Genomic DNA, 72,089 nt, shown 5'->3' with positions numbered 1-72,089 from the left:
GGTTTTGTGAGCTTGTACTGATACCTGAGCTGTTTCTTTGTTGCTGCAGTGTGTGAGTTTTTGTTCACTTTCTTAATAAACCAGCTGCGAGAACGGACTGTGTCATGTCTCACCTTCCTGTGTCATCGATTTTGGCCTACTTATCACAAACAACTTCAAGCCCACCCAGTCTTCTGTTTTGATGAGGCAGAGAAGTGGTTTGCTTCCGAGGCAAAAAAGAAAAAATGTCATAGACACCCTTCAGGTAACCATGTTTTGTTAACGTAAGCCACTGCTTATATAAAGATCAATGTCTAGCGTTCCGTCCAGATGGAACGGCATGACTGCTGCTAGTGCTCCGTCCAAATGTAGCATTTACTGGCACAGCACTTCCGGCCATACCACACTCTTCATTCATTTAAGGACCAGCTGTTAGAGCCGAAATCCCTTTCATGTCTTGATCAGACTAGCAAGAGGACATGCCATCAAAACATGAACGATCGTATAATGCTGCATGGTTTAATAGTCATACCCACTGCATCTCAAGACGTTAGGTTTGGCTTGGCTCGGCTTGTTGTCATAAAACTGAAATGGGAGTTACTGTTCTTTGTGGACATAACTACCAGAACAGTAATTACCTTTTTCAGAATGTCTAGCGTTCCACCCAGAAATTGCAATATAACTCCTATTAGAGTTCAGTCACAGCTTCCTAGTGTGAAGCATCACGAAATGCACCAATATTTGCTGATGTGTGGTTTGCTTTGCAAGGTTTTTGTTATTACGGGACTTAAGTAACAATCATTGTTCCATGTGAATGTAACTAAAATTTATTTTCTTGCATATGGATCGAGATCCTATAGCAGTTATTAGAGACATTTAGCCCATCATATGCTCAGGCTATCATGACTCAGGCCCATCATACACTCCATAGTGTTTTGGGTTACCGAAAAGTGTCTGCAAGATGGGTGCCAAGAAACCTGACCCTGGATCACAAGAGTGCAAGAGTGGGGATCAGCCTCGATCACATGATGTGGTACGCACGAGAATGAAATGGGCTCCTGTCATCACAGGCGGTGAGAGATGGGTGCACCATTTTACCCCAGAAACCAAGGCCGCCTCATTGACTTAGAAACATACCAGTTTACCAGTGAGGAAAAAATTCAGTTTCAGCCTCCGTAGGAAAGATTATGGCCACAGTGTTCTGGGACGAGAAAGGTGTGATTCTCCTTGATTTCCTCCATGAAGAGACCATCAGTGCGACACCCTCACCAAACTCACGTCCGCCATTCCACGATAGAGACCACGGTTCTTGAGCGAAGGTGTCGTGCTCTTGGACGACAACACAAAACCATACACCGCAAGGCTCACACAAGATCAGATTCGTCGCTTCGAAAGGGAGAGATTGAATCACCCGGTCTACAGCTCCAGTCTTGCTCCATCGGTCTTTCACCTGTTCCCTGCATTGAAAGCCGCACTCTCGGGACGTCAATTCCAAAACAATGCTGAGGTGGTGCAGGCTGTGCCACAATTTTTTGCATCGCAGGGCACCGAGTTTTACAAGAGTGGTTCTTCAAAGTGATTGTACGCTACGACAAACATCTCAAAGACGGTGGCGACTGCGTCGAAAAATAGTTCATGAGGCCATGACGTATTTTCTTTTAATTTTGCAATAAAGTTTCTGTGCGAAAATAAATGACGAAACTTACTTTCTGAGTGTCCCTCGTACACAGAATCTGTACCGTGCATTGCCTACTGAACGAAAGTATTTGCGTTGGGCCGGTGGCTATTTCACACACATTTAGAAGCAAATGCCTCGTCAGTTTGTTTGAGATAACGACATAAAGGGGCCCCGAAACACATTTTCAGTGCACTGTATTGCCTGTTGGTTGCATATAATAAGGTACAGTGATGCTATTAGCATCGGTCGTACCACGTGTACTGCAGTTTTAATATTTTAATTAGCTCGCAAAAACAAATTCGTGGCGCTGACGGTGTCATCATACAGTGGCGGTTTTTAGCAGCGGATATGGCATCACTTAGTGGCAGCTTGAAGATTGGACAAAGAGTAAATATTCTGCAAATTTTGTTAATATCTAGAGATGATGAATGTGGATTTTTATGGCGCAAGGGCATAGCGCCATGGCACAAGGTATTTTCGACTTCTCAAGGTGGGGTTCAAAGACTTATTCCCAAGCATTTCACCCTAAATAAGCCGAGCACCAGAGCAGGTTTTTCTTGTACCCATTGTATGGGTACAAAAACCTCATTGTATCACCGGTGGGCACCCGGCGGCACTGGGGATCGAACCCCCGCACCTCCCGCATGCGAGGCGGATGCTCAACCACTTGGCTACCGCTGGGGTGAATAACAAGAGGTACGTTTTTTCAAGTTTTTGTGTTTTTATATTACATTAACAAAACAAACTTGTTTGCCCTAGATAAAAGCACTGTAAAGCAAGTAAAACAAAAATACACCACCAGAGGCTCTGGCTACTTTTTGCATTTAGTGTTCCTGTATATGCTCCCTGCGGGAGCGTATACAGGAACACTATTTGCATCGGACTTAGCCCCTCTCTGTAAACATCCTACGACTTAGCCCTCAACACTTATGGCTACTCTCTGTGTATCTGAGAGCAGCTTTGCGGAATCGATCCGATCGAGCCATCGCACTCTACAAGCGTTCGTTTCAGTCCCAAGGAAGGATTCGTTTGTTTAAAATTTAGCAGGCAGTGCGCATCGTCAGCTTGTGGAGGATCACCAGACGGCGGCGCCATATGGCGCCACGTTCCCGTCAACAGCGCGCGCTCCTTGCTCGCCGTGACCAACCAGCGCGCTAGGAGCGACGGGCGATGGTTGGCGGTAAGCAGTAGAGGGACGCGCTTTGCTAAATGTGTCTGATATCTCGCGCAGGCTGTCACACCGTCGCCGTATCTCGCGCTCGAGTTCGGATCCATAAGGGAATGTCACTGATCAGTGTCTGCGCCATCTACGTGACGATGAAGCATTGCTGGGTCAGCTGGGCGTTCACATGGTTGTTGTAACCATGCAAACGGCGCTACCAGCCTTGGCATGAACGGGTTACAGAGAACTGGCAACCATAGAGAGCAAACTTCCGCCACGTGCTCAGGTAGGCTGTTTCGGTTGGTCGCACTAAGTGTCGTCATTGGGAGAGTGAAATGGGAATGGGAAGCTGCGCGAAAATCGGGTTGAGGGCAGCATTTTGTTTGCTTGTATTTTGAAATTTCTTTATTGAATAAGTTCCGTTCCTATGCATCGACTCTTGTAATTGTTTTTGGGTCAGCATCTGCGTGACATAAAGAACCCATTTAAAGTGTAACCGGTATCCGTTCAAGCGGTGTTTCGCAGCCCGTTTCAAGACAACTAACTTATCTTTGGAAAAGCGTCCTTGAAAAGCAGGCGCAAGAAAAATAGTACCACTGCTAAATAGCACTGCTCAAAAACCGTCAACATTCACCGAAGATATCTTCAAAATTTTTAAAAAGAAAACAGTCTTCTAAACTGGGTGAATTTGGCGAGCACCATAGAAAACAACCTGCTGGACACAGCCATCTTGAAAAACCAAAACTTGCACGACACAAAAGTCTGCCAAATTCAGCGAAGTTCTATGCCAACGGTTTAGTAGAAAAACTAACTCAACAAAATTAGGCATACAAGCAGCGCCTTGTGACTGTAAACGTTATAAATTAAAAGAGTTTGTAAACAGGTTGACAGTTCAAAAATGGACAGAAAGATGGTGTGATTTTTCTTATAGATTGTAAGCCGCGTCAACCTTCTCTCAGGAGAGGAGAATGGTGAGAACTTCAAAACTCAGGGAATGCTCTGTGCTCGATGTTGAAGTATACAGTTCGTACAGTTTGAGTGAACTAGAAGTTCGAGTGTTCTAAACGAAAGTCGGAAAGTGAGGCAAAACAAGGGTAATTTCCGCTCTGATCGCTGCGAACGTTATCCTTCCCTAGGTGACTTTTTCTAGACTGTAGAATCCGCGCGCTGCGTAGCGTAGGGGTTAGTGAACTCTCCTCACACGCAGAAGACCAGGGTTTAATTCCACCTGGACGAACAATTTGTTTTTTTTTACTTTATTTTATATCACAGTTTGTGTTAGGGCAAACAAGCCGTGGTAGCAAAAAAAAAAGGCAACCGAAACTCAAGTTTGTGCAGCGCCGCTTTGCTACTCCTGTGGAGTGCACCTTGTCAGTATATAAGGGCCGGAATCTCCGTGCCACGCAGCGCCAATTTTGAATGCGCGTTTAGAGCACACTCGACGTTACTGGACAGTCAACTAGCCAATCTCCTGGGAAAAAAAAGCGGATCTGGAAAGGGAACTGAAAAGCCAACGATGGAATCGCAATATTAGGAGAGAAATTGCGAGACTGACCAAAAGCATAGAAAAGCATGCCGCTGATCTGTGCGATAGGAGCTGGATGGAGATGTGTGATGAACTTGGATCTAATATGAGTCTACCCAAAACCTGGGCCATTCTCAGGTATATGATTAATCCAACCAAATCCAAGAGGGAGACCAGGCTAAATCATATCAAAATCAAGTTAACTTTACAGGGAGTAATGAGGGTCTGCTAGATAAGATTCGCAAAACCTGTTTGTCAAGACCCAGGCTCGCCACTAGTGGAATATGAAGGCGGGGAAAATAGAAGCATTGATTCTTCGTTCGAGGTTGCAGAGGTGTGGGCAGCGTTACAGGACCTGAAAAAGAAATCGGCTCCAGGTCCTGATGGAGTCACCAACACCACTCTGAAGAACTTGGATGATAATTCTATCTCTTTTCTAACTGAGTTAATGAACAAGCGGAAATTTGTAGGCTTAGCTCCTCAATAGCAGGCAGGCAGATCCTCAATGACCTAGGGGAGAGCGAGAGGAGACCCTCGTATACTGCCGAGCTAATCCCCTTAGACATACGGAAGCATCTCAAAACTGCCAATGTACCTAAGAACATGCACCCGGAGCATGATAAAGAGTAAAGAAAGAAGACACAGAGCGCGAACAATAATGAACAGTCTTGCCCGGGTCCCGCCGGGTAACATAACCTTCTGCGACGCAGCCTGTGGGTCAGGTAACGCCTCCGTCATTGCCGCCGTTGATGGGAATGGGGAGAAAGTGACTGTAGCATCAATTAACACTAGGAATGCGTTAGTGGCAGAGGAGGCTGCTATTGCCCTAGCGTGCGTCAGTACCAAAGCCACGATCATCTTGTCTGACAGTAAGGCAGCTGTTCACAACTTTTGTAAGGGGGTGGTCTCCAGTCGAGTCGCCAAATTACTAAGAAGATACCGCTCAAGCAGAGAGGTCTCCCTCATATGGGTTCCGGCGCATGGGGGCATTCCGGGGAATGAGGCTGCTCACAGCTTTGCTCGAGAATTATACATCCGAGCTGCTCTGGAAGTGCCCCTGAGTGGGAATAAAGAATCTCTCATAACGTATACAGAAATAACCAAAACACCTAGACTGGATAGGAGAACACTCTCACTTCCGGATAGGTCACTCACTGCAAAGGAGTGCACGGCCTGGAGGAGGCTTCAGGTCAACAGATTCATTCTGTACTCTATACTACACGTTGAAGACACTGGGGAGCCTGAGCTCTGCAGTAGCTGCCACAGAATGACTTCGCAAAATCACTTAATTTGGGAGTGTCAGGATTCTCCTGGGCATAATCACAGAGCATCCCAGACCTTGCCACCTGGGAAGAGCTGATCCGGAGCCACGACCCGGATCAGCAGGCTCCTCATCCGTCAGGCGGAGACAGCTTACTATAGACTCTCTCCGCGGTCTCCGGTGCTGAGACCCGGCCGGGGGGCACCCCCTCCTAATTGCTGCGCCCCGACCGTGAGGCCCCATGATGACGGGAATAAAGTTCATTCATTCATTTACGTTACTCTCCAAGCTCCGGTCTGTGCTTTTAGCAGGTGAGTAAGACAAACACGCCCAATTCAAACAGTGCTGGGAATTGTTTCGTTCAGCTTCTCGTCTGCGAGCTGCACAGAACGCGTAACGCCAGTCACGCAGACGTGCGTTGTCACTGAACGAATTTTTCGTCTGCGAAGTGACTGTAGTGTTTTCTTTCAGCTTGTGAAAGAGGGAAAGTAAAGCACAACTTGATCACCTCAAACTTGGCGGCGGCGCACTGAACACAATGCCGCGAACGTTGCGTTGTCAAGGGTCTTACAGCCACCGGTTAGACATATATCAGCCATAGAGTTTCTTACTATTAACTAGAGGGAAAGCTGGCGCCCCGCCTATGGGAGTTTGCATGGAGCCTCCTCGAGACTACCTGTACCACCATGGGCGCTCTAAGCATCATGGGGCGGACAGCTACCGACTGCAGAACTACAACTTTTGGCCAAACGATAATGAAAAACAAACGTTGTTCGATAATTAAGAACGTCCTATCATTCAATATCTTGTCTGCAAATCGTAACAAAGGAGCAGAAAAGCATGTAAGCGCAAATTTTGCTCATAATAAGCCATGGCCTGCTCTCCTATTCGCCAAGCATTGCAGACCATAAAAGCCAATATTTCGTCCCTAACAGGCGCACTTTTAAAAAGAAATAAGTTTTTGAAAAAAGTGTTGTCGATTCAACATTTTAAAAGGTTTTTGCACACCATTTCGGATAACGAAAACCTTTTATTAGCGTCGTGTGCTGTTGCGTTTTCGCTACTATGGCTCTTGTACTACTTTTGCGCCGAAGTTGTCTGCGCACGGAGCAGGCTGTGGATACGGAATAGCACATCTTAGTAACGCCTACTGTCCCGCACCAAGTAGCTCATCGCCCCATGATGCTTTGTGCGCCCATGGAGGTTCAGGTGCAGCGCCGCCAGCTTTCCCTTTAGTTAATAGTAAGCAACTCTATGAAGTCAGCCGATGGATGCGCGAGCTGCATGATTGCGAAGCATGGACGGCTAGGTCATCGACAAATTGGGCACACTTCCCTCTAGTCACTGTGGAAGTACGAGTGAACTCAGAAGTGCAATCAAGCCACATTTCCAAACTGCAGTGCAGCGTATGCAACAAGGATATCTTTATTCAAAAACATGGGCGCAGTTATACACTTAACTGCATGAAAAAAAAAATGCAGTGATGAAGACATAAGAGCACTTTCGCACATCAGGCTATAATGAAAGTGTATACATGTGTGCAGTAGAAATGGAAGAAAACGCGGTTAAAGTTGATATTGTTCATTATTTTCAACTCTAAAATGTTGTACATACAAGGACTTCCGTTTTTATGCGCCGGATTTTTAAAAAAAAAATCCTCTGTGCAAAATACTTGCCTAATTGAGAGCAAACAGCGCTCACAAGGTAGAATATTATTGCCTAAGTTGTTTGAGATCTAAATGAACATCGGTACTGGCCTGTATTCGGTGGAAGTGGCGGGAAACTGCTTTCGGCTACGAGTGCAGTTTTTGCAGACGCGAGCGAAGCAGCCGGTCTCACAGGCTGCGCCATCTGCCAGATGAACATGCAACTCACAAGCAACGACTTATCAGTTATTAGTGTGTGCTGTTGGTATCACATTTTCCCTGCGGTATTTAGTAGTAGACGCAGTGATGTTTCTTGTGATCTTAATTCCAGAGGGCACTCGAACCCCATCTTCGAAAAGAGCGCTTCTTGCATCCACAGAGCCGAGACGTCGTTTGCCTTGCCGTCTGGCAGATGGCGCAGCATGTGAGATCGGCTGCTAGGCTCGAGTCTGCAAGAACTGTACTAATAGCCGAAAACAGTTTCTCGCCAATTCCACCATATACAGGCAAATACCGATGCAGGGTGTGTTGCTGGGCGATTTGCTTTGACATTGTGAACACTGAAGCGCTGGCAGACGACGGACGAAAGGAGAACGAGACACACAGTGCGCTGAAGGGAGTTGGTCGGACACCCTTAATTGTGTCTTGTGTCTTCATGGTGTGGGTTCAAAAATGCGCCTGCGCGCTGCCCCTGCTTTTTCGCTTATTTTTTATTTGCCTTAAATTGCGCATGCGCCCAGTTGAGTTTCCCCCTTCAGGTGGCGATGAGAGGAAACACCTTGTTGATGACGAAATCGGGGTTTCTTGATGACCCGGTGGTTCTAACTCTCAAACATAAACGTTACTCGAGGAAAAAGAGAAGGTTAACTATTTATTTACAACATACATAAAACAAGAAGAAACAAAGCAAGGAGAAAACTATTTACATGACTAAACTATTGATCAGACGAATTCAGCCCTCGTTCAACCCAGAGCGCTTGTTTTTACACCCTGTGTCTCCGCCCTTAGCGGGGACAGCAAGCAATAAGATTACAAGCGACTCACCAATCAGTGGTTAGGGAAAGGAAAATAAGGTTTCCGCGAACTAATCACAGATTCAGGAAATAGGACTGATTAAACCTTTTGGAAAGGAGAGGTTGCAATCAAATACACGAACAGCACAAACGCGACCACCCTCTCCCACGGCACCGTTTCAGGAGGAATATAATTGGAAGGAAAGGGGCACATGTACAACCCTCACCATGTGACACCAGTTTTATGATTATGATGTGGCCTTTATGATTATAAAGAAGGGGATCCTATGCATTAATGATATAGCTGTAGCTCTGCGACATAATGAATTTGCTATCGTGAAACGTTTTTATCAAGGCCTGTGCCGCCAGGAATTCTCTCTTCTTTCCGGCATCCGACTCCCAAACCTGGGGGGGGGGGGGGGGCTGTTGTTTGTTATTTTATTCTGTTTTTGGTTTGCTTTTACGTTTAAGGTTTTGACTGCCTTTGCGTCAAATGCATGACACCTCTTTTGCTACGATTGAGTGACACTGCTATTGCTAAGATTTTGTTTAGTTTATCTTTCTATTATAACCAAGTGTTTTGTGTAATCTTTACATAAGCTAGGGTTTAAGTGAATTGTAGATAAACCTTCTGCGTTTTGTTTGTGATCTTGTAATTTGCATATTACTTGTTACTAGATTGTGAGCGATAGAGCGGTGGGACATGGTAAATGAGGGTTATAAATGTGCTCCTTTTCTTCCAATAAACAGTTGGTAGTGTGAGCATGTGTTATCTTTTTCTTCCTTGTGTTGCCTTCATTGAGACGCAGTTTTTTCAGTTATGCACCAACTCGCCCCAGAGGCCGTCATTCTAAAGTGACAGCGTACGTCTGCGTGACGCACTCTGTGCAACTGGCAGACGTCAAGCTGAACGAAACGATTCCCAGCACTGTTTGAGGGGCGTGTTTGTCTTACTCATCTGCTAAAAGCACAGATCGGAGCTTGGAGAGTAACGCCGGGTGTGCTCTAAACGTGCATTCAAAATTGGCGCTGCAGGCACAGAGATTCCGGTTGTTGTATTTTGACTAGGTGAAGTCCACGGCAGCAGCAAGGCGGCGCTGCACAAAGTTCAGTTTCGGTTTCGGTTAACTTTTTTTAGATCATCATCATCATCATCATCATCTTTATTATTATTATTATTATTATTATTATTATTATTATTATTATTATTATTATTATTATTATTATTATTATTATTATTATTATTATTATTCCTGAAGGGTCCCGTAGGGATATTACAAAAGGGTGGGGATACATAGTGTCCGACGGTCATGCATACTTGTTTGCACAAAAACAAACTGTGATTTAAAAAAAAACAAATCGGTCGTTCAGCGGGAATCGAAACCAAGTCCACTGATCTCCACTAGGTGGCTGGATGCTGCATTCCCGCTTTCTGAAGTTGGCGCAGGTGAAGCTACCGGAATTTGAATGGCATGTCCCGGAAGTTCGGTGTCTGCTGTGTATTTCAATGGAAAAAGTCGCGTCTTTGACCCTTCCGTCCTCATTTTTTCGCGTTGTCTTCGTGCAACGTCTACTGTAATATCAAAGGAATAAGCAAGCTCAACGCGAGAAATGATAGCATTGCTTGGAGAACCCTGTAATTTCAGAGAAACCGAAGAAAACAGGCATGCAGGTCTCACCATGCCGCGGCAAAGGTGTACGTGCATTAAACGCTATTTTCTGATCTGGTTCTTGTCTTCCGAGCGTAATTAGGGGAAGTAGTGGAATGACGATGATTCTAGGTCACCTTAAAAACAAATTTTCGTGTTGCAAAGAAAAGGCAGTGGCGCGGAAATCCTGAAACTCGAACTGCCGCTGTTTCAGTTTCGGGTTGGTGGCGTACGACGTTGCTTCTCATCAATGGCAGGTGATGTTTATCGCTTTAGTGTGTCATTTACCTTCCAGACGTGCTTTCAATCTAACTTTATAGCACAGCCACGTTTCATCTACACAGCACGAGAGAAACGACTGACGAGAAAGACGAATGCAGCAGCGCATGTTAGTTACAGTAAAACAATACGCAGTGATGATAGATTTCTGGTTGTACTGCCATGCCCACATGTGTGTATGAGTATTGCATATGAGTGTTTAAATTCTTGCAAGCTCTTAGTATGTGGCGATATAGAAGAGAATCCGGGTCCAACCGTCGAGGAAATGTTCCAGTCATTAAAGAGTGGCCAACAGGCAATTAGAAGACATTGCTTCTTTGAAAGAACGCCTCAATTGAGTCGACAGAGAAAGCGATACATGGTTTTGAAAAGCGTTTAAACAACTTGGAAGACAGTATGATTGAATTAAAAGCAATAAACCACGAGAACGATGAAGTAAACGCGACTGTTACTGCAGTACAGGAAATACTTAAAACGCAACAAGAAAAACTTAATGATTTAGAAAAAAACCGCAGCCGCCGTTCGAATTTGGTAATGTTTGGAATTTCTGAGGACCCGAATGAAACAGAAGCTACTGCGGGATAAGGTTGTCCGGGATCTCTTTCAAGATGAGTTAGGAATAAACTGTACATCTGTGGCGCGAATTCACAGACTTGGGAAAGCATTCACACGAAGGCCAGTCATTGCGTTTTTACAGAATTATTCTGAAAAACAGGCTCTCTTGAAAAACGCACGCAAATGGAAGGGAACAGGCATATCGTTGTAAAACGATTATTGTGTAGACACGCTGCGCAAGCGCCGTCTGCTCTGGAGCAGTGCGAAAGAAGAAAAAGACATCGGCAGAAAAGTTAGGCTTATTTATGATAATATTCGCGTTGATGACGACTTGTTCTATTGGGATGGCGTACAGCACACGCGGACGCTCATTGCAAAGAAAAAAGAGAGCGCAGAATTGCGACCAAACCACACCGACTAGCAGTCACAGTCGCAGCAGTTTCGGCTGCTTTCACTAAATGCCCAAAGTATAGTGAACAAAATAGAGAAACTGCAAGATATTTTGCTGGTATACGATCCTCATGTGTGTGTTATATCTGAAACTTGGTTGCACGACGGGGTATATGATGATGAAATCGTTTCGCCAAACCACCAGCTGTTTAGAAAAGATACGTCCTCCCGAGGCGGTGGCGTCGCAGTTATTGCAAATAATAGTGTTCTTGTAAGGAAATTAGATAAGATAGATAGTCATAAAAGTTTGTTTTTGAGTGTCTCTGTTTCGGGTGTGCCATTCATATTATGTTCTGTGTATCGGACACCAAATGCTGATGATCACTTTATGCAGCAATTATATGATCACCTTTTGAAATATAGAGGAAAAAGATTAATAATTACTGGTGATTTTAATCTCCCACAAATTGACTGGGAAAACTGGAGTTATGGACACAGTCTTTCCTCAGACGTACTCATTGATATCATGCTAACTTTCAGTCTTCAGCAGGTTGTCAGTGTGTGTACTCGGGGAGGGAATATTCTTGACCTCTTATTCCTCAGGGAAGTTTTTGGTGAAGGAACCGTCCAAAATTGAAACTGGTATTTCCGACCATAAACTGATTTCTTTGTCGTCATCGATGGGTGTGAAAAATGTCAGACTACACTGAGAAAAAATTCAGATTAGGGATTATGCTAAAGCAGATGATGAATCAATTATTGATTATTTGGACCTGCACCTTAACATTGTCCAGGATGACGTCGAGCTTTCATGGCAAAGGTTCAGGGAGATTGTTACTTATTGTATTGAAAGATTTATTCCATTGAAGGAGGTCAAGAAACCTCCATCAAACCCTTGGATCAACAGAGATATCATCCACACTAGGCGGAAGCTGAAAATAATGAAACGAAAACATACAAAAATAAGGAGTTCGCATGTCACACAATTAAAAATGAATTTCTGGGAAAAGTTAAAGCTGCGCCAGAAAGATTCTTTAGTCATAGCCTTGCTGATTTTATTTCAAATGCTCCGCAAAAGTTTTGGCGCTATTTAAGTCAATCAAAAGAGGCAGCACATAAAATAAACATTAATGGTAAAATTATTGAAGACGCCCACATAATTGCTGAGCAGTTTAATGATTACTTCGGTAGTGTATTCTCTGACCTAGATGAATTCGAGCGATCCAATACAAATAGGTCTGTCTTACGTGATATAACGATTTCCCGCGAAGGTGTCTTGGAAATGCTCCTTAATATCAACGTTAGGAAATCTGCAGGCCCTGACAAGCTTCCAAATGCGTTTTTACGAAGGTATGCGGAACAGATATGTGTATTTTTAACATATTTTTTCAAATTATCCTTACATTTAGCAGAGAGACCATTAGATTGGCGTAAGGCAATGGTTGTCCCAATTCATAAAAAGGGCGATCGTCCCACAGTGTCAAATTATCGTCCTGTTTCTGTTACAAGCACATGCAGCAAATTATTAGAGCACATTGTCGCAGGCTTTATTCATCAGTATTTGACAGATCACAATGTGCTATCTCCACTACAGCATGGGTTCAGAAAGGGATTATCGACTTCAACCCAGCTCGTATCAGTCGTTCATGAAATCTCTGAAGTACTTGACTCGTCCGGACAAGTTGACATGCTCTTTTTAGATTTTAGCAAAGCGTTCGATAAGGTACCCCACGGATAATTAATCTACAATCTCGGGTGCATTGGTCTTCCATCAAATATTATTTCATGGATCCAAGCCTACCTCCGACACAGGCAGCAGTTCGTAGAAATTAATAAATGTTCTTCAAGTGTCCGTCAGGCAACTTCGGGCGTACCGCAATGCAGCGTGTTAGGACCGCTTTTATTTTTGATCTATATTAATGATATAGTAGACGAAATCCCCGGTGATGTGCATGTTAATTTATTTGCGGATGACTGTGTCATATTTAAAAAAATAGCTTCGCGAAATGATCACGCATGTCTGCAGAAGTCAGTTATTGCAATTTCAAACTGGTGTAAACTTTGGTGCATGGAATTAAATGTACACAAAACAGTCTTGCTGCGAGTAACACGAAAAAAGGAACCTAGTATATTATGTTCTAAACGGCACAAAAATAACTGATGTTGAACAATACAAATACTTAGGCGTCACATTCACAACAATTCTCCTGGTCAGACCATATTTCCCTTACATGTTCTGCGGCATTGCGTAAATTATGGTTCTTGAAAAGGAAACTTAAAAAGGCACCGGTAAACACCAAAATTTTAGCATATAACACATTCGTGCGATCGAAACTTGAATATGCAGCGGTTGTATGGGATCCCCATCCAAAAATGACATCATGAATTTGGAACGTGTACAAAGGAAGGCCGTTAGATTTATCTTTGGAATATATAAAAGAGAGGATTCTTCGTCCTTACTAATGCTTAGAAATAAAATCACTTCACTAGAACACAGGCGTGAAGTTAGTCGTCTCCAGTTTTTACATAACATCATAAATGGAAAAATCGGGCTTCAAATTCCTCATTATGTAACGGCTCTTAATGCACGAAAAACAATATATAGACACAACTTTTCCCTTACGCCATTATTTGCTAAAACAAAATCTCACTTGAATAGTTTTTATCCACGTACTATAAACGAATGGAATTCTCTCCCTGTTGATGTACTTCAATCAGGGAACTTCACAAAAGCGTTGGAAAACTATTTGTCACATAAAATAACACAACCATAAGCAGTATTTTCACTATTTTTCTCGTTTTTTATGTGAAATTTCCTGTGTTTTGTTATATTTAGTGTCCGATTGTTGTTTGGCACAGTGGCAATTTATATCCACATATAAATTCAAATGTGCGATTCTTTTTGTTCTAATTACTGCGCTAAGGCAAGCATTTAGATTTTTGTAACGTGGCTATGGGCTGCATCAATTTCATGCACTGTTTATACATGCATTTTTTGTCACCTTTGTTGCATTGTCCTTACCTTGTCAACTGTATTGCCCCTCCAGAATGGGCCAGTATGTTGGCCTGCAGTATTAATAAATAAATAAATAAATAAATAAATAAATAAATAAATAAATAAATAAATAAATAAATAAATAAGCGCTATTAGAAGTCAACTGCACCAAGCGTCGCCAATAAAAGCCCATTCAGGCATAATTTGCTACAGTACGAAACAGTACTTGATACGCTCCGTCAAAACAGCAGCACCATATGTACCTTTTGGACGCGTTAATGTGAACCAGCAGAACACCAGATTGCGATCTCGTCCTCGCTCCGGTTCGGTCTAAACATAATTCGGTAAAATGGTCACTGCAAAGTCCGCTGCCTAATGAAGGTTTGCACCTATTCTTTCTTAAATTTATCCGCCATTGACGGTATAGCTTGGCCTTAGAGCGCGACGACGTGCACCACAACAAAGAGCACAGCTGGCGACGCTAGCGCAACGGGACGACACACAGATGAGTAGTCGAGGCTCCGTACATACTCAACTGTGTGTAGCGATGTTCTGTCGTCTGCTAGTGTCGCCCCATAGCGATGCAATGGACCCTTATTTTTTAAACGTCTTTCCCGAGGACTTTGCTGCTCTCGTCATGCAGTTGACGGCGCCACAGGTAGGCATTGTCATGAAAAAAGACGAGAACATCGAAAAGACAAAGTGCTAAGTGGAAAACGAAAACTAAAACAGAAAAACCGTGCTGAGGTCCGATTTCATGCACTGCCGAAGGCTGACTTCCGGGACATGCTGCCCAACTTCCGGTGGCTTCACTTTCAGGCGCCTGAAGCGGCATCCAGCCCCCTAGTGGAGATCAGTGTCTTCCGTGTGTGAGGCGAGTTCACTACCCACTACTCTATGTAACGCGCGGGTTCTCACATCTCTAAAAAGGCATCTAGGGAAGGATCCTCCATAAAAACGCAGCCGACCGCGGCGGCTGCGTTTTTATGGAGGAAAAACGCAACGGCGCCCGTGTGCTGTGCGATGTCAGTGCACGTTAAAGATCCCCAAGTGGTCGAAATTATTCCGGAGCCCTCCACTACGGCACCTCTCTCTTCCTTTCTTCTTTGACTCCCTCCTTTACCCTTCCCTTACGGCGCGGTTCAGGTGTCCAGATACTGCGCCATTTCCTTTCCCCCCAAAACCAATTATATATATAAGGATGGGTGGATGGATGAACGCAATGCCTCCTGAGGAACATGCCTGAAGCGTCTCCTAGATTTCAATGGGCCCCGAGATCGCCGCGACATTACGCAGACTGGCCGCTAGGCGGCGCTAAAAATGACCCTCAATTTCGGTTTCAATGGCTGGGAGACTGGGGAGACTGGGATGTGCGGCTCCCGATCATGTGCTGTTTCATTCTTTTTTCAAGCTTTGGGCTACAACTTTTATTTTGTTAATGCCAAAAAAACACGTCTCAAAGTGCAGCAAATGCTTAAGCAGTTTGAGCTGACTTCTACATAATACTGAAAGAGGATCATCAGTTTCGATTTCGAAATCTGGAAGCGTGCTCTGCACGCCGTTCTATCATGCCGTTAGGACCTTTTGTCTGCTGCATAATCAGTAACTTTTGGACGGTTTACAACTAAATGAACATGTTCGAAACACCCATACAGCAACAAGTGCTTGAAGTGGCTAGAAATGCCGCAAAAATGTATTTAAACTGCATGATGCATGGTTGTATATTGTATACTGCTGCTAATGGCAAGAAATCAATAACTACTTAGGACAAACAAAAAGGGAAAATAATTCATGAGATACAATAAGGACAGGAGGAAGTCCGGAATTGTCTGAGCTCTCAACTGTAGCCCTTGACCCGTGGGAAAGGAGGACTGCATGGCGCTCAATGGATGGAAGCCGGAGACGGCGCGCGGCAACCTGTCTGGGGAGTCGTTGGCCCGCATGGGGCTCATCCCTCATATATATTGTTCTTAGAACTTTGCGAAGCGCGCGTCTGTTACAGTCTTGCTGCGGAGCATTTCGAGAGATGTTTCGATCGGGTGAAGCAGCTTGGGAGGCCCAGCGTGCGCTTTTTCTGGTCATTTTTCCGACGAGTTTTCACCGGACGGTACCTCTTTGAATAACGTTGACAAATTTCAATAAAACCCCTGCCCCTCTTCTCTATTCTTTCCGCAAGAAACACAGCTCACTGGGTTCCTGTGTGATGCACACGCGCACAGTGACTTTCGGAGTAACGCAGCAGGCCTGATCACTAACCGGATTTCTTCAAATGACAAGCACCTGCGTTGATGAAATGGCAACTGGAACAAGCAGGGGAGTATCAGACAAGGCGAGCGACTTGTGAATATTTAAACAGAAAACTGCGCTTGAAGGCACAGACACGTGCGCACTTACAATTAAAAATGGCATGCGTCGGTGTGATGAAGGCGGCGGAAATCGTTTCTTACAGCGGTTTCAAGAATTTTCGGGAAAGAGGTTTCTTGTTGTACATCTTCGCAACTGCGTTCTTGTCTGTTATGTCAAATTCATGGTATGTTAGCAACGGTTTGGTGAACTTAATTCTTGCATATAATATGCAGCAGTGCTTCCCTGTGGCCGCTATCCTTGTTCTCACAGGTCAGAACAGGCAAACCCGCGATTTTATTCAAACTAGTTGTAGAGCAAGCATGTGTCCAGTGGTCATTGAAGATGCGTCCGGTCTTTCAGCATGATATCGACGAACTTCTTGAGGCCGTGTAACACTCTTCGGAGCGCTAACGTCGGGCAAAAGAGTCCACCCCTGTCTTTGTGGGCATGTAGTCAAACTGTCTACAGTAGCATTTCCTTGGGTGGAAATGCGCAAGCTACAAACTACAGAATAAGTTGATGGTGTGCTTGGCTATCAGCTTTTTCCTTTAATTACCTTGAGCTGCCTTTCCCGGAGTTCTAAGTCGGCAGGAATTTCATGGAACGAAACGCCGGGCTTCTTGTTACGCTGACTGGACATTTTTTTTTTATTCGAGAAGTGTGCCATGAGGCATAAGTTGAAAAAGGAAGGGGGGGGGGGGAGGAATGCACGGGATTGAAAGTTAAAAGAAGGAGTGCGCTGAGGTAGTCGCGCAGGTTGCTAATAAAACGGTTGTCCATAGTCCACTTCACGTAGTCACTTTCACGGTTTCACCGCAGGCCCACCTCCATGAGGAGCCGTTTTCTGATAGCAGCCGTCGCTGGGCACGTCCACAACAAGTGCCACACATCACAAATGTCCGGTGCAGCGCTACAGTGAGGGCACCTGTTAGTTGCTGGCAGACTGGACATGCAAAACGGAACGTAACAGCAACGCATTTTCGCTCGCTACTCCCTCCAGCAACTGCAGTCATCGACGCATCACGTGTTAAACGGTAAGACTAAACACACCACACAAATAATATAAGAAACAGCGCACCAGAAGGCATACTTTTTGCTGCAATGGCAGCCACAAGAAACTTCTGTACTGCCTGCGTGTCGTCTGCTAGAGGGTCATCTGACAGCGTCGTCATACGGCGGACGCGCGCTCTACGGCGGGCAGAAAAACCCCTGACGCTTCAGGCATGTTCTTCAGGAGGCATTGGCTGAACCCTTTAAATCGGGTGATGGCTCAAGCCACCTAGCATGACTTATGAAATTTTACTCTTGTCTTTATTTTAGCCACCAATCAGATAACCTTCGCTTGGTTACTTCTACCCGCTTAAAATCTACTTTCCCTTCACTGTCCTTAATCACCAATGCCTTGGATAAATCCGCCCCGCTGCTTTCTACTGTAGGGTGAAGCCCTTTACAGAAAGGTATCAAGTGTTCAGCCGTTTCCTCCTCCTCTCCGCTCGCAACGCACGGCGTGTCTATCTCGTGGTGCCTGACTTTATATGTCTTAGTCCGCAAACTCCCGTCCTGGCCTCGAACAACAAAGAGCTTCCCCTACAATCATCATAGATATTTTCTTTGGCAATTTCCTGCTTAAAAATCCTGTATGTTCCCAGTGCCGCTTTCGTCAGCATCCCTGTTTTCCACAGAGCTCTCTCTGTGCCTGTTAGAAGGATAACGTTCGCAGCGATCCTAGCGGTAATTATCCTTTTTTTTTTTGCCTCAATTTTTATACACAGGCGGCCTAGGCGTTTCAGACACTCTAGTTCTTATAGTTCACACTAGTACAGTGGTGCAGTGGCCGTTGAAGTTTTGTTGGGCTGTTGGAGCTGGTGGACTGCAGTGTAGTTTGGAGAGCCTGTCAGCACCGCGACACGGAACAGAAGAAGAGGCGTCATGTTGCCTCTTCTTGTGTCCCGTGTTTTCGCTTCGTTTTCTAACCGAGTTTGGTGGAGTCGCTACTCCGGCTGAGCAGTGCAGCACGTGTTATTGTGCCTGGAGTATTGTGTGCTACGGGATTGATTTGCCATCCCATGGCGAAGCTAGGGTGGCACTCTAGCCATGGAGTGCATTAACTGTAACATCTAGGGACCTCTCCAAACACAGTGACGAGTGACGTGGAAAAGTTTGTTTGCGGCGACACCGCGGCGTGCGATCAAGGTAACTTTCATTACTTTTGTTGCTCCGAATTAACTTTTTAACGAGCCTCACATTAGTGTCCTTATGCTCCGTTTTATTAAAGTGCTCGACAGGCTTCTGCGACTGCGAAAAGTTGATTCTGCGATAGCATTTCGTCGTCGCGTTCGAACACTTGGTTTGATTTCTTGACTCGGAAGCGCGTTTCGTTTGCGTGTGACAGACGGCTGCACACAAGTGATGGTAAAGTGGGAAAGCGAATTATTAATATGAATCGGCGTTCTGGAGTGAGCCACTTTGTATCACTATGCGGAGGTGCGATGTGTCACAGCACACAGTTTGTTCCCTGCCCGTTTACATTTTACATTACTCTTGGTGCCGTTGTAATGTTCTCGCTTTCTCGAATAAAGCAGGTGCAAGTATGGGCAACCTAATCAGAAACGATGGAGCAACACCCAAAAAGTACCGGTGGCTTCGCGCAGCCACGCGAGAACATGAACCGACAAGATAACGAGATGCGACAAGTTGCTTGTCTGCATGTTCATGCTGGTGTTTTTCTCAGTGTCTTTTCCATTTCTTGTAGCTGCACAGTGGCACCGGTAGTTTTTGGTTGTCGTTCCACCATGTCAGGCACTGTTGACGGCGCTTTGTTTTTAACTGAGTTTGATAAATAATAAATAAATAAGGTTTCTATTCATAGAACATACAGTTTGTGTCCAGCTCGCATAAGTGTGGTGTCGCTTGTGTGCGAAGCTGGGTAGTCCAGGTGCATTGCTAAAAAACTTTATCGAAAGGCCACTGTGAGAGGGTAGTGGTTCCGCGTAAAGTGCACACGTGTACGGAGCACATTTACCAGGAAAGATGTTAAAAAAAAAAAAGTGTATTCAACTTCCTGAGAGTACAAAGAATAGAATCTAAAAAGAAAACGAGACACTTCAAAATGATATTGCTTGATATAAACAGACATCGTCGCAAAACAACTTTAACAAACGTTCACTGTGACAACGTAGACTGATCATGCAAAGTTCAAACGTGCAGGTAGTACATGTACAAAGATAGATGTCTATCTCAAAGGGGAAAAAAATTGTGTAATCTTCTTTCCAAACAAAAATAACAAACAACACACTTCAAGAAGATATTGCTTGAAATAGAATGAAATAGAATAGAATCACTAAGAATAGAAAAGGTAGAAATCAGTGACAGTTAAAACAGGAAAGATTATATGTGACTAAGCTGGCAGTCTGGTCATGTTGGTGATTCATGATGGAAATGTACAGCGTAAACAAAGACTAGGACACAAGGAAAACACATGGAACACACGAGCTCTGGTTTGTTCCATGTGTCTTCCTTGTGTCCTCGTTTTTGTTTGCGCTGTACATTTCCATCATTATATATGAGCTGATAGCCACATTCTTAGGAGCTTTTTAACTGAACTGAAATTTAAATGCAGCAACCATACACAAGCTGGTTGAAGTGAAACGGCATATAAAATCTTAAGAGTCTTTCTGCCATATTTAGTAAAATTTCGGGGTAACACATAATATTCTGTGCACTGAAGAGCACGCGTTTTAATATGTCAGTTTTGAAGGCAAAAGAAATATAATTTTTGCACAAGATGTTGAACACGCACTGCTTTGGAGTGAAAAGAATGTCTAATCCGTGCATGATATTTAAGAAATTTTCTTCGGGATATTCGGTGCCGTAAGTAAGACTATTGCATCATGAATGATGCGATTTGGTACTTTGAACTTGCATGCAGAAGCAAACCCATAAATTGTAATTCCGTAATTTATGACAGATTTGCCCAGGGATTTCTACACCATTTTCCTCACTGGCAGATTACATGAAGAATTTAATGTATACAGTTGTGCGCGAACAGCTCGTAACCATTTTGCTACTTAATCAATTTGTTCACCCCAGAATAAGGTGTCGTCGAATGTAAAATCAAGATATTTCATAGTTTTTTCTGATTTCAACGGGTGGCAAACACAGTGTTGGCAGCTAATTCCATGTAGATAAATGGATTTGTTCAGAATTAGGTTTTTGTGTGGACTATGGAAACAGATTAGCTTTGTTTTTGATTTGCATACAAATATTCTATTCGTAGCAAACCAGTCTAAAAGGAGAGCTATGTTTTATTGAATAACATGCGCTGCTTCATCATACCTTGCACTGGGGAGAGCAAGGGCTGTATCATCCGCATAGAAATAAATTTTTGATTTGAGTGGGAGACAACCCAGGCCATTTTTGTAAATATTGAACAGGAAAGGTCCTATGACTGAGCCCTGTGAAACGCCTGTTTGAAGTCAAGTATTGAACTAAATGAGTTGGCAGCACAAACATACTGAGCACGATCGGCGAAGTAATCTTGAAGAAATGACTGGAACATACCCCGAAAACCAAAATTATAGAGTTTGACCAAAAGTAATTCATGATCTATCATATTGAATGCCTCTTGTCTATCGATGAAAAGGCTAAGGAGTATGTTATATTTGCATTGCAAATGAAGACATTAAAATTTTCTAAAAGATGTGTTATACTTAACCTGCTCCAAAGCTTGCACTGGGCTGGGTCCAATAAATCAAACCTATTACACAAGCTAATCATAGTCTTGTAAACAGTCTTCTTTAGTATGCAAGCAAGAGTAGATAGCATTGGTATTGGTCTAGTTTTCTACTTAATTTTTTATCCTTTCTTATGTAGAGGTCTTACTACACTTATCTTCATTCCCTTCGAAGTTAGACCAGTGCTCAGTGTTTTGTTCATCGTGTAGAGCCGTAGCTTGTTAAGTTGTGCAAAATTCCACACAGTGTCGCTATTATAATGCTGCTAATATCTGTTGATTTTGTAGTTGGTATTGACGAAACTATTTTCCATAATTCATTTTCATCCACTGTTGGCAATTATGCAGAGTGAATATCTGCTAATGGAGAGGTGTGGATTCTGAAAACGGAGCTTACGAGCGGGGTCAACAAAATTCTTATTAAACACATTTGCAAGTGTCTGCAATGATGTGGATGAAAAAGCTTCTTGGAGAGTGACATCAAAACTTTTCTTAAAAGCGCTCTGAAGCACCTTCCGAGGAGAGCGCACCAACTCGCTCAATCACTACACTGTGTGGTCATGAAAACCTGAGCCAAATAATACGTCTCTACACGCAGCAGAGGACCCACAATCACTCGCGGAAGTTGGCGAGCCCTTTCTGGCGACTTTTTCATGCTCGCACCCTCCTCCGTCGCTCGCACCTGCGTATACAAGTTGAGAGGTGGCTATTGGTTAGATTATTTTGTGACGTCAGGCAGCTACCATGGCCGTGGCCAATAAGCCGTGTAACCCCGGCTGGTCAGGAAGCTCCGCTCTCGGAGGTTGGTCCAGCAGAGGAGCGCCGACCGACCTTCCAGCGTGCAAAAAATGACGAGAGGAAAGGGAAAGGTGCGAAGACTCTGAAATCCAAATTTTGATGACAGTTAACCCAGCTTCTGCAAAGTGCATTAAAAAAATTCTTGCTGACCAGTATTCTTGAAGCGGCGTGCTTCAACATCCCAGGCATACCGCAACTTTATTAGAGCCCCTTTCAGAGCCCCTTTAAGGGGTCTTCCATTGTTATTTACCAAGCTGCAGGTTCGTCTCATGTTTTGGCAGCTGCGTGAAAATTATTTTCCGTGGTACCTCTTCTTTTCTAACCATATTTTTGCTGTTATTTTGTTTCTTAATTGCTTGAATTCCTCCCTCAAAGCCGTATCATTGAGATCGCTCTGGCACCTCGTTAATATGCTTTTTGTGTGACTGAGCTCTATTATTTACTCATTTGTCCAGGGGCTGGCTTTATTTCTGCGTTTCAGCCAGATTTTTGTTTTGGACAAAGCATAAATGTCTAATATTTTTCACCAAGTAAATCATAGACTTGTAAATGGTCATATTCTGTCAGTGATTCCCAGTCAAAATTTCTTCACATATTCGCCTACTTTTCTGGAGTTGGGTACATATTTCTCTTTTGCCGAGTGATTTTCTTTCATGCCTTCATTTCCAAGGACTGATAGACTAACATGATAGTGATCTGCAACTTTTTCTTTTGTAATGCAACCAACTTTATCATGTTCTGGCAGCCTAGAGTGCTGGGAGGCAACCCTTCATAGCCATACTCCCCTCGACCAGAAATCGTTGGTTGAAAGGGACCGGATTATGATGGTGACCTAGTGGGTTCTCCTACTGAACCCACCCAGTATTTAGGCTCTTAATAAATGATTTCCTCTTCCTCCTCCTCCTCTGGCGGCCTAGTGATAATGTAGTCAGTGCAGCTTCTTGTCAAACAAGTACCAACAATTTGCTGGAAAACTTAAAAGAGCTAAGATTTAGGGTACCACTTCTTCGTGCATTGTACATCTTTGTGTCCTTTGTATAATCTTTGTGCACTTAAAACCATTATGAAGCAGGAAAGGTATTTAAACCAAAGCATTAAATTTGCCAGACTTTGCTTTGCACCGCAGCGGTGGCCTAGTGGTTTGAGCATCCGCCTCGTATGCGGGAGGTGCGGGGTTCGATCCTCAGTGTCGCCAAGTACCCACCGGTGATACAGTGGGCACAAGCTTTCCCCTGCCTGGTGCTCGGCTTCTTAGGGTGAAATGCTTGGGAAATGGGTCTTTGACCCCACCTTGTGAAATGAAAACTACCTTGTGCCATGGTGCTCTTTGGCCAAAGCTGCCCTTGCACCATAAACATTCATCTTCATCATCATGTTTGCTTTGCAGGATTGGAAGTTGAGTGCCCTTCCAGCATTTTTTTTTTTTGCTAATAATGGTGCTGCTTGTTTTAGTCTCTTTTAAGACAGGACATGTATTGCTAAATTTTACACGTATAATTTACATTCATGTCGTGTCTATTAAGGGAATCATTGCTCATTGGCATCAACCCAAGCGCAGCCATATGGCTACAAAGGAAAGCTCTACAGCTTTCTCAGAAACTTCGCATTTGAAGAAAAATTCGTCCTGGTCTGGGGTTCGAACCCAGGACCACCGCTTCACCAGAGCAGTCGCTTTACCAACTGAGCTAACTGGGACGGCAAGCTTATGGTAGGGCAAGACCGAATTGATCAGTAACTCAAAGTGGGAACAGTGTTGGTCAAATGTTTAGGGGAAACCTCTAAGGCGGAGTTACAAGTCTGCTCCATAAGTTACAAAAATTACAAAATTCGCCCTCGCCCTACCATAAGCTTGCTATCCCAGTTGCCTCAGTAGAGCAACTTCACTGATGAAGCGATAGTCCCGGGTCGAACCATGTACCAGAACAAATTTTTCTTTTAACTGCGAAGTTTCTGAGAAAGCTATACAGCTTTCCTTTCTAGCCGTATGGCTGCGCTTGGGTGGATGCCAATGAGTAATTATTCCCTTATTACAAATCTACTCCATCTTAGGTGTTTCCCCTCAACATTTGACCATCATGTCATGCCTGTGTACACACTTTTGGAGAAACAAATTGGGCTTAGAACTTCATTCATTGCTTAATGCTATTCATTTTGGCGAGTGCAAAGTAGTGCAAGTCATTTCTGTGAGAATTGGCGTGCAGTACAGGATTTGCCCGTGCCTTGGACACTGGGTGGATTCAAGTCCGTTAATTTTATATGTGCTTTTTATTTTATTGAATGTCAGGCTATTTTGGTTTAATAAACACTTGTAGAGCAATGAAAGGTCTATGTCAAAGTGTCTCCAAAGGCATACTTATTCATCGTCATGAAAGAAGAAATTCAACTATATATTACTTAGTGGTTGTAGGTAAAAACCACGCAGTGATCCATGTATTCTAATGTCTAAAGCATCACTTGAAAGAAGAAAACTTGCAGTAGATTTAGGTGTCTGTAGTCCTTTAAGTTTAAGATAATGTTAACTTTCTTCCAAGCTTCTGGTACGCTCGTGGTCACAGGGTGGCTAATTTTTCAAGCACAATCTCCCCTCCTTCCTTCAAGAGACCTGCTGTTACCTGATCCTCACCAGCTGCTTTCATTTTTCGCATTACTCCTAAGGCTTTCTTTACTTCCTCTTTTGTCACTGGCGGGATGACGCATTGCTGTGCGCTGCTGACTCTCTCATTAGCATTCTGATTACATTGGCTTCTGTATAGATTTGTGCAGAACTCTCTGGCTACTTTAAGTATGTTATCCATATCACTAATTGCATTGCCCACTTTTGTCTCTTAGCGCAGACGTCAAACTTATTAGGAGTAGGGAAATGAGAGGAATCGGACATATAGGTGATTCGAGAAAGGTGTGTGAGAAAAGTAGAGCCTGCATTGCATGAAAGATGCCTTACAGTGCATTGGACACTGCTTGTAGCTGCAGGACAGGTGCTCACCTTGTTAAATGCAGAGCTACCTCGTTCACGGGGACCTGTCAACATCATGTTTGAAGGGAGACTGAGGACAAATTCAGCTTATCATGTATTGATAGGCTGCCACATTTTAGTGACAAAGAATCTGCTATCACTAAACGAGGTTTTCATGAGCTAGAAAAGTAAAAAAAATGGTATGTGGGTGTCACCGCGATCAGCTGTCTTTGCAAACAAACTGTGATGATGTGAAGACTGTATTTCATACGCGGTCATTCGCTTCCAAATGGTGATTGTGGTGTGCTTTTTGTTGTTGATGATGGCGTGTTGAATAAAGTTGCAGCAAAAAAATCGTTCCGCTTTTAAATCTTAAGTTGTGAGAATTAATGTGCCTATTGGTGTTGAATAAATAACATGAATGCGAAGAGTTAAGAGGTTATTTTTACCGGGAACAAGGTATGGAGTTCTCTTAAGTGTTCTTCTATTGATGGTTCTCATGATCTAGTGGTGCACCCTAATTGATCCAGTATTGTATTGTACTACTATCTGATAGCCAGGAAGATTTACAGACTCTGAGTAATACTTGTGGAGATGAAGGTGGCATTCTAGGATCTACTTCTAGCGCAGTTAAGTTTGAGGACGTACAGCACCCTCTTTTTAGACTTCAAAAAAGCCTTTGACAAAGTTCCACACAAACAGCTTTTTTTGAAACTCTCACATTTTAATCTCAATTCCCTTGTTCTTGCCTGGATTCGTAACTTTCTAACTAACCGGCAACAGTTTGTTTTTGCTAATAAATGTCCATCTTCCTGCTCCTCTGTTATTTCTGGGGTACCCCCAGGCATGGTCTTCGGGCCCCTTCTTTTCTTATTTATATAAACAACCCAGCAACTCACGCTTGTTCGTTGATGATTGTGTTTACCATCCTATACTCACTAACAATGATCATCAGCTCCTTCAATCTGACATAGATTGCATATCATCTTGGTGTGATAAATGGCAAATGCTGCTTAATGTGAAGAAAGTTCTCTCCTTTCCTTCCACAGGCATCACTCTTGATCGATCTTCAAAGTACTTCATTGCTAACTCAGAAATCACTGCTGTAACAACTTAACTTATAAATGCTTAGGCCTTTATTTAGCACATGGTCTTAGGTGGTCGTACCATGTCACACAAATCTGAAAGGAAGCAAATTGCATCTTCGGGCAGCTTCGGCGAATGTTACGTCTAGCACCACCATCGTTGAATTCACTAGCCTATCTAACATTTGTACGGCCTAAACTTGAGTATGCATGAGCTATCTGGGATCCTAATCAAAATAATAAAAAAAAACGGCACCGCTAGGTTCATCTTCTCTGCTTATTGTTATCATGAAAGTGTCACCAAACTAAAACGCAATGCTCATCTCATAAGTTTAACTAGCCGACGTCACATCGCAATATTATGTCTATATCACAAGTTCTATTATCATGTTCCGCACTAGTCTGTTATCATCCCAGCCTACTGCACCTCAAGCCGCACGAACCATGAAAAGACCACCTATCCTCCGCCTGCCCGCACATCTGGTCATCTGTTCTTATTTTTTGACACACTGCGAAGGGCTGGAATGACTTGCCCGGCCACGTCGTGCTTCATTCTGATCTATCACTATTCAAATCATCAACTGAAGCAATGTTATACCCTGTTGCCCACTCCCTCATGTAATACCCCTTCAATGGGGCCTTTGAGGTATTAATAAATAAATAAATAATAAATAAAGGAATTCCACTGGTGAGATGCTTACAATGCCAGGCCATGAGATACTCGGGCTGGCAGATTGCAAATGTCTTGGGGTGTGGTCATAAGGGAATAATTACTAATTGACATCCACCCAAGTGCAGCCATACAGCTACAAAGGAAAACTAACAGCTTCCATGAAAGATTTCCTTTGTAGACGAATGGCTGTGCTTGGGTGGATGCCAATGAGTTATCGCTCTCTTAATATATATATCTTGGGATATCGGTAAATAAAGGATAGATGTACTTAGAAAAGCGCAAAAAGTTTTCTAGGTGAAGAGATGCTGTGATAATGAAACATAGGGCATTATGGTGGTACAACAGGTATGAAGTACTGAGAGGTATTTGAAAACGAATAATGGAGCCAGGGCTTACTTCGGGAATGTGGGTTTTTGCCTCGGGGCGGAAGTTCACTCATGCCTAGAAATAAACCTTAGAGCTGTTGACAGATTAGCACCATGTGCCTATGGCAATATCACACGCAAGGCAGTACAGGGGGTCATGGGCTGAGCATCGTTCGAACCGCAGTATGCTCTGAGTGAAATATTCTATGAACGTCTGAGGAAATTCGACAATAACAGGTAAGCAGCTAAGATATTTAATTACTTATACTGCTTGAGTGTTGTCTAACAATGGCAAAGAAGGACTAGAAAAATAACTAGGAAGTATGCAAGAAACAAAGGACAGTGAGACAAAGAGCTTTCAGCAACGGGCAAAAAATGCAGAAGGTAATTGACTAATTCAGTCGAAAAGTTGCAAACTATAGAACTATATTGAAATCAGAAAAGGCAAATCAGGTAGGAATCTTTCTATGATAGTCTTGAGGTAGGGCCCTACTATTTGAAATAAGATCAGGGTGTCTTAGAACACAAAGCTGCAAAAATAAATTTAATCAAGAAGATGACACGTGTGTAGTAGGCAGTAGATCCATAGAAACAATTGGACATATTTTGCAAGAATGTGACAGTATCTGTCCAGATATTCATTACAGGCACAGTCATTCTCAGAGACGGCCTAAGGTTTAGAGAGAATAAAGGTGAAGTGAATGAATCTGCAGTAGACGTTAGCAAAAAGCAGTTGAAACAATGGTGGCTCAAAAGCAGGGCAGTGACGTAAGGATGCAAATTCAGGTTTAAAAATTGATCAAACATAAAAGTCAAGGAATTTATGTGTAAAGAAAAATGAATTTATAGATAATACTAGCAAGTTAATATAATATCAGCATATTAATTGCTTCATTCATTTAAGCATATACAAAACTAGTTTGTTCAGTCACTGTCAATAACAGGGTTCTTACAAAATGTGTGTGCTCTATAATTTTCTTCACAGTTCACGCCAGAGTTCACGCTGATGTACATGCGTTTCACGATATCCTTCCCAGGTGTTTGCTGGGTTTCGTTGATTCTCTGTTTCTTTGAAGTTCTTTCTTTTATTCATCATTGTAATTTTCCGTTTCATGTTGCCCTGAATTGTAAACTGTGTACATTAAGTATGTGTTTTCCACCATTGTACTGTTGCCTGCATTGCCCTGCCAATACGCATAGGTGATGGGAGCTTGTCAAGCCATATGATGCGGCTTTTTACTTCCATTCGTTCCCCGAGCATGTATCGCTTGCTTGGGAATAAAGAAAGCAAGAAGTTTGACAGATTGGTGTAGAGGAATATAAAGAAAAGAAAGTACCTTTTCATAGGGAATGCTCCTAACATCCGATAACCATATGGTGGCACTACCGAAGGCTCCTCCCAGGGTCAGCCTGTGTAGGACCACGCTTGTTTTAAAATTTTGTGTTCATCTCGCTCTTGTTGGCCGATGGTGGCAACCTTGTGGAATCGAACCACTTTTTTTCTTGGCGGTGTAAAAAAAGAAAATGAACGAGAGACGTGGATGAAATAGCTCTTTTGTTTGAAAGCGGCTGGCGTGAAAGTGGAGTGGTAGGCAGTCAATGTGCGCTTTGGAGGGGATTTAAAATTCATGGCATAAACGTTGAAGGCCTTTGTACAATGAGTGAATCTTAAAATCGGAAGGCGATGTAAGGAAGAACCAACGATTGTCACATTGCAATGCTGCTTCGCAGAGAACAAGCTACAAAAACTTCCCAGTCACTGTCGCTTGAGTTTCAATTGATCAAGCTGTGCCCTACTGCCTTTTTCCATGCTCATAAATTTTATTAGCCCTAAGCTGTGTTAAGTATGACTATAGATTTACAATCATACACAGGTGGTAAGTGAGAATAATGAGGTTGTCCTTTTCCGCGCGCTGTCTTCTCTGCGCAATTTCCTGCACCTTGTGCTCTGAATTTGTTCGTAAGCAGTATGAAAGGCATGCGGTGAATGCAAGGCCGGTATGACTGAATTTTCATCCAATTTTATTCTATTCATGACATTTGCACATCGGTCTGCCTAATTCCAGTGGCAGTCGGAGCATAGGGAATTAAATGTGCAAAAAGAATCAGGATGAGACTGGATTCGAATGAAATCACATATCACCCTCCTCCAATTCTCCATGGATAGCAGAGCACTATATTATCATACACACATGCCGTAATGAGGCCCTCAATTACAGACTGTCGTGCACAACTCTTCGCCTTTGAGATGTGCTCATTACTCATGTGCGCTCAGTGAAGTTTAAGAAATAGAGCCTCATATTTACGTAGGCCCTTCTAGACCAGGAAAACAATCTTTTTAGAATATAGGCTCAGTGCTTGATATGGGCTGCGCTTTCATTGTCTTTGCTCTCTCTACATCACTCGCATCAGAAAAATTGGGCAGTGCCATATAGTTGTTCTAGTATCTCGTTAGCATGAAAATATCCATTTGACAGTGCCCTTAAGGTATATATTTTTGATACGAAAAATATAACAACTTAGCACTCCCAATATGATGTTTCCGTGCGTATCGATCCTTCTTAGACTAGTTTGTGCACCACTGCAGCGTGGCGTTGATTTTGTGAAAATCTCCAATATGTAGCCCACTTTTGTCATTTGCCAATTGCATGCGTGCCTCTTGGTGGTTCTGAGTGAGGTAAAGCATTACTTATGTTATTATCACACTGCTTTTACAGCGAGGAGTGGATGTATGGGGTAAGTTGGGCAACCATGCTATCAGACAGCAAAGCATATTCGAGGACACAGCAAATGGTGAGTGGGTTTTGGTCATTATAATGATAAGAATATTTATTCACAGAGCTATACCAGCAAAGTACAAAAATATGGTTCACCTAAGCCATCAGAGTGGCTTTTTGTGCGAAACAAGACTGTCAACAGTAAGACTTGGCGGGCCAAGGTTCGGAAAAATTTTTTAGCTAACATGCTCAGCCGCTCTTGAAGGTGGATTCACACAACGGACAGAATTGTTGTTCTGAAACGCTCATCGGGCATCACATTGATTGATGTCACAGATTTATGGGAACTGATTTGCATCGCAGTCTTCATGAATTGAATGCAAAAGAGAGGGCATCTTTCTGCTTTTGGATTTTGGTGCAAGGCAAATGTGAATTTTGAATAATAAAAAAACAAAAAGCCTGGCGTCTTCGAACCAAGGTGTTCTCGTTTGTTTTGTTGTAGCGGGCTCAAGAGCGGTTATTCCGCAATCACGAAGCATGAGCCTTGCGTGTTGCCAGTACAAGGCATTCGTGCACCATTTATTTATTTACATTTTCTGGGGAACCTTGAAGGCATAATTGCAGGGGGATACATGCATAATGGAAACCAGAGCAAAGAAGAACAAAGCACAAAGAAAGGGGGAGAGACACCACAAGCACTGAACGAAACAGATAGACAAGAGGGGACACAAAGACACCTTGCCCAAACGTCCGCTCTGATGCATACATACACAGATACAATGAAGAGCAAAAAACTGTGCATTCGCATCAGTCAATGTTCTGGCAATGAGGGAACAAAGAACATGAAATAAATAAAAAGGGGAAAGCAGCAACTGAGAATATCTTAAGTTTAACGGCATTGCTCAGGACTTAGCCTCGGACTGGCATTCGATGACCCGATAGGGCAGCTTGTTCCATTTGTTGATGGCATGCGGAAAGAAGGAGTGCTTGAAAGCATCAGTACGGCATTTTCTCTCGCATATTTTCTATTCGTGGTCACACCTCAATAAGAAATGCGGTGAATAAGAAATGCGGTGGCAGCGGGGTTAATAGCAGTTTTATTGAAATAGATGTGGTAGAGAAATTCTAACTTAATTCACTGTCTGCTCTCCTCCAGTGAGTCCAAGTTCAGCTCCTGCCTGATATAGGTACTGCAAACGTTAAAACAATACTTATTTGAACCAAACCACGCTGCTTGATTTTGAACGCACTCCAGTGTAGCACAATGGCTCCCAACATAAGGGTCCCAAACAGCACAGGCACACACCATAATTGCAGATCTGCCAAGTCTTCTGAATTTTCCATAAAATGTATGAATTTTGTGAGACCTATTTTAGAATACGCTAACACAGCTTGGTTTCCTTAAACAGCAACTAACATAGCTAAACCTTTGTATGCCTTCAAGGTTCATTCACAGCAAATGTCGACTTACTGACTCACCCTGATGTCTCTTAGCCTGTTCAGGCTTTAACACACTACCGACGAGAGCAAAACAATGTCAACTAAAGTTTCTTTGTCAAATTCTGCATCGTCTGTATAAAATGGAGATCACTCAGTACATTTCATATTCGCAATCTAGAAAAACACGGCATGAACACGAGGATACGCTGAGTATTCTTTCTCTAACGACACATTCAGGTACTCATTTCTTCCTTGCATAATCAGAGAATGGAATGAACTTAGCTCATCATCAACAATGACAAATTCATTATCCTGGTTTGTTTCACAGCTAGAGCTCATCACAAAAGATTATTAAGGTCTTCTAATGTTTGTTCCCGATTCTCCTTTAAATAACACTTACAATAAGTAGAATTGAAATATATTTGCTTGTTGTTTAAAATTTCCCATTCTGTTTTTTTTTGTGACATGCACAGCCGTTGTTTATTATATTCGACATTGTTTTATTGTATTTTTGTATTACCTTATCGCTTGTATTTCGATGAATTGTGTCGTTTCTCTATTATTTGTATTACTCATACGTGTACTTTTGCACGAACAAGAAATCATTGTTCATGTTCGTCTGCTAGGCTCTTGGCTGAGAGTGGCAGTACTATATAATAATGAAGATGGTAATAATAATAATAATAATAATTTGGACCTGTATTACGATTTTACGAATCATTTCTCAAATTTTATGGAAAGTAAATTTTATTTTCGAAAAACATTTCAAATTCTGCAAAAAAATCCACACTGTTGTCGGTGGTCCTGTGTGGTGGCACGAGAAAGCAATAGGTCGTGCTCAATCTGAACAAGCCGCAAAGCATGCTGGGTACTTCAACTTCCCAGTCATTCGGCGATATGCACTTGTATGGCGCTCTGCTTGAAATGTGGCACTGTCTAGCTTGAATTTGGCTCTTGATGTGTTGGTACTCGCAAATGAAGTCGAAAATAAGTTCAGCATACTCTACGTGCATTATTATGTCCATGTTCGACGTTCAGTATCCAAATAAAGGGCGAAAAAGCGATACAAGTGTGAACATTTCTGCGTGCTTGTATGCTCGCGTTGAAATTTAGGCAGTGGTTTAGGACACTTCACTCACTGCAAGTTGGCCTGTTGTTATTGTTATAGTGTGGTTACTACGTTTTTCTCTAACATACATTGAGTAAAAATTTCCTAGAGGTTTTGCGCTATCAGGAGCTGAATATTTGATCTGCCAGCTACTGTAGCCTAGCATTACATAAGTGCACTACTATGGTTTTTGTAGTGGAATGGATGCGACGGCAAAGAGCTTATATCATGGAAAATCATGGAGGAGTTCCGGTACTTTTTCTACACCTGCCGCGCCGGCTCAGTAGTTAAATCGCTTCACGACTGAGCCGACGGCCCGGCTTCAATACCGACCGTGTTTCGATGAAGGTGAAGCGCAAAAGGCACTTGTGTCCTGTGAAATGTCAGATTCTCAGGTGGCCGAAATTAATCCAGGGGCCCTCATTACGGTGTCCCTCACACCCATTGTGTCGCTTCGGGACGTACCTCACAATTGATGATTTTTCTTACTTTTTCTAGTCTTTGCGAAGCTTTCATGTGCACTGCATCGCAGCTGGTCAGGTTTTTTTGCCACGGGGTATCATGTGAGCTACCGTTGCCTGCAAGCAAGGTGCACTGCATTTTAGTTGCTGCGCTAAAGTTGGGACATGTGGCATGTTGAGTTCTTCCTCTAGAAAGTCTGTGTACTTACCAATGCTTCACAACCTTACGTTGGCACATAATAGTCTTTTCTGTCGGTACATGTCCTGGTCAGAGCTGCTTTTGTTGAATTTTTGCTATGGTTTATTGCATAAACCCTTCATCTTTCAGCCCTGATTTTTTATTTTCTTTTCTTGTTTAGGGCGTAAATAACATCACAAAAAATTTCAACTTCATAAAGTCAGTACTTACAGAGTCGCAAGTATGGTGTCAAAACTCTACATCAGGGCTCAATGGTTGCAGAGTGAAAGATGTAGAAGCTTTATTCAAAAGGACATAGGGCGATTCAAAATGGTCAAAGTGATCAAAGAGATGTCTTATACACGCACATGGAAATCCCTGAAGCAATTTCGCGACTTTGTTATGCACAAGTGAACCTTGCATTTCTCGTACATTATGTGGGTTCTTTCTGTGCAGCCTTCCTTGCACCCTCTTTCTCTTGTGTCATCGTGAAGTGGGAAATATCCGAGCTGATCAAACCTTACATCCTGGACAGGTCTGTTTTCTGCCATTCTTGGGTGTTTCGAAGCTTGCAATGGTGAAAGTGAAGGCCTTCCCCTCCTGGGTGCCACAGGTTTCAACCCAGCTGCTGACACTGCCTCAGTGACTTTTAGAGTGAAGTCAAGGAGATCAAGCTGCTTAGGGAGGCTCTGTCTGCGTCACGCCTATACTCAAGCCAAGCATTCGCTTATACTCAAGCCAAGCTCCTCGAACAGCACGTTGGTTGTTGCTTGTAGCTGTGTAGGATGGGTTCGGTGGCACGAATAAAAGAAAGTCACAGGGATACCCGCACCTGTGAACAAAAAGAAACGGAGTAATTAACATACCGCGTCAACATTCATTCGGATATCGTGCCTCTAAAACAAGCGCCACAATCGACTCGGACACTGCCTTTTGCAACTGTTGAGCTCTCATGGTGTCAAAATCATACATGACAAAAGCATGCCACTGTGAAAAAGCTGCATGTGCAAACAAAAAAACTCAAATGCCTTCTCAGTAATGTACTACTAAGGCACAACATACAAAAAACTGGGCACATACTCCAAAGGAATTACGTAGCTGCAATTGCAAAAAATTGGAACTCACCCGGCTCCGCGTTCACCGTGATGTCTCTGCTGCTGTTCTTCGTCGTGAATTCAGTGTTCGAGAAAACGCAATACTGATGTCGATGGCAGTAGGTGGGCCCGGACTTCACTTTGGGTGAAAAATTGCCAGTTCATGTTTCGTTTTTTTTGCGTGGTGGCACCATTTCTCATGCGGTGTCAATTGACACTGCAATTGGGACCGTCAGGGCCGAAAGGCTAATGTCATAATTGCAGCAGAAGGTGGCATTCGAAACAACTCTCTGAAGCAACGGATTTTCAATTCGCCAGTACTGCAAAAAGGCAACTGCATGACAAATGTGTTGCATTTTCAGCTTTACTGTTTTCTTTTCTCCTGCACGAATTATGCCTCAGCAAGCATGCACTGAGGCTATGTGGCTGAAAAACGTCTACCAATGAGAGTCAAGGGCCTCGATGGGCAAGTGACACAGCAACAAGCCAGCGTCCACTTGCTGAGGTTTTGGTGCATGCAAGACAACCTGCTCACACACGGAATTAACCAAGCATAAATATTCACTGCAATGTGTCTCAGAGCCTGTATGGAGGTGCGGGACGTTACATGCCATTTAAATATTTGTTACAGCTTTGAATGTTAAGAATTCCTGTCCTTGATTTCCCAATTCTTTTTGCTACATCATGTAGATGAAAAAGTACTAAAATAAATGCTTTGTTGTATGGCGTCTCTTGAAACATTCAGTAGCTTCAGAAAGTAAAATAAAGTTTCTCGTCACAGCAGAGGAGACAGTGTAGCCATTTTGCTGTCATGTGCTTTCTGCTGGGAGCCTAGTTAATGCTGATATAGAAATGTGGAAATGCATTGTATGCAAAGTTTTCAAGTTAACATACTTAAAGGAGTATAGACACTTAACTTTTGGGTGCGTGTTTTCTTGTTTGTGATGATGCGTAATGCATTATTATACATGGATTACCACCTAGTATTAGTATTCTCGTGCGACCGCTAAATAATTTATAATCGCATTTCTTCCTCAGGCTGTTTCAGTTTCTGTTTCCACAGCCAAATGACGACTGTGACGCCAACATTTGCTTACAGGTCATGTGAAACTTGAAAAAACTGCAATATAATCGCTGCTTCCATATTTTTTGTCATTCCGGCTCTTGAGGAAAGCTGGCGTCAGCACTGCAGTAAATTAGAACGATGTAGCAGCGATTATATGGACATTTTTCCATGCCTCACGTGACACAAAATCACTCCTTGACGTCACAACCATCGTTCAGCTGTTGAAACAGAAGCCGAAACAGCATGACAGAAAAAGTTTGATTATAAATTATGTAGCCGTCGTATTCGAATATCACATGGTGATTCAGACGTAGTAGTGCCGTTCACATCATTGCAGAAAAGAAAACATGCCACCAAAATTGGGTGCGTGTACTCGAAGTAATAATACTAACAGCTAAGCGGCCGCCGCGGTGGCTCAGTAGTTATGGCACTCGGCTGTTGACCTGAAAAACGCAGGTTCGATGCCTGCCACGGCAGTCAAATTTTGATGGAGGCGAAATTCTAGAGGCCCGTGCACTGTGCGATGTCAGTGCACATTAACCCTAGGTGGTTGAAATTTCCGGAGCCCTTCACTGTGGCGCCCTTCATAGCCGGAGTCGCTTTGAGACTTTAAACCCCCTTAAAATAAGCTAAACTAAATTAACTAACAGCTAAGCAAAAAATGAGTTTGCCTTGTGTTTTTTCTAATGAAAACCTTAAGTCAAAACAAAGCTCCAAAGCCTGCTACCCAGCTTCGCTACAGGCACCACAACAAGAACAAATTCAGGCACAAGGACAGGACAGACCGCAGCCAAAAGCAGAATTACGTCTTGAAATCAGCAGCTTTATGGCAGAACGGTGAAAGGAGCAAGGTTTTCAGCTGCTAATGGGAAACTTTTCTTGCGTGAGTAATAACAACTGATGTAATGTTTTTCTTCCAAAAACTTCTGCCGCAAATTTTTTGTCATGCAATAAATGGGTTTAATGCAGGAGGTCTGAGTGAGGAACAGTAAATTATAAATAGTGTGGTAGACTGCACAAAAATTTTGCGTCTGCTTTTCTAGCACACACAGAAGCTCGGTCTGAGTTGATTTCTACATATTTTACAATTTTCTTTGACTAAGTCTTGCAGACTGTTGAACAAAAGGCATTCCGATACGGTCTTAGTTTTGGCGTTAGCACTACGGCATAGCATGTGCATTAGTGGACTTTGGTAAACTATTCTTAAGACATTAGTGATACCAAAAAGTCTGGAATGCTCGTTAAAATAGGGAGTTCTTAGGCCTTTTAAAACTAGCAGTTTTATAGCACGATTATTACCCTTGATCCTTATTGACCCAGCGGCCATTAGACCAGCCATTGCATTCCTTGAAGCATCTTGCACTTCTTGATCCCTTCAGTGGGCATCTCAGTGATGATTCTGGTTGGCAACATGTTCTTGGAGTATTTACCTCCATTTCTAAAAGCTGCCGCCTCGAAAGTGTGAAGGGAGGCATGATGAATCTTGAAAACTCTTCATGAAAAAGGAAGCTCCTTTCTGCCAGCACCTTGTTGCCTTCCTGAAGCACATCCAGGAGATCTTTGAAATGACAAAAACATTTAAAACGTTCAGTGGAATATACCTGTATGCAAGTGTGCAATGAAAAACATGCAAGCTATACAGTTTTAGGCATTTATTTACTTCACATGCTTGTTGAGCACCAAATAGTCTGCAAGTGATGCTTTGCTGCACAGTAACAATTCATTTTTGAAAAATTTGTCTCCGATGTAAGCTCTCCTATCTGCTGTACTATGAAAGGTGAAAAACAGCTTGACTATGTTGGCTGCTACTTTTTTTAAGTTATGTGCTACACTGAATTGAAGTGAAGTTTTTCATAACTGACTGACTCAGTATAAAAATAACTGTATAACATAACTATCGTGTGCTTATGTACTGCGAGAGAGTTGTGACCAGGTACTACAGCTATGAATTCAAGAGGTATTTCCGGCTTTCATGAAAAACTTAATGGCCTGAGCGCACGGTTTAAAGCGTCATCTTTTTTCGAAAGTGCTGTGTGTGGACGACCTCAAATCCCCGCAGACAAGACATGCCTTATTGCATTGGCCTACCTTGGTTCACAGAACTGAATGTTTTCCATTGCAGACAAGTTTGACGTGGCCGACTGATCGGTGAATGCGTGCGTGAAGAGCGTTGTGCAATTTCTGCACTCCATCAGGGGAAAAATTATACACTGGCCCATCAGTGGCAAGATGGCTGGCTTTTTAGCCAAAAGTTCTGGAAAAGGGCCACACAACGCTGTGGGATGTATTGATGAATCCCACATAGAAATTCTGAGGCCAGATGAATTGACGCAGTTATGCTATAACAGAAAGAAATGGCCATCGGTAATTTTCTAAGGCATTTGTGACCATGAAAACAAATTTCTTGACGTCTTTATTGGATTCCTGGGGTCAGTGCAGGATGCCCATGTTTTGAGGTAAAGCCGATTTTGTGGAAATGCTGCAGCTCTGTTACATATTGGGGGACAATGCATACCGACTAATGCCTTGGCTTCTGACCACGTATCGAGATAGTGGAGCCACCTTTCCATCGTGGAAAAAAAAGATTCAACATGCGACTCGGTCAACAGCGAATTGCTGTTGAGAACACATTTGGCTTCTTGAAACACCGTTTCAGAAGGCTGCAAAAAGCTGGAAAAAGGCTGAAAAGTGTTAAATGAACTGGCTTTCTTGTGAGTGTCACCCACCATAACACTGTTACAGTATACTAAGTTTGGGATTTCATGGTTCTCATCCATGAGGTTTTAAGAATTTCTACTACCTCGATGGAAAGAAACGTGAACAACCCGGTGCCAACACGCCCCGCTGTCGGAATTTATTTTCATCGTTCTTTTACCTGGGTGGTACAAAAAAGACTTTCCTAGAATGTATCATGGACAAATCTAGGGTCTTCTTGCTATCACTGAAGTAAAACCGCAGTGAAAAGAAACTGAAACAGCGGAGTGTGTTGGCGTCGGGTTCACGTTTCTTTCCATCGAGGTAGTACATCTCTTTGGTTAAAGGTGCGAAACACGTGCAGAGACACAAGGAAGGTAGGCGGGACTGAGCACTCAGTCCCGTCGAACTTTCTTGCGTCTTGTGTGTGCTTTGCGCCTTTAACCAAGGATGAACAATTACCAACTAGCCCAACAAGACAGTCTTTATTCTGCACCTCCTTTGAATTGGTCAGCATAGCTCCCAAAGCATACAAAGAGTTATGTCTTGCTATCCTGTTCCTAAGTTTTATTTCTTTACAAAGATGCTTTAAGGAGTCATAGAGACTGATCCTTGTTTCTTTTGTACCTGCTTAAGAGGTGGTGTTTTTTTTTTTTTGGTGCTAAGTAATTGAGTCTCATGAGTTGCCCAGGACTTATTGGCTCATCTTTTTCAAGACATTCATTTGCCAGGAATGTGCTAGTCAATTAATTCAATTATTTTTAAACATTATCCATAGCCCATTACAGTATAAAATTTGGCTGGCAGCAGTGAAATCTGCTAAGAGGGATTCAAGCTTTGTGTGGATGGAGGTGTGGTCATCCTTTACATAGAGGTAAACGCTTTTGAATCCTGCATGTGCTATGCTAGAACTAATAGACATGAATGAGCTCTGCGATAACGCAGTTATGGTGAGGAGTCACTTATTCTTGGAGTGACTACAGCGTCACTAATGACAGATGGTCTGTTAGTAAAAATTAAATCGAGGATAGGAACACCGTTTCTTCCCTGCCTTGTTGGTTCCGTAACAAATTGATACAGGTCATTCGCTAGTGTAAACTCAGAAAATCCTGCTGACAAGGCGCTTAGATTAGTCAATGCATTTGTTACTAATGTTATTATTACTAATTTATTTATTATTACTAATCATTACTAATTACAATGCATTTATTATTAATGACAACCTCATCTAAGCAACCTCGCAGGTCCAGTAATGACCTGTACTAGATTCCAAAGGGTGAGAAGGCCCATTTTGGCCAAGTGAGCGCTCTAGCACTGTACTTATGCCCGCCATTTCATTGAATGGAACTGTCATTTCACTATGCTATTATTGCGCAGCCTACAGTTTGTCTAATAGTCGTGCCCGCCCATTTTCTAATCACATCATAATTTCGTATCTGTCACGGATCTCCCTGGAGAACACTCGGATTGAAAAGAATGGACTAGGCGACAGGCGTATCCATACAGACATACATTTAATACACCCTATGTGACACAAACGCTAGCACGCAAACTTACAAAACTAACACAAAACTCAGACTATCAATACACACGACCCGGGAACACTACTACAAGCATCTACTATTAGCGTTCTACTGTTAGCGGTCGGCGTTCGTGCTCACAGTTGGTTCAGTGTGGATACGGCGTTGTATGGGTCCAGTAGCCGGCGTCAAGATGGCGTTCGACGTGCTGCGGTTGGTGTCGCTGGCTGCGTCGTGCAAGCTCCCGGACCAAGCGCCCATGGAGGTGATGTGGTGTTGTTGGCATTGGGGGCACCACCCGGATGGGTGGCAACACCGCTGGAGACACCCTGGGCATAGCAGGTGGTAGCGTCGCCCGTTGACTCCCCAGAACTGGCTCAGGAACTGCAGGAAGTCTACGATGCGAAGCCGTAGAACGCGAGCTCACCGGAGCAGCAGCCAGTGTCGCTCTCCTCCAGCCAAAGCGTCCCTGACCCGCCAGAGCCTCCACTTCTCTGTTCTTCCTCCCATGCGTCGCTCTTCCTCGCCCTTGGCTTTAGTCCACGTAATCCTTGTCATCGTCTTCTCCTTCTTCTCTTCTCCACCAATCATCTCTTCCCAGCTCACTGAATACTTCTTCATCTTCTTTAGTCTTCGGTTAATCCACGTCGTCCTCATCGCCATCCTCTTCTTCTTTTTTACACCTTTCTCGTTCATACTTTTATTTCAGACTCCCTATTATATGTGACAAGGGCCCCCTCTCTCAAGAGTTTTTCCATGAAAAACTACTCACATCATCTTCGTCTTCGAGCCTTTCAGCCAGCCAACTAACTTCTGTGGCGATTCTGGATCCAGCACACAACACACCGATGTACAGCACACACCAAAAGCACACCACTAACACTGCATACCAAACTGCATTTTCGGGATATCAACACACCATTGCCGTTGTCAGTACGGTGTCCTTAATGCGCATGTTAATGTCCACAACACACTCCCTTGGATAATCACATAACAACAACCACAAGATACATCCCAGATACCTAGCACAACAACAACAACCAGATACATCCCAGAGATACCTATAGAGCTGTTCAGTTGGCTCTACTTATGAAGTCCGCTCCAATGTTATCTCTGCCTTTAATATATTCCACCTGAAATGAGGATTCTTGCAAGGTCAAACTTCATCTCATGACTTTACTGTTCATTTTGGCCTTTGTTTAGTATTCAAGCAGCTGATGATCCGTTTGAATTCTGAAATGTCTCGCATAAAGATAAATGTGAAATTTCTTTATCGCCCACACCACCTCCAAGCATTCCTTTTCAACAGTGGAGTAGTTGCGTTCACTAGCCGATAATCTCTTACTTGCAAAAAATACCGGATGTAGCTCGCAATTCTCTTCTTGCAAAAGTACAGCTCCTAAAGCTCGGTCTGATGCATCAGTGCGAAGCACTAACTCTTTATCCAAATTCGGAGCAAGCAGAACGGGCGGTTTTGCCATATGCCATGTTAACATCACGAATGCGTTTTCTTGTTCAGCTGTCCAATTCAGCTTATTGCTTGCCCCCTTCTTAGTGAGTTCGACAAGCGGATCAGCTATGTGGGCATAATCGGGAATAAAGTCGCTGCAGTATCCCGTTAAACCCAAGCACAACTGTACTTCTTTCTTGGTCGTCGGTGTCTGGGTTTGCTGTATTCTGACCAAGATATCGTCTTTCGTCGCGATGTGGCCCATCCCCAGCTTGTGTCCAAGAAAAGAAATGGCTTCAAAGCCCACCTCACATATTGACGGTTTTATGGTCAACCTGGCTTGCTGAATTCTATCAAATAGTTTTTCCAGCGTAATTGCATGCTCTTCCCATGTATCTGTTGCCACAAGGATGTCATCAATATAGTGTTATACATTTTGGAGCCTATCCAAAATCTTCCTCATCAGCTTCTTGAATATTGCGGATACTGTCTTCAAACCAGAAGGCATGAATTTAAACTTGAATAAACCTGCCGAGCAAGAAAAGGCAGTCTTCTCTTTAGACGAATCTTTTTTGCCAATACCCTCTAGCTAATTCAAATTTAGAAAAAGCCTTTTGTGAGCCACCTTAGCGAACACCACGATCGCTCTTAGTATAGGTTCGGCATCAGGTACTATGATGTCATTTGGCCGACGAAAATCTACACACAGTCGGTTAGTACTATCGGGTTATTTGACAACCACGAGAGGCACATTGTATGCAGACCATGACCGGTCAATCACACCAAGCTCCAACATATCCCGCACCTCATTTTCAATTGATTCTTGAACTACTAAAGGTAGTTGGTATTGTTTCACGCTGATTGATCTATCTGTAGCTAGATCTAGTTTGCAACATATGACATCCGTTTTGCCTGGCACATCTGAAAACACATCTCCCTTGCTTTGGAGTAGGGCCTTTATCTGTGATTTTCTGTCTCCATTTAGATTGGGGTTTATTAACACCTTATCCCATCCTACAGTTTTCTTCCCACTGCACGTGGGCACCTCGGCAACATCATCTGTCTCCTCTGCCACTACTGAGTATGCTGCCTTGGGGGTGCACCATATGGGAACTCTTTCTTCTTACTTTTTCAACATGTTTGCATGGAAAACCTTCTTGGTGTTATTTATCAATAACTCATAATCCATGTTATTTTTCTTCTGCGTCACAAGGTAAGGGCCCTTCCACTGCATCAGTAACTTATTATGATCCATGGGTAGCAGGATGAGAACCTTGTTGCCCGGATTCAGATTCCTGTGAGCGGCTTTGTTTATATAGTAGCCTTTATAGCGTTCATGCGCCCTTTCCAGGCCTTGATGTGCAAGTCTGCTTGTTTCTTCCAACTTGTCCCGCAACTCAAGAACGTATGTGTATGTTGTCTTTAGGTCTGACGCAATCTCTTTATTGGCCGACAGTTTCTTGAGTATTGTAAGTGGATCTCTAACAGTTCTCCCATACAACATCTCGAAAGGCGAGATGTATTATGCTAGTGGCACTATGTTACTGGCATCAGGGGAAGTCTTCGAAAACACTTAGGTCGTCTTTTCTCTGTTCTTCTCGTCCATTCATTTTTTGTGAATGCGAAGCATCGTCGGAACACGTTCACAATATAAGCAAACATGTCCACCGTGCTTGAGAATTAAATCACACTTTTTGTGTCGCCACTGACCAGTGATATCAACAAATGCACTTTCGGTCCGGATATCAGGGAAGGCTTCAATGTTGGATCCGCCAAGACACAAACGTGTTTCACTGTCGCGAGCTAGTAAAGACTCGATATCTTCTATGCAGCTCACCTTGCACGGAAATTCACAGGAGCGAAGTGCTACTTTTTCCAGCAGCGCAACTGTCACATTCAAGTCACTGTCAGTGGAAACCTTTTTCCTTGTTATGGCGCGGCTTGAAGTATTTGTAGCCCTCGTCACCTGCAGCACTGTTTTGAAGCGGAGTTGTTGGCTTCAGGAGATGCATCTCTGCGTGCACAACTGTTTTACGCCATCAAGGTAAATTTTATGTCATGCCCACGCATTTCTGGGGAGCGCTAGGCTACCATATTTACACGATTGTAAGTCAACTCGAATGTAAGTCGACCGCCCCAAATCACATTTCAGAAAAATAAAAAAAACTTCCGAGGTTGTATAAGCTTGGCCTTGAATAGTTGAACGCGATAGCATTATCCAGCGGCCGCCGTTTATCGCCAGCCGCTATCGGCTGCCGTGGGCACATTCCAGAGCGAAAATGTATTAGTCACTGGCCTACTCGTCCACACTTGCGCCATCGTCCTCACTAGCTCTGCCGTCGTGATCGCTGCTGCGGTCCCACAGCACGTCGTTCTAACGTCGCCGTCCAGCGAAATTCTGCATTTCGCAAACAGCCACATCATGACATCGCGTGGAACAGCTGAAAATTTTCCTCGCTGCAGCTGCCACACCTGTATCACCCGTTGCGAATGTTGAACTTGCGGCCCGGCGCACACGTTCGTTTCTTCGACGTGAAAAATGTCAGCCATCTTGTAGCCGTGAACGAGCGCTGGTCGCTTGCCGGACCTGGTGCACAAATGATGACTGATGAAGCACTACGTTAAAACTACATTAAATACTTGTGAAACACGGCCGGCAGTAGTCAAATGTGCCAGAGCCAAAGAGAAACTACGCTTGAATGGCGCCGGCTCTTCCGTCGGCTACCGACACTCCCCAGCACTGCTGCCGTTCCGAGTGGGGGTGCCGTCTCGATTGTAACAGCGGGCCTTCCATCAACTATCAACGCTCTCTTGAGCGTTGAGCGCGCATTTGAAAGTAAAAAGAAAGCTTGTTGGACACTTGAGCTTCCCGTAGAATGCGATAGCGTTATCGGGCCGCTGCCGCTTATCAGCAACCGCAGTTAGCAGCCACGTGTGGAGAGTGTGGGGTGCCAGTTTTGCTCTTTATCGATAGCAGCCATCGGCTGCCGCTCGCACGAGGAGGGGATGCCAGCTTTGCACATTGACATAGCAGCTGCTCAAGGCCAGCACCAAGAGCGATGCGATGGAGCCATGCAGCAAAAATGCAACCACGCTGTAGCATGCCTGATATCTCATTTGTCTCGCCTTTACTTATAGTGCAATGTTTTCGTTTCAATTGTAAGTCGACCCCCCACTTCGGATTTCAAATTTTAAAAAATAGGGCGACTTACAATCGTGTAAATACAGTATCTGCCTTGTCGAAAATTGCAGAGAACACGCTTGAAGGAAGCACCTCTCGATCAGTAACGTCCTCACTAGATTGTGGCGGCTCCAGCTCGAACGGCGTGTCAGAACCTTCGGTGTCATTTGGAGAACCAGCGGAGTTTGACGTCACACGGCGCTTTTTAGCAGCTGCTGGTGGTTGGCGGCTGACTGGTTCTTTATTTTTCCCCCCAGTTTCAACATGTAGCTGGGACAGCGGGGGAATATCGTTGGTACTGCATCTTTCGCCAAGGCTGCTCATCGCGGCGCGCTAACCAGTACTTGCCCTTTATAAACGGCATTCAAAGTTTTAGTGATGTACTTAGGCTCAAAATTTTTCTCATAGACATAGTCTGTTGATTGTAGAGCGCGGTTCTTGCGTGGAATTGCCTGACGCCACACCTTAAGGTGATCTTCTTCCTTGGGAGCCGCAAACAGCGATACCTTTTCAACACATGTCCGGTAGCCAGAGTTGCACCGGGGCACAAAGCATTTTTTTCCCATTTCAGGGGCCTTCAGGTCAACGATGTGACAAGATGCATGAGCAGACTTTCCTTCCATGCCAAACCACCACCAGAGCAGTAAAAATCGTGAGAAGAAAAGTCAAACACACACGTAAAAGCAAGCGAAAACAAGCACGTTTTGTTCACAAACAGAGCTCACCGAGTCAAGCGCTGAGGATGAATGGATGGATAGATAAGGCTGAACCCTTTGAATCAAGCGGTGGTTCACCTAGCCGTGACTTGTGAAATTTTACTCTGGTCTTGATTTTAGCCACCAATCAGATAACCTCCGCTTGGCTACTTCTACCCGCTTAAAATCTACTTTTCCTTCACTGTCCTTAAACCCCAATGCTTTGGCTAAATCAGCCCTGCTGCTTTCCACTGTAGGGTGAAGCTCTTTACAGAAAAGTATCAAGTGCTCAGCCGTTTCCTCCTCCTCTCCGCACGCAATGCACGATGTGTCTACCTCGTGGTACCCGACTCTATATGTCATAGTCCGCAAAACTCCCATCGTGGCCTCAAATAACAGAGCTTCCCCTACAGTTATCATGGATATTTTCTTTGGCAATTTTTTGTTTAACACTTTCCTGCCCATGGGAAAAGTAGTGGTTTTTGGGTGGTATAGGAAATATTTTTGTTCCTTCAACAAAACATGCTTGATACTCAAGGAAATAGTATCATTGTTGAGAAGAGGAAATTGTCTTTTTAATGGTGTTAGTCTCAATGAACATGTTAATTGGAGAAAATTTTGAAAAACAAAATTGCACAAAAATTTCAAACAACACTGGACAAAATATACAAAAACATCAACATTTTTTTACACACACAAAATATAAAAAAATTTCAGTATATACATTTTGTTGAGGATACATCTGTACAATGTTTCACAAAATTTCAGCTTTCTATGTCCAGAACTTATTGAGGCGGAAAAAAAAACGTTAGGCATGGTGCGTGTCATGCCAACGGGCAAAACAGTTTCTCGACGTAGTGAAACACAAATTGATAGCACAGGTCTCACAGAAGACATTTGTTTTCTGTTCAACTTTTCTGTCTTCATAGCACAACTTACAGTTCCTATAACGCTCCATTTTTTTTGGCTTGTGCTGAAGACCTTGGGGTGCACCACCTGGTGGAACAACTGGAGGAACGGCGGGGTTTACAGAAGGTCGCTCATCAAATCCCAGCAGCTGCTCAGTCAGTTCTAGTCTGAAGGCGAACTGGTCGAAGCGCGAGATTCTTGACAGTTCTGCCACCTCTGGATGCTGTCGGCGGTGCTCATCAAACAGTATAAAACTGTTGACTACAGCAATGTCTATACAATGGAAGAACAGGGTCTTCCACCAGCGCACGCACTTCATGAGGACGTTGTAGGATCCGATAAGCTGGTCAGATTTGTCGACTCCCAGCATGCCCACATTGTAGTCGTCTATGAGTTGCGGCTTTCTGATTGAGACTTCGGTCCATTTGTTCTCGACTTTTTTTCTTCGCTTCGCAATAACATAGTCGTTAGCGGTGTGGGCTGTCGACATCATGTGGACAACCCGCTTATCCTTCCATTGCAGATACAATACGTCCTTGTCCCGCAGCCATCGAACATCTCCTCTTCCTGCTTTTTTTTCCCATTTTGTGTCCTTTAGTTCGCTGGGAAAACCGCGGCGGTCTTTTCGGGTCGTTCCGCAAGCTAGTGTCTTGAATTCCAGTAGATGGATGAACAAAGATGTTGATGTGTAAAAGTTGTCCAAAAAAATTAAGTATCCCTGATCAAGGTAGTTCTCACACAGCCGCGTCACAACATCAAATGCCAAACCACGTGCACTGGGCGCTTCTCGCTTTCCGGTATACACATTGAATTGAACCGTGTAGCCAGTTTTTGAATCAGCCAGAACCCACAATTTATACCCCCATTTTATTACTTTATCCCTCATATACTGCCGAATTCCAGAACGACCTTTCGACTTCACCATCCTCTCGTCAACGGACAGGTACCGATGCGGCTGAAAGAACTGCGGAGACGAAACGTTCATGTGTTTTAGCAGAGAAGATACGCGGTGAAGCTTCCCGTGGGTTGCGGCAGTGGTCTTCTCTGGGTCCGTCACACTCAAGAATGCCAGTAATGCCTTGAATCGCCTTCTCGGCATCACTTTCGGTGGTACAAGGCCTGCGAACAATCTCCCCGTGTTCCAATATGAGTGCAGACGTGGGACTTGCACGATACCCATGTAGATTAGCAGTCCGATGAATTTCTGCATTTCATCCGGTGTCACTTCTCTCCAGGACCCATCTCTCTCACCGTAAGTTGGTTTTTCAAGAATATGCATCCAGGCATATTTATTTGTATTGTCGCATATCTCTCGGATGATTTCACCAGTGAAAAAAAGAAAAAAGAAATCAACGGCTCTGGAGAACCGCCTAGCGCCACTCCGGAGCGCGATGCCGAGGTCGAGGCCTGGCCGTCGTGCAGGAGAAAACACGACACCCTGCGCAGCCGCCGGCAAATGGTCCCTCCCGAAAGACGTTGCCACCCTGCAGATAAGAAATCTGACCTTCAGCACACGGAGGATATCTACAGATCAGCGTGGGAGCGCAGCGAAACGATTCAGAGAAACCGAAACTTACCGACGGATGCCTGCGGCCGTTCCGGGCTGGATCAACGCACTTTCGCTTTCAGTACTAAAATCCGACGAACTGAAGTTGTCCTCCGAGTCGCTGCTGCTTTCATCTTCAAAAACATCGCTCGCAGATGCATCGGGATCGATGGAAGCGCGACGTTTGCGCGGAGCAGAAGCGCGCGATGTCGACGCCATCACGGACACAACGAGGGAGCGTCACCTAACTTCGAAGTGTCGTTTAAAACCCCCGCGCGGCGAAAACGTGAAACAAAAAACCGAAACTGAAAGAATAGTTCCTTTATTACTTACTAGATGGCGCAGCATGTCCGTAAACGCTTCGAAAGCGCGTAAATACGAACTTGCAACCATCGATAGCGGGCTATCGATGGGCATAGGCGTGGGCAGGAAAGAGTTAAAGATCCTGTATATTCCCAGTGCCGATTTCGTAAGCATCCCTGTTTTCCACACAGCTCTTTCTGTTTCTTTAACCTTTTTCTTAACCGATAATTGCTGATTTGCCCCCTACTACTGTCCAGATATTTGCTGGTCAATTTTCCTGTTCGCTTTCTCAATTTCGTATCAACGCCTCCTCGGCGGTACTGCCACGTGGTGGCAGGCGAGAGAAGCGGGGACCAGTTTTTTTCCCGTCGCACTGTGTGGCAGGCTTGGCGTGTTCTTTCACCTGAAATATTTCTTACACCGTGGTCTTGGCGTTCAACGCTGGATAGTCCCTGCATGGATGCCAGTCACCGGGATCCTGCTTGGGCACTAGATGCAGCTGGGGAGCCCACACGCTGGTCGACGGGCGTGTAATGCCGAGCTCCAGCATTTGCTCAAACTCCCATTTGGCAATAGCCAGACTGTGCCAAAATAGGTGGCTTGGGCGAGTGGCGACTGGTGGGCTACGGGGGAAGATGTGTTGGGTCACCACCATATGCTTAGGCAGCTGAGTAAGGCTGCATGGCTTGGTCAACTCTGGAAAGTCCCCCAGGATTTTCTAGGATGGCGAGAAAGTTATACACATGGTCAGAGGCCTTGGAAGTTATTGTAATTGTTACGGAAAAGTAGCAAGTACAGTTATTGCAGGAAAATTTTTTCTTGGACCTCCTATTCGAACTTCAAAAACATAAGTACATACTGAACTCTTGCCCCAAACGTGCAGTTCTTACTGCAAGCATAATATGAAGGAAGCCAACAGCCGTCTAAAGCCAGGAAAAAAAAGGCGAATGTTTCAATTTTTTTGGTTTGTGGGGTTGACAATTGGGATAGTAACTATAATTATATTATGCCTTAAAAATAAGTGGAAATATTCTTGAGTGATAACATTATGATACTTAATTTCCCATTTATAAGCTCTGCAAACAAAAAAGCAAGCAACATTCCCCTATGCTTGCCTGGTCTCCGAAAGCGGCTGGCTTTCTTATTTGCCCCATAACGAGCCCCTCATTTCTCTATCCTTGTCCGCTCTGCAGGCTTAATCTCCTATTTTTACTGGAGGTCATGCGCACATGCGCATGCACCAAACAAACGGGTCACAGGTTTTCGCATTTTCCAAGCTTTTGACAGGAAAACTGCCAATAATATACTACTAATATTGTGAGGGTCAGATATGCGAGGCGCAACACAAAATATCTTACCACTTCTGCGCTCGCTGCATTGCCTTCGTACTGCCCGTTGATTGAGCGGTGAGTCGGCATTCCCACACCATCTAAGAATCGCAGGGTCCTAAAAAATCTCCACTTCCCAGTGTACGCCTCGTCGGCTGCCTGGCCACTTTTTGTGGCGAGCATTTTTTTCTTCTCTTGGCGGTATGTGCGCCTTTTATTATTAAAAAAGGTCTTCAATGATTCTGCGTGAAATGAAAGAACAATCATTATCTATATCAAACAAATGTACACCGGACTTTCACACAGTGCACTGTGTGTCAATCATGCTGCGTGTTTTTTTTTCCGCAGCAGTTACTTTATCGTCACATCGTGAAATATGACAAAATAAATAAGGCTACAAGAAAACACGAAAAAACAATAGGCGAGGTGCATTTCAGAATTTACAAAATATCACATACCTGTATGGTAGGGAGCGTAGGCTGGCCATTGTTCAGTCATTTGTTCAGCTATTTTATCCCACAACGCCTGCTTCAACTCGGTGTTAGAATAATCATTGCGGGCAATGTCCCAAAGCGTTCTGAGCCCCTTGCCAGACCTGGTCGGCGCCTTGCCAGGCTTGTGGGTTGCACCTTTATCTTCTGGCCTCGCCGCCTGTCTGGTTTTGTTGCGGCCTTTACGGTTAGCATAACTCCATATGCGCCACTGCTTGTATTCACGCTGCCGAGCTGTGCATTCACGGTATCAAGTAAAGCAGCGTATGACGAGTTTCCCTCAGCGAGTCTGTGTAGACGTCGCAGGTGTTGCTCCAGGGTCCTGTATTTTTCTTCGAGATCCTGCAAAAGGTTAATGAAGTCGGATTTTAATACATCACCAGTTATGGCAGCTGGAACACTAAGTGGCTAGGAGTGTAATTATTAGACCTTGCTGAAGGCTATTTTCGGCATGCAATACAAGGTATCTTGCATCATGGTTGTGCTGTTTTGCCTACAAGATTTTTTTTTTTTCACTTTTGATGGAAGTAAATAGAATGAAAGGTTCTGCTGTACCTCTGGCTTTAAACCTGGCTCAGGACTTGTCTCATCCGACGTATCCATTGGTTGATCACAGCAACTGGGGCCTTGGTGGTGTTCTAGGTCTTGCAGACTGGCAGAAGAAGACACAGAAGTGCCTGCAAGTGCATCACTTTGTAGACCTCCCGTCATGGGCATAAAAAACTCCAGTGGTGGGCATCTCTCACCCAGTGCCAGCTGACCCAGCTGGACACAGTCAGCAGGTGTTAGCTGTGGGTTGTTAGGAAAGGGCCCTCCAAAGGCCCTCTGTACAAGTGCCTGGTGTTTGCAGAAGGCCCCTTGACTCCCTGCCCAGCAGCTACACACCCCAATGTCGGCATGTACTTCATACATCCCAGTCCCAGCTGAGTTCGGGACGCTGTAACCTTCATCATGGTTTATTTATTATTTATTTATTTATTTAGAACATACTGCAGGCCTACAGTAGGCCCTAGCAGGAGAGGCGAGTACATAATATATGCAAAAAGAACAGGTTTAGCAAAATTGAAAAAATGTTAAATACAAGTTGTAACACAAAATACAGCAATAAATACAAGGCTCAGATGCAAAATACACGATAGATTCGATAGCCATGTCTGGGACCTTGTCTAAGAGACGGTCTATGTTGTTTCGATGCGCTGATTCTCTGCTGTGCGCATGGCGAAGAATTCTTGCCTCAAATTACTTCTCCCATGCTGTTGTTATATATTCCACCAAGGCTACTGCGTTGTATGCTTTTGTTCTGCACAGGACAGTGTCCTTCAGAATTCTAATCGATGCCTCGCTGTAGTTGTTTGTGTTCTGTCCTCTTGTAACAATGCCTGCCCGGTACATAGCCACCCATTCCTCCTCGGTCTTCAAAAGCGAGTCGACTCTTTGCACGTAGCCTTGGTGAGGCAGTGAGCGAAGAGCTGCTTTTGCTTCTTCAAGTTCTTCCTTGGTCTTTGAATACAGGACCTGTGACATAAATGAGAATAGGAGTGTATTAACCATGCTTAATGAACGTAGTGATGCACAATCGTTTCTTTTTTTTTTTGCCTCACTCATGCATGAGGAGGTACTTTGTCACAGAAAAAGGTTTTTTAAAAAAAAGGAAGAGCTAAACTCAAATTCTGCACTTCTTTCTGAAACCATTTTTATTAGGAGCTCGTAATTCAGTTCCAGATCAGTCATTATGATTTCGTTTCTGATTGAGTATTTCCAGCTGCTTTCGTTGTTTTGTAAAGGTTTACACACACACGCACGTGCACACACACACACACGCATGCGCGCACGCGCACACACACACACACACACACACACACACACACACACACACACACACACACACACACACACACACACACACACACACACACACTGCCTGGAGTGCCCACACTGGCACATTGTTGTTTTAGGGAAAACTGCACAACAAAAAACACAGAATGCATTATAATGAACAGGTGATATCATGTCCAAAGCTGTTAACACAAGCCATGCATTTTATGAGCAAATAAGGTAGTAGAAAAAAAAGTGAGCCAGTGCAGTAAAAGGAAAGTGAAAGAAGTACTGTCTTAATATTAATCTGTGGCATAACTAAACCTGTTTCTGAGCAAACACCCGTTAAAAGGGTGGGTAACTAAGCTTGTTGCATACTTTATGGTGGCTCCAACACATTTCGTGGAGTGAGGACAAAGAAAACAGCAAAAATTCAGGGGGTACTTTGTTGACCTAAAGTGTGGTGAGGGCTTTAGCAAGGTGTTGCTGCTTGTGTCACTGATGTGTGGCTAAAATGTTGATTAAGTACACAATTGTTTGTGAATCTTAAATGCTGGAGACACTGGAGGATGTTTGGGAGGCATCTGTCTGATTAGATGCCTTTCCACAAACACTCTCCAGCATCCTTATGGTGGACAAAAATTACAGTGGGACTAGAAAAAGAATGAAAAATAAAGTGACCCTGCCCATTCCACTAGGTATAACGGGCTGCCTTATGCTAGACAAAAATTATTGTTGGACTATAAAAAGAATAAAAATAAATTGTCCCTGCCCATGCCACTACGTATAACAGGCTTGCCTTACAGTAGACATATATTTGTGTGGGCAAAGAAAAAGATAGAAAAATAAAGTTGCCCAGCCCGCGCCTTACAGCAGACAAGGAGAACTACATATGCATTGGCAGGAAGTAGCGTAGTCGTTAGTACGCTTGGCTGCGGAGTGGAAGGATGCTGGTTCGAATTTCGCTGTGCACAAGGATTTTTTTTCTTATCCAGTTGACGTCATTTGATTGACAGCTATAGTGTGACAGATTTTGCGGACGGACGAACAACGGTGAGCCATTAAAGGCTTTCGCCTTAATAGACAGATGTGGGCGAAGGTGCTGAAGCAGCACCTTTGTCCACGCATGTCTGTGCATTCCTTTCTTTGTCCTTATTCTACCCATTCTGCCGTAACCATCCTGAAGAGGAAATCTCATGGTAAGTGCAGCACACATCAGCTACAGTTTGGTAGCACTTCAAACATTGCTAGCAAGATCGTTTGTAAATACATCGGAGGCCTGAAATGGACACCCAAGGCCACACACACACTTGTTGAACTTGTGCAGTTGTAAGCTGCACAGTGCTTCCTTCCCACTAGATATGCTTCAATCCGTGTGAAGAGGGTAGTAGGAATGTTTGCTATTCAGAGTTTTTGCAATACCTATTAAGTGTTGAGCTTCTAAATTGGAAGCCTTTTGAGAAGCCAGAGAAATGCAGTCTACCGAAAAAAGAATGCTGAGATGAATTCTATGAGTTGTGTTTCACACAATAAGCCTGACTTAACTCCATGTTGCTTTTAGTGGGAAAAAAAACCACTTGTTTTGTAGATTTCATCATAATCATCAATCTGACTATGCCCACCTTCAGGACAAACGCCTCTCCCATGGCCCCTTATCCCTGCAGACTTCTTAGTATCATTCACCCACCTGGCTTTATGCTGCCCCCGGGTACGCTTGCCTTCTCTTGGAATCCAGTCCATTACACTTAACGACCATCGGCTATTTTGACCTCACATTACATGCCGTGCCCAAGTTCATCACTTTTTGATTTTAACTAAGATGTTGTTAACCTGTGTTGACATGTTATATATATTGGTCGCAGCCGAATACAGCGGTGTGCTGTATACATAAAAATGTCTAATGCATTGTTTGAAAGAGGAAAACACGCAAGCGAAAATCGGGTATCTATAGTCCTTTAAGGTGTCCGCTGACCCTGGAAGCCAGTTATATGCCTTTTTTGTCCCGAAATTCAATGGAGTGCTTAGACTGCGAATAAGGCAACACTGGGAACTAGACTGCTTGCTTTGTGCAAACAGATCCTGGAGTCCGTGAAGTGTGCCGGGAATGGGATCGAACTGAACATTGGAAGCAGAAGAAGGCAGAGTGTTCATGTGAGCATATAAGCACCAGAACAGGCCTGTAAGACGCCCAAGTGGGCAGGCGCTTGTGAAACGTCAAATTGGGCCTGCCACTCCAGACCTTTCAGCTGCTAACGCCAATCAGCTTTCACTGATTAATGCATTAGGCTGGTGAGCTGAGGTATAATAATTCTCTTGCATTAGTGCAAGCAGTGCATTCTGGCTCAGACTGGGCAGAACCCAGTGTCTACATCACTGCATTTAGTATTTAACCATCATTAAATATTACATCAATTTCCTACCAAATAAATATTAATCTTATAGGCTCAGATGTGGTGCGGGAAAAATGAAAACCTGGACAATTCGGTAAACGTTCATATTGTTTGAGCACCATGCCAAAACATAAGACCTTGATCTTGTTTAGTTTTTTCTGTGTAATGTGTACCACGCAAGCAGTATGATAGCTTAGATGTAGTGCTTCCATCATTTAAATTTTCTTACACAGCATTTGGTCTATTTTTTGTGTAGTACTCAGCGAGCAGTAAGTTGGCACTACCTTTTGGAAGGCTGCCATGAAGCGGCGTCGGTCATCTTTGTCCACCTTATGGTGTGAAGAGGTGATCCACCTCCACTCTGCCTGCAGGATATGAAAATGGCACAACAGCTGTTGTGCCGAGGGCCAGACGTCACGCAGGGCGTCCTTCTCAGGCCGAGAAGAATCTGACATGAATGCAGCAGGTGCCTGCAACAGCAGTTGACATACGCCAAAAAGATAAGCATTCTTTGCTGCATTAAGGGAAAGTGCATGTGTACTGTGTTTGTTGAGGGTGTTTAGACAGTTATTTTTATCTGTTAATGCAGTGAATGAAAGCTATGAAGTAACCTTTAAAACATTACCATGCTTTTGTACTCATGGGTAGTAAAGGCTTAACCACATGTCAAGCAGTATTACCCATATGTGAAGTTTACCTTTGCAAAAGTAAGGCGGGCAGTGCGTGTACGTGCTTTACCATGGTGAGACTTTCTTTTCCCGATACCAGCTTCACAGGGAAAACTGACGTTAAGAAACGAAATTTGTTGAAAACAAAGGAAGTGGTTTTCATTTAAAAGTATGGTTTCTAAACATCTTGAAGCAAGCATGCCACTTTCAACAACAGTGCACAAGCACCTCACTTCCAACAACAGTATGTCAGATGCTGGTGACGTCATTTGATTTTCCTTGAAAAATAAGCAACATAATCTACAGCTGTCACCCGTTAAATACTGTCGCTATTTTCCAGCTCCTGCATTAGTTCAGAAACCCTTACCTCTCTGTTTCCAAAGCATGTTGGGTAGCAATGCTTCAGCAGCTGGAAAGCCAAACTGTAGCCCTCCCTACTCTGTGAGCTGTGTATTAGCACCGCTATTGGCACTGCACCAGCTTTTGTGGCGCTCAACAGCACTGTGACTGTGCTCCTTGTAGTGTCGCAGGAAGCCGTCGAGTCAACAAAGATGAGTTCTTGAGCTGACTCCAGGCTCTGGGCACGCCGCATAATGGGTGTGACCACGAGTGCCGCCCAGCAGTCATCTGCCTTACTGCTGGTGTAGACATACATTGCACTCACTGTAGCAGCAGGCTTCTTGCAACAAAGTGCCGTCCATCAGTGTACTGGTAGCACACCACTCGCTAGGCATTCCTAGATGTAATGTGCTTTTCATTGGAGCCACAGCACATGGTGCTTTGGAGCTAGCCACTGCCTAATATAAGAAGTTTAATCCTGCCACCAGTACACTATAAATATTCTAATCACAGTGCATATGAAGGTACAGTTAGTTTCCACAATGCCTTCGGCAGTGAAGCGAGCGCAGCATGCCAGCCGAGAGTTGCTGCTAAACTCCACAGCAGCGACCTACTGGGCTGCAGAGCAGCTGCACTATTAAGTTCATGCTTCATCCTGTATAGAAAGTTCCTGTCACTGCATGTGGTGCGCTTATTTCTCTGTACGAGCAGCAGCAAGGACACCAACTTGGCATGCTGCATAGGTTTCAAACATATTACAGTGAAATTTTAGGAATGATATTGCATACCTTGGGCTGCATATTGTGGCATCTTTTCCTGCAGCTTGACCAGTGGACTCCCGCATGGTCCATACTTGTCGGTCCGCCAATGTTCGTGCATGTAGTACGCGGTCCTTTTAGTAGGATTCACAAAACCACTTGCTAGAAGTTGTGGCCCATCTGGCTGCACAGCGAGGAGACTCTCATGGTGGTTTATAGCCTGAGAGGGTGTCATTCCCGCTTCAAAGTAGGAAATAAATGTGGCCTTTGTTTCGGGGCTGGTGCGAAGCATTCTGAGTGAATCAGCTGACTCGGTACTATGATTGTGGCTTGATGTCAACCGAATTACAGCAGGCAGAGGGACTGCCCTGCAGAGGAACTGGTCATTCTTCTTTCTATTCCGATTCAGTTTTTTGATTTTGATATGCAGTTTTGCAGGGCAGCCAGTGCTTCTCTGAGAAAAAATCTTGTTCCTGTGGTGGTGCTTACAGCACCATACCTTATGGAAGACCATCCTGCAAAAAACAGAATTGCCTTAGGGATTTCACAGCTCAAATCACAATAATTACAAATTTGGCATATTGTATGTACAGTCGCGAGTAAAAAGATTAGCACACATGAGGGAACACCGGAGTGCCGGAATGACAACGCGTGGCGCTGCGGGGGATGAGTAAACTGATAACAAGAGTGCCGGACCGTTCCCACTCTACAGTATTAAAGGGGTTTAACGGACTGTCACGGCCCAGCAAAATTTATTTTTCTGTCTCACCCCTTTTTTTTTAGCTAATGCAGCCTTGCTCCCGAAGGCAACTGGTGAAGAATATAATATTTTTTTTTCTTGTGTGGCAGTTACTTTTGCGAGCAGCCTCAGCCGCACTGCGCTTGGTAACAGCTTGAGCAGCTCTGCATCCAGGAGCCTCCATGGCCTCCCAAGGGAGATTTGAATATAATTGAAAATATATCAGGTTTAATGAAAAAGCGACTTGCTAAAAGGCAGCTGCTTAAGTCATCGCCACATATCCTTTGGGCGGCAGTTCGAGGGGAATGGAGCAGGCTCCAGCCTCTTCCTGACCTTGCAAGCAGCCTGCTTGACTCCTTCCCTGAGCGCCTTCAAAGCGTTGTGAGGGTCGGTGGGACCTATGCAAGCCATTAGTGCAACGACGCGTTTACTCTCGCATCACGACAGCGAGCTGGATCTCCTCCTTACTTCTTTTCTGAAATTGATGGCATAGTGCTCCTGTTAATATTGTTACTACAGTTTCCTAGCAAAGTGACTTGTGTGTATTAGTTGCACCGGGAAAATAAACTCTATCTCTTTTTCGAGCTTGTGTAATACTGGCTAAGAGCAGCACTATCATCTATTGTTCCCGCGAGTTTCTTTTGACACACCATCATGGACATAAAAAAAACTAATAAAAAGAAGCCATCTTTGCTCATGATCACCGAGCCAAAATAAATGCAGTGTGCACAGTCACGTAGGGTCAACACTTCGATGTTCGGGCAATGGCACACTTGATAAAGCTTACTTCCTGCCCCCCCCCTCCCCTTGGTACATAAACATGCAAGGCGGTAGAAAGAGAGCAAAGTGGTCAGAGATAGAACAGCAGTTGAAGGACGAAGAAGTAGGTGTGTACACGCTATGCGAGACCAACACCACCTAGACTTTTTAAGGCCTCTCCACGTTTGCGTGACGTCACCGCACTGCGACGGCCCGGTAGGTTCGGCTTCCGCGCTCGCACGCATTTCGCGCACTTCAAAGTGCTGATTATGTCTCTCGAAAAGAAAATTACTTTTTTTTTAAATTGTGTTTTGCTTGCCCACACCCTAACCGAATGTTTTTTTTGTTCTTGTTTCTTTGAAAGTATAAGCAGTTACATTTTAGCAGACTTTTACTGACTTTATATCAAAGCGTGCATGTGTGAAGATACGTTCGTAATATTTTTTTATTGAAAATGAACAACGCAGAGGACTTTCACAAGTCGTATTTTATTTTCAGATGAGAAACACGATCAGTAGGAGTAGGAGGTAAGGAAACTTGCAGCACTGAATCATAAAATGCAGTAAGTGAAGCCAACAACAGAAAAGCTGTAAACAGAAAGCAAACAAAAGAAAATATGCAGAATATATAATAATACAACGTAAAAACTGGTTTTGAAACTAAAAAAAACTAACAAAAACAGTCACAAGCACACAGAGTAGTCAATTCTTCAATGTCTTCAATTTTCTCTCTTTTTTCTTTTGCAGCCTTTTCAACTATAAGTTGATCATTTTTTCTTTTACAAAGGTTATTTAGAAGCGTGTTTGCTGCTGCATTTAGGACATAGTGCATTATGCCGTCGTTTAACACATCATGTGTGAGTGCCAAGAGAGCCTCCTTTTGATTTGGTAGTGCATGAAACTGTGTCGCATGCTGTTCGCTTCTCAGTTTGTCAAGAACTATCTCAGCAGTAAGAACAGCATTTACTATGGCAGGTGTGGAAACTTGACACTACCACGAGTCATGGCCTTGACTAACTCCCCACCTTCTACTTCAATTTCATCTTCTAGCATTAAATTTTCTTTGCAAGTCATGCATGACAGCTTTTTGAATGCAGCATGGGCACAATAGCCAGCAACGTAAGTGGTTGCTGGGAGATTTGGCGCCTTCGCATAATCGTCGTCCGTTACCTCAATGTCAAACACTTCAAGTACTGCATCGTTTACTGCCACCGCATCTGTTGCAGCCTAAAACTCTGGGAGCTCCAGAATGTTCTACAGACGAAGCTTTCGCTCCGACTCATAGACTTGTCTTATGGAAATCTGGTATTGCGCACCGGAGAGTTGGCGGTATTTGCCAAACCTCTCTTCCAAGCAATCAGTCTGAAACTTTCCTAAAAGTACAGACTCGAAGTTCATTTCATCTAGGCAATACCTAGTCACCTTTACCAAGGTGTCTGTCGTGAGTCGGAGCGCACTGTGAGTCTCTCTTGTAAGTATGCCTGTGTCAAATTTGAGAGACTGCCACAGATCTAGCCACTCCACTATACTTAACAGAAGCTGGATCTGTGGACTTGACGCTGATGTAATCGGTGACTGCAGCTCATCACGAAGTCGAGTACCCTTGTTGCATGTCTTTACATTTACAATGTTCCACCACTTTGTTATTGTTTCAAGGAACTGTGCAGTACCAGACACATGATCTAGCTCAAGTCTGGGCCCACATGCTCGCAGAGCTGCTGCCGTAGACGGGCTGAAAATCCTTAGCGCAAGCTTGACATTCTGTCGCTCAATATTCGATGGGTTCAGAGATTTAGACAAAAGTGTTGGTGCTGATTTAACCAGCTGACCCTGTTCTTTCGAGTGAAGTTCTCGAAGTGTTTTAAATGAAGCTGTAAGTATAGGTGGCTTTATATTAGGTCCTGTGGGGCTAGGAAAGAACATGCATGTTCCAGCATTTCGCTGATTGATCCAGTTATTCCTGACGCATTTTATTAAGTGTACAGGATCAATCAGAAAAAAGAGAGGACGTTTAGAGTCTGCAGGGTGTGGATACACACTCTGAAGTTTGCAGGGGGCCCCAAAAATTGACATTGTTTTCCGGTTGATTGAATTATTGTCAGCTATGACTGCGATTATACGCAACCCAACATGCTCTAGCTGAGTAATGATGCTATGCAGAATAGTGTGAAGCTGCTGTGCGTTGATGCGCTCTACTGGCAGTATGTGCACAACATTCTTCTGACGCGAAAGCAAGCTTTGCATCATAAAAACATGGGCTGTTTTTGCTGCATTAGGGCTATTTGTAGCCGCACCAAATTACTCCTCCCTTATAATCAAAATACGGCTGCAGGTGAATTTCGTCCATCATGAGTACAACAATTTTTTCATGCTCCGTCATTGCTGCGACAAGCTTCTTTGCATACGATAGGAAAGAAGTGCCTTGCTGTTCAGCTGCCGGGCTTATGCTGTGGGAGTTACATATACGACGTATTGTAGATTGATGGGGTAATCTAAGGTTTCCAGAACTGTGAAGGAACCTATAAGCATGCGGAGAAACTGTAAATAAAATGCTTGAGAATACCAGCAACTCTGCAGAATACCGGGATGACCTGCTATGCTTGACAAGAAGAAGAGAAACTTGCTCTTTCAAAAAACTAACTGCATTGGGTTGTTCAACATCTGCCAGTTCACAATTTAAGGCATCTTCAAGCAGGGAAAGTGCCAACTTAAGCAAACAATCAATTTTTTCTTCATGCTTAGACAACAATTTTCCGTGAAACGACTCTACAGCATCCAGCAGACCTATCAAGCAACGGATATCATGTACTGTGTGAGGGATGGTATCTTTGCCATCGATTGTAGTCAGCTGCACATTTCGGTAATGAACTTTCTCCGTGAGGTTCTCTAAGACCGTGACTGACGACAAAACACGAGGGACGTCATCAACAGCAAGATTGAGAAAAAGGACGCAGGCAGGTCGAGAAATAACATTCCAAAAATCAGAAAGCTTGATTTGAGGAAGGCACTCCAGTAGAACTTGGAAAGTGTCAATCTTGTTCTTTGCTTCTTCCTCCTCGTGTGTCTGGAGTGACATGGCGATGGCATCTCGTAAAGAAGCTGCTTCAAGACGCATTATCTTTTCAGTCGGTGCTTCTCAGGACGTAGTGGCGGGCGCAGCTCGCCCACTAGGCCATGTTGTAGCGCATTATGTAGACACAGCTACGTCGCGGAATAAATATCACGCTTTTTCGACTTACCACTGAGCGCTTTCCGGGTTTGAAATCAGCACGTGGAATGGCTTTCAACCATTGCCTCCTTCTGTCAGCATCAGCTGGGAAAGTGAAGACGCGCACAGTCTTTTCTCCATCGTAATTCCCGCGGCAGCCGGGAACACAACAGTGTCCTGGCATTTTAACAAATGGCTCAGGAACTGTCACACGCGCACAGCACTTTCACAGACGTTTCCCAGGATTGCACTTCGAGTATTCACAGCCCGCAAGGAAGCTTCAGCAAATGACACAGAAAGAAAGAACGGCGGAGGAACAGCATGTAACACACGACACGTGCAGCACATGTTCAAACACGACGGTAGTGATGTTTACAGCAATCGCGATGTCTCCTTTCAAATGATTGCTTTCAACAATTTACTAGAAAAACTGCACAAAGTAAGCTTTTGAAAGATTGAACAGTTTCCAGAAATGCGAACGAAGATTGTTACATTGAACCAGATATCTTTCATGTCTTTTAAAACGGTGAAATTCATTATCTTCAATCTGATATACGCAAGTACACCTCGGAGTACTCCGCACTTCAACAATTTGAAACAGCGCGGGAGGAGAACGGCGGCAGCGGCCGCCAGGAGGTGCTGCCGCAGCGGTCGGCGGTGGCTGCTCCCGCGTCGTAGTGTGGTGACGTCACGCGTCGGAGGAGAAATCGTAGAGAGGCCTTAAAAGTCTAGGTGGTGTTGTGCGAGACACATCTCAGGGATCTAAAAGATCCACCGCTTATTGACGGCTACGCCTGGGAAGGGAGGAACAGAACAACTACGGAGAGGAAGAGTATAGGTATGCTTATGCAGCAAGGAACAAATTGGCAAAGAATAAAGTCAACTCGCAAAGAACATGTCTGGGTATCGCGTACAATTGCCGGTAAAAGGACATGGCTAGGAGTAGTTTATTTAGGGACACGGGATAAATGCAGGCAAGAGAACACGGGTCTAGTTCAGTGTCTCAATGACGATATAAAGCAGTTTGGAGAAGGCGCCGATATTATTCTGTTGGGGGACATGAATGGCCACATCGAGGATCTGGATGGATACACAGATTGTAACGGGAAGTTGATGCTAGACTTCTGTGAGCGACACAACCTAGTTATTGTAAATAGAGAAACTAAGTGTGAGGGTCAAATCAAGTGGGAATCCCGTAACAGGCAAACAACCATTGACTACTGCTTAATCTCGCAGGGGATGTATAGCAAGCTCGCAATTATGGAAATAGACGAAGAGGGGAAGTACAGCCTCGGTAGTGATCATAAGCGTATTAGTCTACAGTTTGGAATTCTGCTCAAAAGAGAAATGAAGGGGAGTCAAAAAGAGTACGCAAAATTAAATGACAAACAAATAGTGCAAATAGCGGCCTGCATAGAGGAAGCAAAAAGGACACATCCCATGGAAAAGTGGGATTATAATAAGTTAAAACTACTCATTAGTACAAAAATAAAACAAGTTAAAGGAGTAAACCGCTGGAGAGGAAAGAGGAAGCCACGAATTTGGTGGAATAAGGAAATTAGGGAGGCCATTGAACAACGACGGTTCGCATCACGGGAACACAGAGAAGCAAAGAGGGCGCAGTTATATGAAGAGGAAATGGGCCGAAAATGGGTAGCTTATCGACAAAAGAAACAGCAAGTGCAGTTCCTCGTCCAGGCTAAAATAAAGCAGTCCTCTGATCGCTGGCTGGCTGAAGTTCTCGATGCAACTAAAGGGGGGCCAAAAAAATTCTGGAACCATATAGGCTGGCTGGGCAAAGCGAATCACAGAAAGCAGGAAATGATTCACGATGCTGAGGGAAAATGTTTAGAGGGAGATGACGCTGTGAACTACATGTCATCAGTTATAGCTGGTTCATTTAAGAAAGACGATAGAGTAATCACCCCAAATGAGGGAGCAACACAGGACAGCACAATAGAAAACAGCGAGGAACTGACGAATCCTAACTGGAAAAAGGCGGAAACAAATATTCCAAGATGTACGTCCGCAGGGATCGACGAAATTCCAATCAAGCTAATTAATGAACTTGGCCCAAGAGGCAAGGAAACACTGCTAAAGTATTGGAGGCAGTCATAACAAATAAGCAAATTCCGCACAGCTGAAAAGAGACTAAAATTAATTTGATTTATAAAGGGAATGGCAATAAGACGAACATAAAATCCTTCCGACCGATTACGATAACATTGGTTACATACAGGCTGGCGATGTAGGCGGTGAAAATAAATATGCAGTCATGGGTAGAAAGTAATAGAATACTCAGAGAACTTCAGAACGGGTTCAGAAGTGGTAGGCGCTTAGATGACTGCCTGTTTGTGCTTACCCAGTGCATAGAAATACCTAAGGCGGAAAACAGACCTCTGTATTTAGCCTTCCTGGAGATAAGCGGTTCATACGACGTGAACAGGGAACTCCTGTGGAACATAATAAAAGGTGAAGGTGTCGGTCATGAGGTAATTAATTTTCTGCAGGAAATATATCGAGAAAATGTTGAAATAACATGAGAAGGAATTAAGAGTACAATAAGTGTCCAGGTACACAAAGGATTAAGGCAAGGTTGTCCTCTATCACCGCTGCTGTTCATGCTTTATATGATCAGTTTGGAAAGAAGGCTACAGGGAAGCAATCTAGGTTATGATCTGTCATACACATTAGGCGGAAAGGTTGTTGAGCAGCGACTACCAGGTTTAATGTATGCGGATGGTATTGTACTGTTAGCAGATAGCCAGGAAGATTTGCAAACTGTGGTGAATTGCTGTGGAGACGAAGGAGACAGTCTAGGTTACAGTTTTAGTGCAACTAAATCAGGTGTGATGGTTTTCAACGGTACACCTGATCAGGAGCTTATAATACAAGGCCATGAAATACCCTGAGTGGCCGAATACAAATATCTCGGAGTATGGGCAAACAAAGGACATATGTACATGGAAAAGCACGAACAGTCTCTCATAGCAAAAGGGCAAAGAGATGCCGGAATAATGAAACATAGGGCATTGGGGGGGTACAACAAGTATGAAGTCCTCAGAGGTATTTGGAAAGGAATAATGGTGCCGGGGCTTACTTTCGGAAATGCAGTTCTATGCTTAAGGGCTGAAGTTCAGTTGCGATTAGAACTAAGTCAGAGAACTATTGGAAGATCAGCACTAGGTGCCCACGGGAAAACCACAAACGAGGCAGTACAGGGGGATATGGGCTAGGCAACGTTTGAAGCACGGGAAGCTCAGAGTAAAGTACTATACAAAGAACGCCTGAGCAAATTGGACGATAACAGGTGGGCAGCTAAGGTATTTAAATACCTGTACAGAAAGAGCGTTGACACACATTGTCGGAAACGAACTACAAAGCTGGCCAGTAAGTTTGCCAGAGATGAGGAAGGAGAAAGAAAGAGCACTAATTGACAGGTTAAAAACGTTGAAGGTAAAAATTGGATAAATTCAGTGGAAAAGAAGCGTAGTGTAGAACTATATCGATGCTGGAAAAGGCAAATCAGGAAGGAAACGTTTTATGATAACTCAAGAGGCAGTGCCCTCCTCTTTGAAGCTAGGTCATGGTGTCTTAGAACGCGCCGCTACAAAAAGAAATTTAACGAAGCTAGATGACACGTGTGCTGCGTGTGGTAAATCTGTAGAAAAAATAGAACACCTCATTCTAAAATGTGATGGTATCCATCCTCATGTTGATGCAGGCAGTCACTCTTCCTGAGGCCTTAGGGTTTAGAGATAACTATAGTCATGTAAATAAATCTGCGGTGGAAATTAGCAAAAAGCGATTGGATGATTGGTGGCACAAAAGCAGAGAGGTGACATAAGTTTTAAAGTGTAGAAAGACGTATTTTAAAGAAAATGAGCGAATTTTATTTACAACTTACAGCAGAGTTAACCAAAAATAAAGGAAAAAAACAGCATGGTGGGAACTACCACTGCCCCGTTTCAAAGGTGACGCTCCTACTTTCCATCCACCATCCAAGGTTCGGTTACACTACATATAAATGCCCCCAAAAACAATGATTGAACAGCCTTCGCCGTGGCTCAGTTGGTAGAGCACCGGACGCGGAATCGGGAGGTCGTAGGTTTGGATCACCGGCGAGATGTTTTTTTTTCTGCTTTTATTAATTTCCTAGACGGGATAGCTCATAAATAGCCTGTAAGGAGAATGGTACCAGTTCCCACCGAAGTTCTGGCGGGAAAATCGGAAGAACATTGAGCTACATCTCATTACGTCTGGCTGCTTCCCCTTGGAGTTTATGTACTGCTGCAGGAGGTTCTGCTTCCTCTTCTACCCCCTGCAGTTCCACTGCCAAATGCTTAGTTGCTGATGTCCTGCCATGATGAGTTACCGTTGTTGTTTGCCCCTTGGTTTTCTGATCCGCCGAAGCGTCTCTCGCAGAATAGTCTGTCTCTGGCCTCGTTAATGGATCTGCTGTTTTGATTCTTGACGTAGCTGCGGAAACTTTGGTCCTGCATAGCTTGTTTCTGCTGGAGTTCGTGCATTTGCTTCTGTACGGTCAGCATAAAACTTTATTTCGTTCCACCTTTGTTCTTCCGATTGTTTCTGTGCCTCCTCGGGCGGTGGCGAAGGTGGGGTCGGCCTGCTGTTGCCTGCCTCACTTCTGCCCTGTCGTTGCCATTGCAGTTCTCTGATGAGTTCGTCTAGCTTCTGCTTAATCTGTCTAGTCTCCTCTCGGCTCTTTTCTAGCTCCTGCCTCAGAGCCCTGTTTTCTTCTTCTAGCTTTTTCTCTTTGTGTGAGGGTGTGTTTGTGTTTGAGTGCGGAAAAAGCGACTTGGGGGGCCCGCTCCCCAGCTCACCTTGACTCCGCCGCTCTTCTTCTGCTGTTGTTGTTGCTGCTTCGGTCCGGGTCCCCCGGGTTTCACCAGCCGCGGGTAGGACTCGTCCCGCCGTCCGTCCCGGCTCTTGCTTCTCCCCCGGCTCCGGCTCCTCGACTTGCTTCCTCCGCTCCGTGGCTGGAAGGAGGAGTCCTCTTCCTCCCCAAACCACCTTGGCACGCGGCCTCTGCTGCGGCTCCTGCTTCGTCCCCGTCTCAGCAGCTGCTGTTGCTGCTGTCGGTTCCTGAAGGCAGGTCGCCCCCGCAGTTCCTCCGCTGACTTCAGTCTGTTTGCATTCCTTGGTGCCTGTTTTGTGGCCCTCGCCGCAGACCAGGCACTTCGGGGTGCATTGGTGTTCTTTGGTTGGGTTCTGCTCCCCACACTGCTTGCAGGCCTTGCTGTCCGGGGTCGGGCAGACGTCGGATCTGTGGCCCTGCTTGCAGCACACGTAGCAGACCTGGCGGGTGGGGAGTTATGGGTAGCACCACATCTCCCCTCCGTAGTACAGGACTTGTCTGGGCTTCGTGTGGCCGTCAAAGGTGATTACTGCCGTGCTCGACTTGCCCAGCATACGAGCGCTGTGGATCTTGACTCCCTGGGTGCGCACCCCCAGGTTGGCTTTCAGTTCTTCGGGCGTCGTTCCGGGCGCGATGCCGTGGACCACCCCTCGTATCGTGTCTTCCGGTACCGCCACGTGTGCGTTCACCGCGTAGGACGTCTCTCCGAACGTGAGGTGGGAGATGCGCCTCACGTGTTGGGCCGCCTCTTCGTTGTCGGTGCTCACGATGATTATGTTGGAGCCGTTTCGTAGTCTGATGATCAGGTCCTCGCCCTTGCACCTCGAGCCGGTCGCCGCGACCACCGCCCGAGCCACTTGGTGGGTCTGCAGGTTTCTCATGATGAGGCCTCTGGGTCTCAGAACGATTTTCAGGTCGTACTTGGGTAGGGGAGGAAGTCGTTTCCTCGCCGCTTCCCTGCGCTTCTCCTCGGCAGTGGCTCCCGTGTCGGGCCCGCTGACCGCGGGTCTCTGCGGTCCCGCTCGGCTTGCCGCTGCGCAGGCCGACTCGCTGCCGCCGCCGTTTCCTTGTTGTTTCTCTCGCAGGCGTCTCGCTTGCCTTCTCGACATTGCAATCTCCCAGTTTTGGTTGTCTTCCTCTTGTGTGCTTGGGTCGGATGAGGGGCTGCTTCTTCTCGGGACTTCGTTGCCGACCGAGCCGGTTAGGCCTAGGCCCTCGGCCTCGGTCGCCACGTGGTAGTCCATTTCCTGTGCGTCTGTCAGGTCCCTGGGTAGTCCCTCCATCTTCTTTCTCGGTTCAGGGTGTTCGCGTGTCCGGGGGGAGGTCTCTTCGGGCCTCAGGTGCCCTCTCTGCCGCGGCCGGGCCGCCCGCAGTCCCCGGTACTCGTTAAGCCTAGGTTAGGCTTAGGTCTCGGCGGCCACGTGGGAGCACCAAAAGTCCGATAAAATCCAAAAAAGTGGACCCACCGGCTTGATTTTGGTGTCCTTGTGCTCCGCTTCGGTTCTTCTTCCTTTCCGCTCGAAAATTACGGCGATCCGGTCGGAATGTGGGTCAGACACTTCGAAAATTGCGGAGCGCATGTGCCGCACGTCCGCTCTCCTCGACAGCTCGCAGCGCCCCCCCTGTCCCAGATAAATTACTCACCTTCAGTAAACTTATCCCATATACCACGCCTACGGCAGACATCGTTGCTTCACCGCCTCACCAGCGTTAAAATAAATTACCTGCGTTATCGATGCAAAGAATGGAAGCGAACAAAATACCCACCTTGAATTAAGCTTGTCCAAACGGCGCTCTCATAGTCTGATAGTCGCTTCATCGTTGCTGTCATTGAAAAGCACGAACACCCAAAGGCGGCAGGGCGCCGCCATTTTCAATTTCCGGCGTCGAGTCTATTTCAACGCTTTGCCATGGGAACAGCTGCTCCGCGTGCGCGTTGGCATAGGCAACAATGGTGTGTACATAGTCGTCATGACAACAGCTGCATCGCGCGTGCGTTGGCGTGGGCAACATTGGGCTTGTCTGCAGCGGCTAGCAAACTACAGTAAACTAGAATACTGGAGTTATTTTTTTAACCTACACTTCGTGCAGGCTCGTGTAGGCGAGTGGAGTGCGGGGCTAAAGTTATGACGTAAGGGCGCTGCACTCGTCCGTCCGAGCGCCAGCCAATAGCGTGATACTGAGCGGCGTCGTCTGCGCGAGCAGACTACAACGACCACAAATTTAGATCGTAATGTGATACTATTGAAAGGGATAAACAGTTCGTTAGTAAAAAAAATTATATTCTGTCGTGGTTACGATAGCAGAGAAGTGCTAAAACCACCTAGGTCATTTCTCTGTAACGCGAAGCTCACCGCAGCTTGTGTCGTCTGCATTACCTGAATATGGAGCGCGTCTACGCGATATCTGCTGAGTTTTTTTACGACTCGTCTTCTTCGTCAGAGGATGAAAGTGATGATGAAGCAGTTATTCTGATGCATGAAGCATCCTTGCTTCTGTTGAGATTGGACAGGAACCGCGTCCCTCTTTACGTAGAGAGCGTTGTTCCGCGGTACTTGGCCACCGAGTTTCGACGACTCTTCCGGCTCACCCGCGAGACAGCCCGCAACCTGACCGACCGTTTCGAGGCGTCGCCGTATTATCCAAGAGGCGAGCATGGAAGGCCACAGATAACAGCAGAGAAGACGATGTTGATTGGTCTCACATACCTGGCAACTCAGATGACCGTCAACCATATCGCCGACAAGTTCGACGTCGCCGAGTCATCTGTAGAGGTGTGCCTAAATCGGCTGCTGGAATTCCTCTTCAGTATCTCGGCGGAGATCATTCGATGGCCCACACCAGCCGAGCGCGAACGAAGTAAGGAAGAATTCAGAGCTCTGGCGACCACGAAGAGCGGCAGGCAAGGATTACCTAACGTCATCGGGTGCATCGACGGGTGCCATGTAGAAATTCCGAAGCCTGCGAAGTCTGAGCACTCGTACTACAACCGGAAGAAGTATCATTCTGTAGTCCTGCAGGGCATCTGCAATGAAAACAAGAAGTTCATTGACGTTTTTGCTGGTTTCCCGGGTTCCGCGCATGATGCTCGAGTGCTGCAGAACAGCTTCTTTTACGAAGAGGCGTCGGAAAAGTGCGAAGGTAATTTCGCATGTATATTTAATTGCCTTAATATTTAACATCGAAGCACAAAACATGCATGATCAGTATGATTCCTGATCGCAGCATGTTTGCAGCATGTGATCGCAGCATATGTTTGGCCGTCGCACTTCTTAATTCAACAATAAAAAATTGTAACTACATGCAGTTCGAAATGTAATTGAAAACTAGTTTAAACTGCATGGAATTGGCTTCCATTTCTTCCAGTTCACATTTTCTGATGTGTTGGTCAAGCATTACTGCGGCACATTTCTCATTTTTAATTAAATTTAAATTAAATCTTGAAAGTGTACCTTATATGTTAACATATGCATGCTGTGCCATTTGGTGAGCTGGTTTCACTTGTCATATGCTGCAATATTTTCTGAAAAAGGAGCCGCAATGTCTGCAATCATGCGATCAATTCACAAATTTATGGCTTCTACTATAGCTGGCACTACCAATAACGTGCAGGTGGATACCTTCTTGGTGACTCGGCCTACCCCCTGCAGCCATGGCTGCTTACCCCTTACAAGTGTCCAAGCAAGAACTACGAGGAGGGTTTCAACAGTGTCCACAGTCAGCAGCGGGTCATTGTGGAAAGGGGCGTTTGGCCTTCTGAAGAACCGTTTTAGGCGACTTTTATATGTAAATTCACAATCTCTTAAACAAATTGTCTTAATTATTATTTGCTCCTGCGCTCACAACATGTGCACAGAATCCAATGATGATGATGAAAATGATGAATTGCCCAGTCAAGGGCTGGATGTCAGTAATGTTGGAGAAGATGGTGACATTTCATCTTGCCCAAGCAAGTTTCGGGATGACATAGCGCAGTCTCTGTAAAATGCTTTATTTATTTCACTGCATTGTTTGTTGCTGTACAGTAGTGGCACAAAGTTTTGTCAGTGCTTGTTTCCTCACTGACAGGTTTTATTCGCATAAATAGTACTCATTTACAGTTCATATTATTTGTGCTTAGTGTTTGTATACACATGTGAGATGACGACTAGCCCTCACTCAGAAAGTTCTTCGTAGCTTGTTTGTGGCAGGTACAGAATGCATACACATATGCAATTCTTCACATTATATTTGTACATCATGTTTGTCAATATGGACGACATGACAACTATAACTGTTGCTCCTAAAGTTCTTGGTGACTTGTTTGTACATATTGTCACGTGCTGCGCATGGGCTCTGAGGAATAAAGAAGACGTGCGGTGGCTGGAAGTAGAAGAGAAAGTCAAGTATCCTGCCGCCGGCGCACCAGGCTCCTCTCGACCTGCCTTGTAAATATTATTTGTAAATAGAACCTGTAACAGTGTGGTGCAGGTGCTGGGTCGATCACCACGGACCCCTCTCGCAAACGCTGCAGCCGAAGAATCGCCGGATTGCCACCGTTGCCCGTGCAAATGCCCAAGGAAGCCGACGCACGTCCGACCGGCGCCGCGACGCCCGCTTGGCAGCACTACCGTGAGCCGCGGACGTTTTCCGGGAAGGCTGGCGAAGACGTGGATGATTGGCTCACCAATTACAAGCGGGTGAGCAAATACAACGGCTGGGATGCCACTCTTCAGCTGGCCAATGTCGTCTTCTTTCTCGATGGCACCGCGCTAACTTGGTTCGAAAACCATGAGGCATCAATAACAAGTTGGGACCGCTTCATGGAAGAGCTCCGCAGCTGCTTCGGGGATACTGTTGCCAAACGAAAATGCGCTGAGCAGTCTTTGCTTCAGAGAGCGCAAGTGCCTGGAGAGACCTGCACGACTTACATAGTAGAGGTCTTGAAGCTGTGCACAGTCGTTAATCCCAGTATGTCCGACGAAGATCGCGTTGGTCATCTCCTCAAGGGCATCGCAGAGGACGTCTACAGCTTTCTTATTAGTAAAGAAAATTTAGACTCGCCCATGGATATCATCAAGCACTGCCGCACCTTTGAAGCTCTAAAACTGCGTCGAATTACTCCCAAGTTCGGTCGCCTGCCTAACGTCACCACCGTCGCCAGCGTGGATTTCCACGAGCCTGTGAATGCGGCGACTCTCCCTGACGTCATTCGTCAAATCGTGCGTGACGAACTCTCCCGGCATCAAGATCTTGCGCGCCGCAGTGAGGTCCCGTATGGGAGCTGTTCTCTGCAGGCGGCTCCTGCCTACCGCTCCTCCCCTTGGAGTTTGTTTGCCCAGGCCCCTACCAGTGCTACTCGCATTGATTACAGCGACGCTCCCCGGATCACCCGCCCCGGCCCCAGGGCGCCAGCTCATCCGCAACGCCACCTGCGGCAGCCGGAGTACGATGGTCGTTTCGACACTGGCTACGAGGAGTGTTATCCCGAGTGCCCCCCCGACCCACCACTTTGTTACCGCTGTGGTATGATCGGTCACATCTCTAGATTCTGCCGTCGCCGGGGCCAGTTTTCCCGCTCCCAGCGCCAATGGTCGAACTCTCGCCTGAGTTTCAATGCGCCTGTTCATGACCGTGTCTTCACATCGTCTCAGCGCCCATCCAGTTACGCGCCACCACGGAACGACTCCCCTGCCTCTGACCGAAGTCTGACTCCACCTCCGCACCGCTCTCGCCGCTCGCCTTCCCCCCAACGTCGTTCCCCACCGTCCCCGGGAAACTAGCGTGTGCGGCCGATGGAGGTGCGGTCGCCGGATCATCGATAGTGCCAATTCCTGTGCCCATTGTTATGTTAAGGAACCGCCTTGAAGTTTTAGTGGATGGTATTTGCGTCATGGCCTTAGTGGACACTGGTGCCACGGTGTCAGTGATGAGTTCAACTTTCAAGAACCGTCTGGGTCGTAAAATAATGTTCGCTTGGGATCGTGCTGTTATATTCCGGGGTGTAGGGGGAGAATCATTGGTTCCGATTGGTATTTGTTTTGTGAATGTAGTGATCGCTGGCCACATGTTCCGAACTGAATTCACGGTGCTCCCTCGTTCTACGCATGACATCATCCTCGGTATTGACTTTTTGCACCAGTGCGGCGCTACTCTCGACTTCCGCAGTGGTGGCATATCGTTAAGTCCTGGCCTTCGGTCAGCTCTCATAGAAGACTCGCCAGTGGTTGCCCAAGTGTTTTCTGTCTCTGAAGATACCGTCGTTCCAGCAATGTCTGCCATATTCGTTCCCGTTGTGTCCTCGAGCACGATTTCTGATGCCTTCGATGCTGTGGTGGAACCTTGTTCCCTTAATTGTGCAAAGAAAAGTGTGCTAGTACCCCGCAGCGTCGTCCATGTGACCAAGGGCCATGCCACTCTTTGGACTGTCAATCATTCCAACGAACCTGCAGTATTGCCATGTGGTTTAAAACTTGCTGGCTTTGAAGAACGTTTTTCTGTACCAGTTGCCGCGATCACTGACGTGTCTCGTCCAACTAGACGCCGTGATCTGAGCGACTCTCAATTCCTAGCCATGGTCAACAAATCCCTACCCACTAGCGACCGCCAGGTACTAGTGGCTGTTCTTATGAAGCATGCGGACGTGTTTGACTTTGGTCGCGACCAACCACCGCCGATTCCAGCTTCCCGTACCCATCACATGATCAATACTGGATCTGCACAGCCGATTCGCCAGAAGCCATACCGCGTCTCGCCTTCCGAACGTCAGATAATCGATGAACAAGTCCGTGACATGTTGCACCGCGGCATCATTCAGGAATCTTCAAGCCCGTGGGCTGCTCCAGTGATCCTTGTCAAAAAGAAAGATGGCACTTGGCGATTTTGTGTCGACTACCGCCGGCTTAACACTGTCACAAAGAAGGATGTTTACCCGCTCCCGCGCGTTGATGATGCCATTGACTGCCTCCACTCAGCCTCCTACTTTTCCTCGGTGGATCTACGGTCCGTGTACTGGCAGATCCCGATGCACCCGCAAGACAAAGAGAAGACAGCATTCGTGACACCTGACGGGTTGTATGAATTTAATGTTATGCCTTTCGGCCTTTGCAACGCTCCTGCCACTTTTGAACGATTTATGGATACGCTTTTACGTGGCCTGAAGTGGCAAGTTTGCATGTGTTATCTGGACGATGTTGTTATTTTTGGTAGGACCTTCGCCGAACATAACAGCCGCTTAGCCATTGTCCTAGACTGCATAGAGAGAGCGGGCCTCGTGCTGAACTCTAAGAAG

At 44.8% G+C, this 72,089-nt stretch overlaps 1 protein-coding gene, 1 long non-coding RNA gene and 1 other non-coding gene across 3 annotated transcripts; 1 reads left to right on the top strand and 2 right to left on the bottom strand.

Annotated features, from left to right (window-relative positions):
- The first annotated feature begins 18,289 nt into the window (after positions 1-18,289).
- On the top strand, positions 18,290-34,778 carry LOC144128065 (uncharacterized). The gene is made up of 3 exons (XR_013313674.1): positions 18,290-18,671; positions 29,802-29,877; positions 33,524-34,778. It is a non-coding gene; the product is annotated as an uncharacterized LOC144128065 (long non-coding RNA).
- TRNAT-GGU (transfer RNA threonine (anticodon GGU)) lies at positions 23,630-23,703 on the bottom strand. Its single transcript has one exon. It is a non-coding gene; the product is annotated as a tRNA-Thr (tRNA).
- An 18,823-nt stretch (positions 34,779-53,601) lies between the features above and the next one.
- LOC144130194 (uncharacterized) lies at positions 53,602-55,215 on the bottom strand. Its single transcript, XM_077664185.1, has 2 exons — positions 54,506-55,215; positions 53,602-53,940 (listed from the first exon to the last, which is right to left on the bottom strand). The coding sequence occupies exons 1-2, from the start codon at positions 54,791-54,793 to the stop codon at positions 53,686-53,688; spliced, it is 543 nt and encodes a 180-aa protein (XP_077520311.1). The 5' UTR covers positions 54,794-55,215; the 3' UTR covers positions 53,602-53,685.
- Between the last annotated feature and the right edge of the window lie 16,874 nt (positions 55,216-72,089).

Source organism: Amblyomma americanum, chromosome 4 (genome assembly GCF_052857255.1).
Source record: "Amblyomma americanum isolate KBUSLIRL-KWMA chromosome 4, ASM5285725v1, whole genome shotgun sequence".
Lineage (NCBI taxonomy): Eukaryota > Metazoa > Arthropoda > Arachnida > Ixodida > Ixodidae > Amblyomma > Amblyomma americanum.
This window is presented reverse-complemented; position numbering and strand designations above follow the sequence as displayed.

Bases quoted from the DNA above. Each gene is read 5' to 3' on its own strand.
- LOC144130194 (XM_077664185.1), bottom strand. From the start codon at position 54,793: ATGTATGTCTACACCAGCAGTAAGGCAGATGACTGCTGGGCGGCACTC. The intron at 53,941-54,505 runs GTAAGGGTTTCT...CTGCTGTTGCAG, and splicing joins CATGCTTTGGAAACAGAGAG to GCACCTGCTGCATTCATGTC.